Below are 72,089 nucleotides of genomic sequence, written 5' to 3'. Positions count from 1 at the left end.
CCTCCTGCTGAGTAGTCATTCCCCTCATCCATCTTCCACGCATCTCTCACTGGTTCCTCTCCCTGGAGAACCACAGCTCACACTCCTCCATGCAGCAAATCCCTACTTGATCATCAATGCTCAGCGCAAATGTCATCTCCCTAGAGGCCTCCCTGACACCCCAGTCTCACTCATCTCTGCTGTCCTCATCCCGTCTATTCCTCAGTTGAAGCTCTCAGCATCTGAGCAGCAGCACCGTAAGTGTGCCTGCTTCCCTCTAGAAGGCAGGCCTCTAGCGGGCAGGGGTAGTGCCCTGCCATACGCCCAACTCACACGTGTTCGATCCATGTTAGCTGAAGTCCCCACTGCCATCGTTTGCTCACAAGCAAAATGAGGGATCCAGCCAGGATCTCACAAACCCTTCTGACTAAAAATTCTGAGTTGATAATGACAAGCATATCTTAGGCATGCAGTTACCAAGCAGTTGCTCTTGAGCTGTGATCAACCTGTTGTTTTCTGCCAAAAGGTCCTTCTCCATGGGGTTCACCACCCTCTCCCATCCTGGGGAGGTAAACAGGAGTCATCCCCTCCCTTCTCAGCAGAGAGCCCATTAGGGGCATAGGACGCTGGGGAACCAACAGTCAGTTGCTTCTCATCTCTGCATCCCTCACCAGCTCAGTGCTCACCAGAGCAGTGGAGACCATCTGCCGATCCTGGTGGTGAACAGGAGAGGTTTACCTCCCCAGTCATTGGCTAGAGCTGTGTTAGGGGTGAGAGGCAGCTAAGCCCCTTCCTGCAGTATTCCCCTTAGAGGGGCACTAAAACAGGATTGGAATAAATCAGAAATCTGGGTGCCAGGGAAGCCAGGTTTCCGTACCATGCCTCTATTTGCTGTGTAACCACCAAATTCAGCCATTCCTACTTCCACTAAAGTCAAACGGACCTTGGAAAAGAAAGACAGAGCTTTGCAGGCTTGGATATTCTCTACTGAGCCTTGAGACACAAATGAAGTTTTACTCTGCAACTCAAATTCTGAAACCAAATAACACATGGCATAATCTCTTACCAGAAGGATTTTATTACCTAAAATACATCTAAATCTTTTATTATACCTTCTAGTAAGTTGTCCAGTTTGGGAAAAACTTTTCAATTTCCAAACATCTGCTGCTGCTGCTAAGTCGCTTCAGTCGTGTCCGACTCTGTGCGACCCCATAGACGGCAGCCCACCAGGCTCCCCCGTTCCTGGGATTCTCCAGGCAAGAACACTGGAGTGGGTTGCCATTTCCTTCTCCAATGCGTGAAAGTGAAAAGTGAAAGTGAAGTCGCTCAGTCGTCTAGCTCCAGTCTATAGAGCCCGGTGGCAAGCCAACTATGGCTCATACACCCTTCCCCTTACCTCATCCCAGAGGCTGTGTTAACCTGTGCTCAGGCTCTGGAGTCAGAATCCAGTTCCAATCCTGACTTCACTACATGAAATCAGAAGCCTGTTTTCTCATCTGTAAAACAGGGATAAAAACAGTATTCCTTAGGGCTATTAAAATTAAATAAATGCTGCAGATGGTTGCTTGACAGTAGGCAGGTGCTCAACGACTGATTTTTAACCAGCACTAATAGTAACCTTTGCTGTGACGACAGGAAGGTGTCCTCATAAGATGAGGACAGTCATCGTTACGGGAGCCGGCAGAGAAGTTAAACTTCTGCCTAGCTGTGATTTTATAGATCTCTGTTCCTTTTACCAGGCTGCTCCTGCTGTGAGTCCACACTCTCAACCTAAGGGATTTGGAACCTTGTTGGCGTTTTCATCACAAAGTCACATACTTTGTCTCACCATACACAAAGTCCACTTGCTGCACAGTGTTCTAGTATGCAAGACACATCCATCCAGTTCAAACTCCAGCTGAAATCCCCTCTAAACACCCTCAACTTCGCTTGCTTTCACTCCTGTGCTTCCTGAGCTGTAGCACAAATGCACGCAGCTGCAGCCAGAGGGTGGTGGTTACACTGGCACAAGGACACCCGTCTTTGTCTTAACCCACTTTGCTCAGTGAGGCTTCATCAGGGGACTGGAATCTCTAATTAGAATTTCCAATTCATCAGGGGGCATCTTTATTTGTGGTAATAAAACGGGGACACAGCGTCACCTCCCAAGCCTGACAGCTGTACCTCTGACAAATATTCCCTCATGGCAGTGGAAGTAGGTGATGGCAACTGAATCACAAACTGCACCAGAATGACAAAAGTTACATTTAATTTACAATGTAATAAAGGTTACAGGTAAAAAGCTACACATAAAGCGTGAAAAGGCCTATTACACAAATGTACAAATCTCTGTACAAAGCTCTTATCAATGTGTCCTACCTTCGTCTCCTATGTTTGTTAGCCAGGTCTTCTAGTCTTGGAGCTCTGGGTCGAGTGGGGGAAAGAGCCTCCGAACCATCATCTAAAAATGTCCTCTTAGAGACATCCGTTACTTCAAAGTAAAAATCTTTTCCTTTTTAATTAGAATTGCTCTAACTGGTCATATCCTTTAAAAATTGCCTTCATAACACACTCAAAAAGGAAAGTAATACCTTAGAGAGTAGAGGACAGTACCCTGAAATCAAGTGAGAAACTTCTGCAAGTACTCAGATTTGACAAGAAAAACAGGTAAAGTTCAAACAATACTGTAAGTTTAAAACTATCAACCCGTGTCTATGGCACTGGTCAGATGAAAAATCAAAATGTTCTCATTCGAACAGAAAGGACAAAAGAGAAAAGCCTAACTGCTGGACCTCAAAACCACTGACCCAGGAAAACACTTTTGAGTTTAAATCTTAGCTTAACTGGAGAATTTTAAACCCTCTTGTTAAGCAACCTGGAATCCGTGGCAACCCTTCTGCTACCTGGACTTGCAGGGATAGTAGGTATAAATTAGGCTACTGGACCCACAAGGCTGGCGGGGCTTCTGTCACCCCCACAGCTCTGGATTCAACCTGAGGGCCTAGAGTCTCTCCCTGGGGTACGTGACCTTAAAGAAAAATGACCCTAGAAAGAGGGAGAAAAGAAAAAAGGAGAAAAGGAAAGCCTGGGGAAAAGCCAGGGCAATCTATTTAAAAGGATATATGAAACATTTCTCTGCAATGAAAGTGTTCTGAAGACAGGTCTTTCTGGGATATTTCAACCTCACCCCCCGTTTTAATATTACATGGTTAGGACCCCAGGAGACATTCTGAAAGACGATACTGCACACATGAAAAGTTTTTCTCCCTAGTTCATTAGCTCCCCCCATCACCCTTCCACCCCATTCCCACCCAATCCCACCCTCCTCCATGACCAAAAATATCAAATCAGTAAGGAAGGTGTGGGCTTCTTGCCCGGCCACGCCTCTTTTGCGTATTTCTTCTTCTTGGGTTCGTTGACAGCTTCGGGGTTATAGACGGCAGGGTTTGGTGCAGGGTTCATGTTCACTGCTGATGGCACAACAGGGGTCAAGTCCACATCAGGAGCAAGGTTCGGGTATGGCATGGGCAAGCCACCAATGAGTGCTGTCCCATGGATGCCGTGTGGCTGGGAGCCAGCTTCACTGTGCGTGGGGGGCAGGCCCCCGTAGAGTCCTCCACTGAAGGCAAAGTTCTGCATGCGCCTGCTCCCGGATTCCTCCAGGCCCAGGGAGCCAGGGCCCTCCACCCGCTTCTTCTGTGGTTTACAGAGGAGACAGAGGTAAGACAGAAGAGTGCTGTTAGGTTCTTCTACTGCAGTCCTAGAAAAACTGGGACAGGCCCCTGAACCTCTAACTCGGTTGTTTCCCAAACAACCCATCTCACTGTCCTCAAATCTCAGGGCCTGAGGAGACCTTACAGTGGTCATCTAACGTGTGGCTCCCAAACACTGCTCCACACAAACTGTTCACCATCCTATGTCAAACCAAGAAAAATGAGGCCAGTGTGTGAACTTTTCATAAAGTAAGACTTATCCAGTTTAAGTGACTATTCTTTACCCTAAGGTCATGCCTCTCTCTCTCTCTGTTTTGATGTTAAAATGCCCTTTTAGGAAACAAAGGTGATTAACAGATGGTTGCAAGTATTCTAATTTTTATTTTCTGGGGGGAAATAGACAGCAGAAAATTCCAAAGGAAGAAGAAAGAAGAGAAAGGTACTCAAGGGGAAATGTGGCACAAATTGTATGGAGTTGTATGAAAAAATTTCATCTTGCACTAAAGTTCAATGAAAGATCTTCCTGAAACAAAGACTAACCAGAAACTTGACTCATTTCTTGATCTAATATATTCTGAAGATTAGAAAAAAAACCAACTCTCTCTAGCAGCTCTGACCAGCATCTTCCAATCACCATTTGAACACCTCTGCCAACAGGGATCTGCTTCCAGGGGCCATTGTTCCCTTTTGGAGCCCTGGCTGTCAGGTAGTTCTCCATGTGTTGAGCACTCAGAACATCTCTGTAGCTTCCACTTCTTGGTTCTTCAATAGAGCTATCTTTAAACCTAACCCAACGTGAGCTGGCTTTCCTATCTGTGTCATTCTTGTTCACAAAATAAAGCCATGGCAAAAGCCAGAGATGCCATGCAGAAGGCAACTATGCCTCCTCTTTGCCTAACAGCGTACTCTGAGTTAAGAAGGGAAGGCTAAAGAAAGGTGGGTCTCTCTGCACCCTACCCCACTGAGAGGTAAATTTACAGACTTGCATCACATCATAATTTACATGCAGCATTAAGCTGGCTCGTCACCTGTAGTTTCTCTATGGCACTCCAGGATCCCGACACACAGATGGGGTAAAAGTATTCCCACAGTATGAAAAACAAGAAAGGAGCAAAGAACGTGTTTTAAAATTAAGCCTACACATGGAAGAGTGGGTTTTTAACCCAGACGATAAAACATTTCAAACATGCCTCCTACCTTGACTGGGACCACTGCAGTCTGCACCATGTTCCGAAAGCGACCAACCGAGGGATCCACATCCTCTGCAAAAAGACATGAGGGCAGGTTAATTCAGTAATCAACCGGGAGGATTAACGTCACACGGCTCAGTGTCAACAGTCATCACAATAACTCATATTAAAACAGTAAAATACAGCCAACACTTCAAGTGTTTGCTGGGTATGTGTTCAATCCTCACAACAACCCTATGAGCTAAGTACCACTAGAGTAAGCATATAACAGATGAGAAAACAATCTCAGGCTTGGAGGAGGAAAATGACAGGCCCAGTCACCTCGCCAGAGAGGAGCCAGGATACAAATCTCAGCAGCCAGAAACAGGCCTGTGCTCTAGACCACTTTCCCATTCCACATACTTCCCTCTTCTGAGGGGAGATTAAAAAAAAAAGCAGACATCATCAATCTCATGTTAGTAATAAAAGAGGGACACCTCAAGAGGTCACACACCACGTACTTTGCTAACACCTGCTCATAAGCGAAAAACAAAATAAGGATTCACACCCAGGGCTTCCAACTTAACTTTGCCTTTCGAGCTGAACACCTGTACACAGGCATACCTCGCTGTACTGTGTCTCACTTTACTGTGCTTTGCAGATATTGCAGGGTTTTTTTTTTAAATTGAAGGTTGGTGGCAACCCTGCATTGTCAGATGATAGTTTGCATTTTTTAGCAATAAAGTATTTAAAGCATTGTAAAGAAACAAGGACATGGTTTTTTTTTTTTTAGATATAATGCTACTTTTTAGACATAATGCTATTGTACACTTGTAAATGTAACTTACATATGCACTGGCAAACCAAACAAATCTGCGTGACTTGCTTTGACATTTGCTTTTTTGAAGTGGTCTGGAACGGAACCCATAATATCTCCAATGCATGTCTGTACAAGGAAGACTCACTAAAAGATCTGAAGCCCCTGCCCTGGCAGGGCGGGAGAGCTTTTCACAGCTTACACACACACTACTGCACCCTACAAAGCTTCTAGCTTCATTCATTCACTCTGCCAGAAGAAAGCACTAAGGTCAGGTAACATGCTTGCAATCAGTCTCTCATTTATTAGACAGAAGGCAGGGAAATAAAGAGCAAAACACGGTCCTGTCTTTAAGGAGCTCACAGCTGTAAAGCCAGATGGGTCACAATACAATGGAGGTGCTTCAAGAGAAGTATGAAAGTAGTGATCTTGGAGCACAGACGGGACACTGGGTTGGATGACCTAGAATGAACAGCTTCCTCACTTAAGACGAAGTGTGGGGAAACAGGCAAGCACAGACTTACTATCATTACTAGAAAAAACAACTCCCTGGCCCTTTTATCTTAATACAGTGGTAGGAAAGGAGTTGTTTCTCTAGCAGACATTGTACACCTTATTTTAATGCATTGAAGGTGTTTGCTATTTAAAGAAACACTCCTGTGAGTCCCTTTGGGATATAAAGTATTCCTTATTTAACTGAAGAGCCCCTGGTTTATTTAAGTTTGGCTTTTCACATATTAGGATGCCTCTAAAGAATATATCCTGGAATTACGTACACAAACAATTGTTGTTCAATGAACAAACGAATGAACAGCTTCTATACGGAAAAGGAAAGAGGAAAAGGTACCCAGGCTCATCAGGAAGGAGACAAGGTCTCTAAAAAAAAGGCACCCTTATTTTCTCTCATTACCATAGGAGCCCTGTTCCAATCAGCCCTTCAGGAAAGCTAAATGAAATGCAAGAGCAACTGGAGCCCAAGAGGCATGGCTAACAGGGTATGTGCCCCACGAACACAACAGGCCTGTGGAAGTGAGGACGAGGCCATCGAGGAGACCCTGTCCTGTGCTGGCTGAACGGTGTTCGGTCCTCTCACCCTTTCCTCATTCTCGAGCTATTCGACTCCTGAAGAGGGAGTCTATCCACTGCAGGAAATCTCTGCTCCTGGAAGATCTACCAAGAAGTTCCTTGCCAGGTCTACTTCTGGTATAGGAAAGTCTGCACAGGTAAATGCAAAAGGGCTGGCAGATGATGACTGGGATAATGGCTAACATTTATCAAGAGCTACTGAGTGCCTGGATGAAGCACAAGCTGGAATCAAGATTGCTGGGAGAAATATCAATAACCTCAGATGTGCAGATGACACCACCTTATGGAAGAAAGCAAAGAGGAACAGCCTCTTGATGAAAGTGAAAGAGGAGAGTGAAAAAGCTGGATTTAAAACTCTACATTCAAAAAAGGAAGATCATGGCATCCAGTCCCATCACTTTATGGCAAATAGATGGGGAAACAATGGAAACAGTGACAGACTTTATTTTCCTGGGCTCCAAAAATCACTGCAGATGGTGACTGCAGCCATGAAATTAAAAGACACTTGCTCCTTGGAAGAAAAGCTATGACAAACCTAGAGAGCATATTAAAAAGGAGAGACATTTACTTTACCAACAAAAGACAAAGCTATGGTTTTTCCAGTAGTCATGTATGGATGTGAGAGTTGGACTATAAAGAAAGCTGAGCGCCAAAGAATTGATGCTTTTGAACTGTGGTGTTGGAGAAGACTCTTGAGAGTCCCTTGGAGTGCAAGATCAAACCAGTCCATCCTAAAGGAAATCAGTCCTGAATATTCACTGGAAGGACTGATGCTGAAGCCGAAGCTCCAATACTTCAGCCACCTGATGTGAAGAACTGACTCATTGGAAAAGATCCTGATGCTGGGAAAGATTGAAGGCAGGAGGAGAAGGGGATGCCAGAGGATGAGATGGTTGGATGGCATCATCAACTCGACGGACCTAAGTCTGAGCAATCTCTGGGAGTTGGTAACGGACAGGAAAGCCTGGTGTGCTGCAGTCCATGGGATCGCAAAGAGTCAGACACGACTGAGTGACTGACCTGAACTGAGTGCCGAGCACATATCTGAGGTATTTTCACTTAATCATTTAATCTCCCCATCAATCCTGTGGGGCCAGAACTCTGATATGTCACTTGGCCAGAGGGTCACAGAGCTACCAAGCAGAGATGTGAATTTCATACCCAGGCCCTCTGATCTGAGCCCACGCTCTTAAACACTCTGCCACACTCTCCCTGAACATACTGCCTTCATAAAGTTCCAGGACAATAACTTTCTTCTTTTTCTTTTTAGCTGCACCATGTGGCATGTGAGATCTTAGTTTCCTGACCAGATACTGAACCCATGCCCCCTGCATTAGGAGCAGAGAGTCTTAACCACTGGACCACCAGAGAAGTTCCACAATAATTTTCAAGAGAAAAAACAGAACATATCAGACCCCAGGTCTTCAAGACTTAATGAATTATCTAGTTCAGTCATTCCCATACTGTAGGCTGTTTATCAGTACAAATAAGAGCTTATTAAAACTACAGATTTCTAAGTCCAACCCCTAGAAACTCTTATCTGGCATCCAGAAATAAACTTTCTAGATCAGTCATTCAGCTCCTGACTGGCCATTTCCCTTGGGCATTCACTACTTTGACAAGTTATTCATTCCACTTCACACATCATCAGAAAGTGAACAAAAGTCACTAGAATGAATGCTCCAATCTTTCACAGGAATTCTTTTAATTCTTCTTCTAAATATAAGGATTTGTTGTTGCTTTTAATGCCAAGCCAAATACTTGCTACTCACAGGCTCTGGTTTCACCCACTCCTTCCTCCTGAAGGTCAGCCTTGCAAACACCCACCCTCAGGGTGCCTCCCCCCAATATGCTCTCCTTCATGCACATTTCCCAGCATTCAGGGACCACTGTCTATAGCTGGGAGTCTCCTTCTCCCTTAAGACTACAAAACACATTTAGTATTTTAGTAGAAGTTATAGCCTTAAAAAGGCAAGTCTTCCGTGCAGTTAATAGTGGCAGTAAGTTGTCCAATTTTAAGAGTTATCAGTCATACACAGATCCCCAGGAAGACAACAGTGTCTGCTCTAACCTATACTTAAACTCTGCTATGATACTGCATCAGCAAAGGAGAACTACAGCCATGCTCTATATACTGAATTGTATGGGGCCTTGCTCTAGCTACTTCTTTCACACTGCAACTGGATAATGCTTGAGTGTTCAGGGCACTCCATCAATGAAAAAGCATAGTTTGTTTTATTGTACTTCACAGACACTGAGTTTTTTGTATCGATAAATTTGAAGGAATCCTGCATCGAGTAAGTATTTCAGTGCAATTTTCCCAACAGCATTCACTCACTTCCTAGCTCTGTGTTACATTTTGGTAATTCTCACGTTTCAAACTTTTCCATTATTATTACAGTTGTTATAGTCGGAGAAGGCGATGGAACCCCACTCCAGTACTCTTGCCTGGAAAATCCCATGGATGGAGGAGCCTGGTAGGCTGCAGTCCACGGGGTTGCGAAGAGTCGGACACGACTGAGCGACTTCCCTACAGTGATCTATGACCAGTGATCCTTGTCACTATTGTAAAAAGATTACAACTTGCTGAAGGTTCAGATGATGGCTGGTGTTTTTTAATAACAAAGTATTTTTTTAAATTAAGGTATGTACATTGTCTTTTTAGACGTGATGCTACCACACACTTAACAGACTACAGCGTAGTGTAAACATAACTTTCACATGTACTGGGAAATCAGAAACTGTGTGTGACTTGCTTTACTGAAATTCTTGAACCAAACCCACAATATCTCCAAAGTATGCCTGTACTGTACAAAAATATCTCCCCTGAATATAGCACCTGTTATTCTAAACCTTGTTGAGAAACAACTGACCTACAGGTTGTGTAAACTACTCTCTAGGATCACAGCCTTTTCATCAGAAAAAACCAGGAAGACATCTCACCTGGGTTGATGATCTCATCATCCTCACTAAAGGTCACCCGTGAGTTCTTCCTCTTCCTCTTTGGTCTCTGAATGTCCAGATTCCCCTCCTCAATGGTGAGAGTGGAAATCCGCTTGTTGTGGGCAGTGTTGAATTCTGTCAGGTTCTGGGCCAGAGTTCACACAGGAAAGACAGGAATGAGTACACAAGGAATTTGAAGGAGAATATTAACAAACAAAGAGCAGGAAGGGATTAGGAGCTAACCTTGACCTCTTCACATAGATGAAATTCTCTTTTGCATCCAGAAAAGATTACTGTCCCTAAATAGCTAATACCAGCAAGACTCATTTGACAGAATGTGGAACATCTTCAGTGACCAGTGAGGCAGTGATATTCAAAAGGGGATAAAGGACCTTGAGCTGAAAACAAGACATCTGTGCAAAAACCCTTGAATTGAGGTTTAGGGGTTTTTTGAAGAAGGTTTTCGTGTCTTCATGCTGAGAATTAAAAGAATGCGACTGGGAAGAAATTCAAGAACTGTTTTAAGTAACAAAACAGATGAGAAAGAAAAACTGACAGTTTCTTTCCCAGTAGCTCGCTCCTTTAAAACTAGCTAGGACGCTGCCAGTGCACTGAATATTTGGCATTAATATTTTGTCACTCCCCATCCCTGTCTGGCCCCATTTCTATTCATAACTATCCATCCATCTCAGTGATTAACCTGGCCTCAGCACTGCTGCCTGCCTCTTTTCAATCCCTTGGACTTATTTCAATCTGCGCTGCAGTTTGAGACATCCCAAATGTCTTGAGAACAAGACCTAGAGATACAGGAGGAGGCATGGAAGCAGCCTGGAAAAGAATGGGCAAGAGGGACTGCCAGCCAGGCCCCTGGCCATAAGGCTACTTATTTACAACCAAGTAACTTCTGAGTTGTAAGATTTCTACTGTGCTTTTTTCTTCCTAAGATTTGGGAAACTGCCTCTGTATACAAGAAGAGTAAATGTGTGTGGGTGGTTACGGACAGGCAGGCATTTGATCTACCTGGATAGACCAGTCACACCAATACAGTGACAGACATGTGAAGACAAAAGCTACACCACCAACTACTGGGGTCAACTCTAGACAAGGAAAACCTTAACACATCAAAGTCAAATCTTGTACAATTCAGGGCAGCCAGGTCCAGAGCAAAAGCAGTCTAGTTCTACTCAGAAGATTCTTGGGCTGACTGGATGGTATCCAAAAAAGCTACATAAATGAATGAAAGCTTCAATCTCTGTAAGCCAGTGCTGTTCAAACAAACTTTCTGGATGATAGAAATGTTTTCTATCAGAGCTATTTAGTATGGTTAGTCACTAGCTACATGTGACTCTTGAGTACTTGGAATGTGGTTAGTGGCTACTGCATTGGATAGTATAGCTCTTAAGAAATGTAACTCCCAGCCTGGCTTCTAACATGCAGCAAAGGTGCCCAAGACAACCATAAGGGTCTACTGGTTAGTCAGCCCTGGATATATTTAACCAAACCCACACAATGCAGATTTCCAAGGGCCACACCACACTGGCAAAGTGGCAAAGGCTTATCACTCTGTTCAAGAAAACCTCCAGCTGCTAAGTCACTGGATTTCAAGCTACACAGAACAGCTACATACTGCAAAAACCAGAGTCTCCAAGACGTAACAATGACACAGACAATAGAATTACATCAAGTTCTGTCTCCTCCTCGGGAAGCCCCAGTAAGCCCTTGAGTTCATCATCCTCTCCACCCATCTTCTCATCTCCTTTCACAGCTGATGGCAATGTCTGAGGCTTCTCACGGAGAGTGTATGCCCGTGTGGATGCACCAAATGAGACCGTGGAGTCGATGGGAATTTGCTGAGGCTTGTGAGGCTCCAACCGAATGTGACCCAAGAAAGTGCCGTGTGCTGGGAATAACCAAATCAGAAACGTAAGAGAGGAAAAGAAAAAAACAAACAAAAAACAAACCTGAGTTGCAGAAGAGAAGCTTCTGCCAGCACATCAGTTTTGCTTTTTAAAACAGAAATGGCATTGGGTCCACTTTGCATCCCTTGTCATGAGTCACACTGAAAAGGAAACTCCTTCACTGAATCCTTTATCACTACAGTGGATTTCTTACACATCTACAGAGCTGCTGTTACCCCACATAACAAGTTTCTCTGCTGCCAGACTGACTCCATTCTGGGTCCAGCAGGAAAGGCTCCAACCCAGCAAAAGCCATTCCCCGCAAGGAGGAGGACAGGAACTGCTGCAGTCTGACCTCTCCAGCCCCAAGCCTAAGGAATACAGGAACTGCTGGACTGGTAGCAGTCATACTTGGGGATTCCCCAGGATAAGAAATGAGGCTGGCTGAAACACGTGCAATACCAATGGCAAGGTAGGCCAAAAATCCTACTGGAGAGTCTGGATATTTTTCCATGTCTACATTCTGCATATTATGAAATGGAGAAAAAAGATGACATAAATTTTCAAGTAAGTGAGTCTGAGTGAACTCCGGGAGTTGATGATGGACAGGGAGGCCTGGCGTGCTGCGATTCATGGGGTCGCAAAGAGTTGGACACGACTGAGCGACTGAACTGAACTGAACTTATGAGACAAGGCTCTCCAAAAACCATCATAACCATACTGGGGTAATGTGTGCATGTGTATGGGGAGGGGGAAAAGGAGTAAAACACAATCAACCCAGGAAGGAGATCCTTTACGTTCCATGCTGCAATTAATTATACACAGGTGAAAATGAACAAACTTCAAGGCCTCATGTAATCAAGTTTCAATTGCATTTCTGAGATTATCTCTGACAAACTTGAAAATCTTATAGTTAGGGTGTGCTCAGAGAATTAAAATTGATATTAGTAGTAATAGTCAAAGCAAAATGTAGCTGAGATAAAGAACCTATTATAAAAAATGAACTTGCTCAAAATAAGGATTTTTTTTAATGTCCTGTACCCACAACTCTGCTACATTAATGGAGCTAACCACAGCTTCTGCTTAAACTGGATCACAATCTCACAGGGGCCTATAAACACATTCCCTAGTTCCTAGGTGTTTTTTTGTTCTCTCTATACCTATTAGTCTCTTCAGGAAAGTACTCCCTAAAATCTTCTTCTCTCTCCACTCATCAATTACTTCAGTAAAATAGGAAATACCACAGGAATGGAGGACTTATTCAAAAACCAAACATAAACTTCTTTGATGAACAATAAAACACAATTTCAAATCTGAAGAACCCAAAGAGCATCTCCACACTGCCCAAAAGGGAATGTGTAAAATGGGATGGGATATGAGTTACTTACTACTGTTGAGATCTATAAGGAAAACTCTCTTCAGATGCTTGTGGTAGACCAAGGCAGCATGGACCCGAGAGCAAGACTGGTGGTCAATTGTGAAGTCGCACAAATCAGGGTTTCGCCCAAATAAGTAATACTTCTTCTCATCGATAATCAGTTTCTAAATAAATATAAAATACTACTTAAAGCTGGTTTCAACAGGGTTTAGCAAAGTCTTCCAATAAAAGTAGAGCATATTAACATAAAATTCCTTGTCAAAGTAAAAATATATATATACGTATGTATATGTATATATATTTCCTATTATTCTTCAAGATAAAGAGCTCAGAAAAATTTACTAACATTTTTGGGGGTTGGCAATGATTATCCCCAAATACAGTGGTCAAATGTTGAGTGCCGAAATGAAAAGAACTTTCCCTAATCCTATTAGATGTAAATGGCCTGCAAGAGAGGTTGTCTTCTTTTCATTGTAAATTTAAGATTTCACTTAACTTTAGGTTGAGCAGGAAATAAAAACCTAAGGCATGCCTATAAAGGAATAAGACCTCTTTTCAGAAAAATACATATTCAAATGAAGATTATCAACTGGTTCGCAAAGGAAGGGAGGTATAAACACTTACCTATATGCTAATCATGCTGCCAGAGCCCCAAAATATTTTTGGAACCCCCTTGAAATCAGAATTACATTAGACATCACTGTATGAGCCTCTAGATCTACCTTTATGGCCCCATTTCATTTTGGCACAAAAAAGCATTACTCAGAGTTAACTCTAAATGAGTACTTGCTTTGTCCAAATATGGTATGACTTCATAGGGCAAAGATTTTCCAGGTTTGAGGGAAGAGAACGTACAGATTTACATTTATTGTGAGGCGAACGTGATAACCACAACACTACGGAAACTGGATTGTACAGATTTACATTTATTGAAGGGCTATTTTTTGCTAGGCATTTTAAGCATTATCTCATCTAATCCTCAAAACAAGTCTGTGAACTAAGTATCACATTTATTATAGAAAGTCAAAATGTTAGTTGCTCAGTTGTGTCCGACTCTTTGCAACCCCATGGACTGTAACCCGTCAGGCTCCTCTGTCCATGGAATTCTCCAGGCAAGAATACTGGAGTGGGTTGCCATTACCTGCTCCAGGGAATCTTCCCGACCCAGGGATCGAACTGGGGTCTCCTGCATTGCAGGCAGATTCTTTACCGTCTGAGCCACCAGGGAAGCTTATCACCTTTATTATTAAACATAAGAAAATAAATTCAGAGAGATGAATCTAGTCATTCAAGGCAGTCAGGCTGGTTAACTAGCAGATGTGGGATTTAAATTCAGGTATGAATAACTTGCAACGCTAATATTCTAAACAACAGTGCCATGGGTCTGAAATAATTCTGAGAAGAACTCCAAAATGTTTCTAACCACTCCTGTGGAACTGGAAAAAATAGAACTATATAATGTCTCAATATAATAGCAGAAAAGAGGATGTTGCAGAGCAGCAAACTGTTATTTTAAAAATTGCAGGGGCTGACGTAGCACTGTTAACTTTTATTTTGCCAAAAAAGAACTTTCTTTTAAAATTGTCACCAATCATTTTATAAAAGAAAGGTCATTTTAACAAAAAAGCAGGGAGGAAAAGGATAAAGGGTCACTCTTTGAGTTGAATTTAGCTTTATGAAAAACTCACTACACTGTCTTTTTCTTTTAATCCTAGATCAGTAAAGCTTTTCCAACATACTGGTTGTGGACTGGGCTGTCACAGATGAAGGACCGTAGGTTAAATTTTTGCTAACACTTCATTCAGTTCTTAAGGTCTACAATTTGAGCCTTTGAAAAATAACCCTCATTCATATATATTATGTTGTTCCTTTACAGTTTTTATTTTTATCTGCACCACGTGGCTTGTAGGATCTTAGTTCCCAGACCAGTGACTGAACCCGTGCCCTTGGCAGTAAAAGCGCCGATCCCTAACCAGGAATGCCAGGGAATTCCCTGTTTTTTTTTCTTTAAACAGAATGTCTCACTAAGCTCTAGTTCACATTTCACACTATGCTCCTTCTAAAATCCCTGAGAGAAGACAGCACAAAGCTGAGCAAGGAAGTACAGTCAAATTAGGATGGTACCAGGCTAGGAATCAAGAGGCTTATTTTTCGTTCCTGGCTATGTCACTGAACTCACGGTGGGCTGCTATTCTCCCCTGTGCTTCAGTGTTCTTACAAAACCAGAAATGCACCTCACATGCTGGTAACAGTTAACAACTGCTGAGTACTTAAGTGCACACATTGTGCTGTGAGTTTTATGCTATGTCATTTCATCTTTACAGCCACTCTGTGAGGCAAGGAGGTACTATTATTCCTATATTTATAGATAGGAACAGTGAGGCATAAAGAAATTAATTAATATATGCAAGTTCACACTGCTAGATATTTATAAACTGGATTACAAATTCAGGTCTGATTTCACACAGTCTAAGCTTTTATAACCACTATATATTTTCTTCACTCTTCCTGCATCAAAAAATCTACCATATGGCAAAAAACATTTAAGGAGTGAACAAGTAGTATAGGTCATAATCTTAATTTTTTTTTAAACACTTACCCAGTTACTTGCCAGCTTATACGTTAAGGCTCAAAGGGATGGGGGTCACCTTTGGGAAACTCTGTCCAGCAGAGCCCACTTGCTGCTGGGAGAGCTTGTTCCAGGCCCCTAGTGCTAGGGGGCATCAAGATTTAACAACAGTCTGACAGCTCAATCCCACAATCATCCCATGCCTGCTTAGACCCAAATATTAAGACTTGGGTTAAAAATAAGATATTGCTTTAGAATTGTGAGAGCCCTAAAATGTCAACATGTTATTTTCTCTAGGTAATATCTATGCAAGTTGAATCTCATAGATGCATTTCCCATTCGTATCTATATGCACATACATGATGTCTTCACAAACTTAAATTTGCTAACCACAGAACTCACAAGCTGGACTTAAACAGTCATAAGACCACCAGCTCTTGGGTTCTAATACAAAATTGATCACCTTTCTATGATTCCCAGCTTCCCTGGTGGCTCAGTGGTAAAGAATCCACATACCAATGCAGGAGACACAAGTTTGATCCCTGGGTTGGGAAGATCGCTGGAGAAGGAAATGGCAACCCACTTCAGTATTCTTGCCTGTGAAATGCCAAGGACACAGGAGCCTGGTGGGCTACAATCCATGGGGTCACAAAAGAGTTGGACACAACTTAGCAACTAAACACCACCACCACAAGGTGTCAATACCAGAGATTTAGGTGTTTAGAGAAGAAAGAGAAAAAGCCTCCAAATTAAATATGCACATTCACAATTAAAGGTATCTCAATTACAGAAGTGTGAAAATGTAGAGGAAAAAAAAACAGTATGCCTCAGAAGCAAGAAAATGAGTGAATTCTAAGACAATTTGCTTCTTCTGTCCAGGTGAATGAAATAATGCACTGGCCCTTCAGTAGTCACTAAACCACAACTGCTTAACTAGCTATGGCTAATACCATTATCCAGTTGTGCCTCTGAGTTATAACTCAGAGTGTATCTTTACACCCTGGGCTTAAAAGACTCATGGCTTTTGTTTTAATATTGCACTTCTTAAACCCAGCTATCACAACACATCACAGGCCTCTGACATAAGGCTTGGACATAGATAGCTCGGTTAGTATCAAGTGCTGCCTAAATCCTTAAATAATAAGCAGATTTGGAGTCTATTTCTCTCAGAAACAACACAGCGATACCTATGGATTGTAACATGACACCTTTGTGGCAACTCAGCATACCTAAGAGCACTGAAAGACATTACCAGTTAATGGAAACCAGTAATCAGAGGGATGTTTGACAAGTTGAGAGTGCTTTGAAAATATATATTATTTCTCAAAAGAATTATGATATTATCCTTAAAGTTTCTTAAAGCTCCTTACTGTTTCTCCCTATTTCAAATTAAAGATTTATTATATTCTGGTTAAAAAAATAGATTTCTGTATGTCTATTCAGCAACATTTTATATGTGTGGAACAGTTTATAGTTTAAAAAAAAAAAAGAAGACATTTTAGCTAAATTATTCCCTTGAATAATCCTGATATTTTGTAACCTTTAAGACAGAAGAACCCAAGACAAAGTGGTTCTAACTGACTGGCTAAGGGCTTGATGAATTAATCACAACTTCTGCCTTAATGTTTTGCAAAATACATGTATCACTACAACATCCTGAAGGTGAAAACAATGTATTTATACAACAGCCTTCAGGAGATCTCACAGACAGTTTTCATTATGGAGTGCAATGTTTTTACTATATACACCAAAGAAAAATAACTGCACTCAACAATAGGGCCTTGAACTTAAAATGTTATCTGAGCAAGCAAACCTAAAATTGGTTGAAGACATGGAGACTCACAACTCGATGGCCACAGTGGGCTTAATCCCCATTTCTTGGTAAATAAATGGCAACAAAAGAATTAAAAAAAAAATCCACACAACCTAATAGCTAAACAAAACTCGTGTTCTCTTGCAGTTCTATGTGGTTTTCATTCTAGAAACTTGGAGAAAAGCTAGAATTCTGCTACAGTTGTTCTTTATAGTACTTACTTTGATTATAATCATGTAAATTTTTGTTTGGTTCTGTCTTTCCCACCAGATGATTTCTTTGAAAACAGGAACCATGTTCATTTTGTTCACTGCTGTATTCCCTATGCCGAGCACAAAGACTGGCACATAATAAGCACTCAGTAAATGTTTAAATGAATGAATGAATTTCATCACCATTTCCATTCTCTTTTTTGAACATGTGTCTTAGTTTATTATCTTCTAGCTTGAATGTCATAAAAGCAATTTAAAAGCTGAATTCAATCTATATAATTCACTTTCTTTAATTATTGCAGATCTTGCACCTTCCACACAATTCCACATACTCAGAGAGAAGGAATTCACCAAGTTATAGGGCATCCAGTTTCACTGAGGCCTACAGGCCCATGATCTATTAAAACCCTTCATTTGGAAGGTAAGAGAAGTCACAAAAAAACTGAGTATCTGTGGAGATACACATTGGCATGTGTTTTATCACTATGTGCTTTTAATGGAAAAAAATCAGGATGAACAAAAGTAGCATTGCTGGAAAACAAAGCACAGGAGAGGGGGTGGAAAAGTGAGTCACTGGCAAGAATCTTTAGTGTGGTGGGGAAAAAAGGGAAGACGTGTATTTCCATACCTCAATTAGCTTGTCTCCTTTGACTACATCCAGATGTAAACCAGGAGGGGGTTTACCTGCCCTGAAAAGTAACAGTGAAAAAATATTTTCAGGGTGAGTTTGTAAATGCCATTTACAATCATTATCCCATTCAACACTGGAGCTCTCTTACCAGCCTATAATTAGTTCATGTTCAAGCAGAAATGTCATCTACTTTACTGTTATTATAGCTCCTTTCTGCATTTGACACTTACCTCCCCAGTGATTCAACTGCTCTAAAACATATTTCAGGGGATCTGTATTTAGAGCAGCACCAAAGAAACCTGTATTTTAACACTGAATTATCTACCTTGGAGAGAAAGCAGCACAGATAATTCAAGTACTATAGTCGGAGTTGTCTGGTCACTTTGAGTTTGAGCCTAAGATTTGCCACTACCAATAATTACCATACAACGGTAGAATAAATCAGTTGGTGTCTGGGGCTGATCAAGGTAGACTCATCACAGAAGAAACAGAGGGTATTGTCCTGAACTGAGGTCAAACCAGATATGTAATTTAGGCAGTTAGGGCAATCCAAAACTATGCCATGAAACCAGGTACCAATAAATACAAGAGATATTTGTTAACTTTGAACAGGTCATTCTACAGTGGCATGTATAAGGGAACTTTTCTCTATACTCCTATAATCATACCATCCAAGGGAGACAAATATATGTCAAAGCACCTAACACAATGTCTGGTGCACACCAGACGTTAAGGAAATGATAAGTGATCTTATACAGTCTCTTCTAACTATAAATTTACTATCCTGGCCCAGTAAACTTATAGTTAGAAGACATAAGTAAATATTCTGAAATCAATGTGGCAAGGAACCGAAATGGACACAATTTGCAGACTGGAGCAGCTCTGCGTTACAGAAGTGCAGAGGGACCCAGAAAATAGCTACACATTCCCTTGTTTCCTGTGTTTGCTCCTCTGAAGTTTGAAGAACAATCTTACCAGAGTCCCAACATCTACGCACGCGTTGCGTGCACACACACACAAACACAAATGCATCCATTTACATCTAGCTGAAGATACAACATAGTCATCTCACAAGCCTGACCCAACTCCTATATGGTGGTTGCTGGGAGGACAGTGCATTGGACAAAAGCCCATTTTGTCTGGAAACCAGGGAAAGCCAAGTTACATCCAAAATATGCTTTCTGAACTCCTACTATGTGTCTGGCTCAGGCCTAGGAACTGTGACTCTACAGATACATTAGGCAGCCCTTGAGGGATTCAATATAACGGAGCCAGAGAGTAACACACACAAACAATACACTGTGACGAGCAGACACAGCTCTAACTCGGATGGGTCGCCTTACCGGGCAATTTATATAATTAATCGTGTACTCCACTCAAAGACTAAAATTATTCCATTATTCCCAAGAACTTGAGAAGGGAGGAAAGGGGTTCATCCTAACAAGCAAGGATGCCCTCTGGTGCCCGACTTCGCGCTGGTGGCTAAGAGCACAGGAGTAGGTCAGAGCTGTTCCTGCCCTCAGGGAGCTCCCAGTCAGCGAGAGATAGGCAAGGGCCGCACCAGGCTGCAGTAACAACCGCGGGATGCGAGGCTCTGAAAGGGGATCGGGGCCAGGAAGCTAGCTCGCGCGCGCTCGGGACAGAAAGCGGGGGGCAGGTACCGGGCTCCACAAGAGCACCAGGCACTCAGTCAGGAGTTGGGGTAAGTTCGAGACCAAGGCCCCGAAGCGCCCCGGCAGCCGGCTGACTTCCCGAGGGGCTCCCTAAGCCAGCGCCTCAGAGCCCCCAACTCTGGGTTTCCTCGGTTTCTGGGCCCGGGCTCCAAGCTCCAGGTTCCTCCACACGCCGCCCGGCCCGACGGACACTTCTCCCTCTGTCAGTCCTAAGATGTTTGGGCCGTTCGGCTCGCTGCGAGAAATCAGCCGCCCGGCCGGCACAGGCCAGCGCAGGCCTGGCCACTCCAGCGCTGGTCGCCCCGCCACTCACCAGGTCGGGCAGTCGAACAGCGGGAGGCTGGAGCCGGAGTTCGCGGCTGCCGCCATCTTGCGTCTCCCCCTCCCATTTGGCGGGCCCGAAGCACGCTGGGAAACTGGAAGACCCAGAGGGGGGAGGCGGCTTCCCAGCGACCTGTGCGTCTGCGCGCGCGCGCACACACACACCCACGCACGCACGCACGCACCGACGCACAGGGCGCTGTAGTAGCGGTGGACACTGGGATCCCGTTTAGAGGTGTTTTTCAGGGTTTGAGAGAGTTGACCTTCCCCGGAGGCCAGGGCTTCTCTCGGCCGGCAGTTGTCTGAGGAAAATGGGCTCGTAGGGAGGGGTTCGGTTTCCCTCTACGTTCTTTTTGCAAAGACGCTCCCAGGCTCTGAAGTCTTGTGATGCCACCCTTGCCCTGGGCTCGCACCGTCAGCCTTTTGACTCCCAAGATGGAGAGAAGCTAGAGGGTATAGGGCTTAGGGATTGGAAAAACACCGGTCTGCTGTGTCTCCTCTAATGGTCCTGAGAAGCTACCTTTCGGGGTCGTGTAAACTCTATAGACAAACAGCCAGGGACGGATCCAACCAGATGGCAGGCGTCCAGATCATCAAAACGCATGACTGAAAAAGGTTATTTAATCAAGTGGAGGCCTCTTTGGATTTTAAAATTTTGGTCATAGTGACTAGATTGTATAACGAAGACAGGATACAGGTCTGCTTTTGTCCAACAGCTGGGTGAAAGATCATCAGCAGGGCTTCTGGTTGTAATGGCTTATGTCTAATGCTGCTGCTAAGTCGCTTCAGTCGTGTCCGACTCTGTGTGACCCCATAGACAGCAGCCCACCAGGCTCCCCCGTCCCTGGGATTCTCCAGGCAACAACCCTGGAGTGGGTTGCCATTTCCTTCTCCAATGCATGAAAATGAAAAGTGAAAGTGAAGTCGCTCAGTCGTTTCCAACTCTTAGCGACCCCATGGACTGTAGCCCACCAGGCTCCTCCATCCATGGGATTTTCCAGGCAAGAGTACTGGCATATGTCTACTGAGTGCTTATTTGGGCAAGAATTTAGTCTATATGGATCATCTCATTTAATCCTTAAAACTCTCTTTGAAATAGGTATTATGATCCCTGAGGGGAGGCTCAGAGAGACTGAATTGCCCAGAATCACGCTAGAACGAGTGGGATTCAAACCTAAATCTGTATGAGGCCAAAGCCCATGCTCTTGAATCATCACTCTCTCTCACACTTTGATGTTGATATGATCATATTTATTTTATTAGCATGCAACTGAAGCCCAGCACTTTTTCAGTTTTGTAGAAAACATGAGAGGATTATCCAACCTGTTTTTTTCTTTTAAGGAAACCAAATGCAAAATTACTGTTCACCTATAAAGAGGCATTGCACAGCAGATTATCTCTTTCTATGGTGGAGTTCTTGTCCTGATTCCCTACTACTGGTCCTCTAGATTTTAAATCTAACATCAACCTGTTCAAAAGATTTTGCCCTGGGTGACATCTCCAGGCATCAAGATTTAACTGTAGCATATTAACTTAGAATTTAAAATGATCAACTGTTAGGAGAATCACATGTTCCACTGGTCTTCAAAAGCACAATAAACTCATCCAGCAAGGATGTTAACTGGTCAGATCACTTCTTTTTTTTGGGGGGGGGGGCTGCATGTGTGGCTTTCAGGATCTTAGTTTCCTCACCAGGGATTGAACCCGGGGCCACAGCAGTGAAAGCACCAAGTCCTAACCACTGGACTGCTAGGGAATTCCCTCAGATCACTTATCTAATGAACGGGTTAATATAACCCTTTTCCAGGCCTGTGATTCCAAAGATAGACTAGGCCAATAGTTCTAAACTTGGTTTCAGGGAAACAGGCTATAGCTTCCTTCTTTGAGCACAAGGACTTGATTCTTAAAAAGAATTAAATTGTCTCAAGTGTTTTGAGTATAACAGAAAAGAGAAGGTACTTTTATCTGGAGAGATTGTGTGGGCCTTTGAGGTCCTATGCCCTTTTCAGGCATGAGGTGGTACTGAAGGCATTTCTAGCTGTCAGTGACCTTAATAACATGTCAGCTTTCTTTCAATTTCTCAGCTTCCATGGGTGGTCCATTATTTAATCCCTTATAATGCTGAATATACACCCAAGAAAACTAAAACTATATTCTTACCCTTATAATTCTTTATTCCTTGGCCATTTCCCCTGTCTTCAGCACAGCTAATATTCACACTGACCGCTGATGTGATGTAATGGCACACTTACCTAGGCCTTATAAAGCAAAATGCTCTTTGTTTGGGTACCAATGATGTCAGTACAGATGCAAACTAGAGGACAGCAGTCTAGGAGGTGAACCTTTTGAAATGTAAAGACTGATAGACTAGCTGCCAATGGGTTTTGGTATCTCAAAAAAGATTAGTTTCTTAGACTTTGAGACTTCCTTAGAATAGAATCTAAAGACATAAGGAATATACTGAAATAAAAAAAAAAAACTTCCTTAGAACATCTTTGATATGAATGATCAGATGGAGACACTGAAAAAAAAAATTGTTTGTATAGAGATGGTACATCAGGAAACTTCATTTAACCGGATGGTGAACAAAAAATTTACAAGGTGCTAAGAAAAGAAAAGATGTTCATGAAAAGTGAATAGAAATTGCCATTACTCCGGATTGTTAAAGCTTTGTGAAAGAGGTGGTGGAAGGACAGTTTGTATTAATGATGAACAGAGACAGTGTATAGGTCTAAAGGTCTGGTTTTGAAGTCTGTGTGCTTGAGATCAGATCCTGGCGCCACTGCTCCTAAACTGTGTGCCCTTGGCCAGGCCACTTACTACGCCTCAGTTTCCTAATCCATAAAAATAGGACAAGAAAAATACATCTCTTCAATGGTTTTGTGGCTATAAGATGATAAATGTAAAATGTTTAGCATAGTGAATTGTCTGTAGTAAGGGCTTCAATATCACCCCACAAATGACCAAGGAGAGCACTTCCACGAGCCTTTAAATTCCTACAGCAGACCACCATCCTTGGCCTCAGCTTCTTCAGCTGTAAAGCGATGGGGCTAGTCTAGATGAGTGATTCAGACATTAGAGACGTCATGGACTAGGAGAAAAAGAAAATACTACAGCAGCATCAACTTTTATTTTGCCAACTAAGATTTTTAAATGAAGACTGTGACCTAACATCACCACCTTTTCATTTTCATAATCTTTTTAAAAAGTGATGCCATTAGCTCAAAGATGGCACTTTAAAAAGCCTACTAACATTATTTTTCTCATTTCTCCATGGACTGTAAAAATTTGGTCCTCAATCAGAGTCCCACATTATCAGAGTCCTATCCAACTTTATCTCTTTTAAAAATTAAGTACTATTTTGTCAATCAAATTTCATTTTGGATAAGGATTCAAATGAACTCCTCAGTTGACCTAAAAGCAGATCAAGGGTTAGAATCAAAATCTTTCAAGCTATTCCCTGGCAAGATGGAGATTCTGAAGTAGTTGTAATTCATAGTGCTGGAAAGCAATACTGAAAAATTCTTTGAAACCTTGGGATACCCTAAACATGCTTAGAAAAGCAGGGAGGAAGCAGGTGATTCCTACTCCTAGAAATTGAGTTCTATCTAACACTGAGTTGGGTTCTGGTCTGCATTTAGTGACCAAAAGTAAGTTTCATTTCCATGACTGAGAACTGCCTCTGAACAGAAGAAGGGGGAAAAAAAAAAAAAAAAAAAACTGAAGGGAGAAGGCTCAAGGTGTTTTAATTTGCACTGACTGAAGCATAATTTCATTTTGATATTTTTGCTAGTGGTACAAGGGAGTGTATCTCCACTCCTTAACAAAACAAAACCTGTTCAGGGAGCACAGATCTAGCAGCTAACAAGTTCTTGTTCTCGAATATTCACAGAGGAAGTGGCCCGCATGACACTTCTACTCTACCCTATACTACAGCACTACAGTTTTAATTCACTTGAAGAGAAAACTTTCCATAAAGAAAGGAGAAAGGGAGAAAGAGAAAAGGAAAGGAATACAGACACAAACAGAATTTGTATGTTCAGACTAAACCCTTGTGATCCTTATAATCAGAGAATTTAAAGCTATAAAAGAGCAACTGAGGACACTTGGGGCCTATGGGTTAAGTAACTTGTTCAAATATCTATAGTGAGTAAACGAGAGAATTAAGATTCTCCAGGCCTTCTGTACCCCAGTCTAGTTTTTGACCTCCAAACCAATGGTTTTCAACCATGGTTATATCTGAGAATTATCTGGAGCTTTAAAAGCCCCTATATCCAAGCTATAACCCCCGCTAACTAAATTAGAATCTTGTGGCAGGGGTACTGAAATATCAGTATTTTTTTGTTTCTAATGTGAAGACATAGTTAAGAACATCACTGCCCTAAACCATGGTGCCCTCAAGGTGGATGAAGCACAGATAAGGATGATTCTGTGGACAGGTTTGTTAGGCCCATTTAGCAGAACCTCTTGGTGGCAAGTTCCAGGCCATTGCAATTCTAGGCCAAGGTCATATTTGAGACCCATGATTACTATTACCACACCACCATGGGATTACATAGTATTATAGAACAGAACTATGGTGGCTTCATTTAACCCAAACTGAAAAGTGTTTTGTTTTTTACAATCAAGCCTTTTTTTTTCTTGCCCGGAGTGTTATAAATGATGTATTCAGGTCCAAGTATAATTTAGAGCTGAAGGGGCAGTGATTGTAGAACCAATGAATTAGCTCCGAAGCTGCTGCCTAGGCCTCTGTGACACCCCAACAGCTCTATTCTGTTCTTCAAGGAAAGGGCCTCTTCCACCCCCAAACCAATCCTCACCTGATCTCCAGTTTTCTTGCAGGTCTCAGTTTTTCTCTGGACAGCACATCATCCGATATCTACTGCATTAGGATGTTAACGCATAGAAACTTATAATAGAAGCTTTTAAAATGTTTATTTGTATTATAAGGGTGAAATGATGCAAGAGTGCAAAGAAACTTAAGTATTTAGCCCTTGTTTCCCTGCTGTTCACATTATTTTAGGAAAAGAAGATTAAGTAACATTAAAAGGAATGGAAGAAGTAAATATAAATATACCCAGCCAAATCCTCTAATTCACTAAAGGATGAACTGAAATTGTTGGCCCAATTCACATTTATTGAGAACCTAAAAAAATTACTTCCCCTGTAACTTCCCTGGACCTGTGAAAAAGGGGAGTGGACAACATTTATATTACAAGACAGCAATCTTTTATTGAAACATTTTTTTTGGTCTAAAACTATGCATGGAGAGATTAACCTCTTGTTCATAAATTAGGGTAATTCTAACATCACTATTCCAAACCAATATTATTTACAAAAAAAGAACCTTTTCTTTGCTTTCTTGCCAGTTCACAGGACTAAATTTTAAACCAACTTCAGTCTAGCTTTTAAAATTTCCCTGCCACCAAATGCCCAGCAAACCTTATTAGGGTAGGGGGCAGCCTTTTGATGGCAACAGTCATCATTTACCAGGAATGTACAACCACAACTGAGCAACAACAACAAAAGATTAAATCATTCCAAACAATTCCTATTTGCTTTCCAAAAGCATGCTTTGTCTACTTCTCCCATTCTATACAGACAGGTGGGAGAGGAACGCCACAGAGCATCATAATGTTAATTAAATTAACCTCTTCAAAAGGGGACAAGATGGTTTAGCGTATATATGGATGAACTGCAGTCAATGATACTAACAAGTAATAAACTTTAAACCCAGATTAACACATATCCCCAATAGCTGGCCAGCTCAAATCATTACTTCTCATTTAATCTGGATCACATGTGCAATTTTTTACTCTCTAGTTAAATACATCGCCAAAATTTTTCAAAGCATATAGGGAACAGGCTTCTTAGAAATTCAAATTAAAATGTTAAATAATAAAAATTGCTGGCTTATTATACAGTTTCTGACAAACTCCAATGTGCTAGGTGACCGAAAGTAATTCTATCTCAGTTGCTAGTAAAAAGGTAAATCTTGTATATACATAAAAAGACAATATTACAAGACTGTAGTGTTATCCTACCAAAACAAGAATATCTAGAATGGAATTTTAAGTAAACACTTGGGATGATGAGCAATCAGAATACAAGAGAAAAGAAAATCCACATAAATTAATTCTTAATTTGAGAAATCAATAAAATGTATACACAAATTGATAAATACTGTCTCCATAGGTCACTAATTCCAAGGACTAGTTAGTAGTTAGTTTCTAACTAAATTATTACAAGACATTCTGGTGTATTCTCTTTTCTTATGATCAGTTTGTTCTGGCAAGACTCCAACAAGCACTTGCCCTTGAAACAGCTCAGCGGGAGAAGGCTGGAAGCAATCACTTCATTTATTAACTAGCCACAAAATAAATCCAAAGATTACAATAATCACTGACAGGACAAGCACCAGGATACAGATCTTCTTGCGAGATTTTTTCTGAGGAGAGAAATATGTAAAGAAGACACTCATGAAACAAGTAAAAAATGTTTATAAGACTCCAAGAGTGCTTCATCAATCAGCCTCCTGGTAATGCAAAATTAAACTCTGTGTATGATTATGCAGACACCTTCTCAAAAATCTCAAGGTACCAGTGCTAGACAGCAGTGCAAGTCCTCATTCAATGCTCCCAAATACAATTTGCAAAGGCACTGTTTATATCTATGTTGCAAGGTGTTATTTGCTATAAAATAAGTTATTTGTACATGTGTATTTGAATAAAGGTTTTATACCTATTATAAAATTTTATGTTCACTGTAAAAAACAGACAAGGAGAAGAGAAAATAATTACCCACAGATAAAACAGCTGACATTTTAATTGTATTTCCTTCTGATCTTTTATCCAGGCACATTTATCTGAAATAATTGGGACCATACTGTATCATGTCTGATGGTTTTCTCACTCAATATTTTAGAATAAAATTTGTGACATTATAAACTCTTCATAAACATCTCTTTTACTTCCCACATAAAATAACATGAAGTGGATGTATATAATTTACTTGACTGTTCTTTACTGTTGGATATTAAAGTCATCACTCACTTTTTAAAAGGAAACTATTGTTAAATACAATTTCTTTAAGAACAGTCCCGGGGAAATAAAATTGTCTTAGGAACATGGTAAATGACTAAATGCTATTTGTTTCTAAAAAGCCATGCAACACCAGATTGAGGAGAAATGAGAAGGACCTCATTCACAACATGTGTAAACTGAGGTGAAGACCCGGATAAAGTTTGTAAAACCAGAGTTTCAAATAATATGTAGAAAAATACCACTTTACAGAAAGTAGAACAATTAACCCCTAGGTGTTCACAGCAAAATAACCCCCATATGATAAGCCCCAATTAAGTCATACATAAACAGCAGTCCAAGTTGAGTCTCTGTCCATTTTCTGTGGCAACAGTCAACATACATTATCTGCAAAGTCCTACTTTGTAACTATTACTATCCTAACTGAAACAAATTTCAGCTGTGTAGGTTAGAAAATTAGCCTTACCCCAAACTAGGTATCATGCTAGCTTATGGGGATACCTTTGTAGCTAAGAGGCTTCTATGTCAGTTTATTCAAAGTTTGATGCCTTTTTTGTAGATCTCTGCAAAGGAAAATACTAAAAATGGAGCTGCGATGGCAATTATGACTACCTGCCTCCAGCTTAAGACTGAACAAACGGCTGCAGCTGCTCAGTGTCGGTGACTCCGACGGCCCCTAGAGACTACAGCACAGAGGGATTTTCTTTTGTACCTGCTTTTACCTGATAGTAAGCAGCTCGCTGTAGCTGGTCAGTGGCTCTTTCTACATGCACCTCTGAGCTTTCCACGTTGGCTTCTATGCTGTCTGCAAAAAAGAAGGGCAGTGGATGTTTTAGCACAGTCGGATGTTTCAAGACTGCAAACTGAAGAGAATTCTGATGCTAAGGGTCCTGTTAACAACCATCACTCCAACTATCCAGCCATGAGATCAAAAGTTACCAGCCCCATAAGAGAACAGCCCTCTTCTTTGGAAATAAACACTGAAGAATTATTTAGAGGTAGAGGGTTATGAAGTATGCAAATCATCCACAAACAGTTCAGAAAAAAATCAGGTAAATATATAGAGTGCAAATAAAAAGCAAATGGGGTAGAATGTTAATAAGATGTAAATCTAAGTAAAGCTTATAAAGGAGTTCCTTGTTATTTTCATTTTTGCAACTTTCTGTGAACTTGAAATTATTTCCAAATAAAAAGTTTTTTTAAAAAAGGGTTTCGAATCCCATAGTTGTGCAAGTTTCTGCAGATAAAAACTGAGAAGCTGACAGCTATTTCCCTAAACAGCCAAAGACTTACCATGAGGCTATGGCAAGTGAATGGACTATTCATGGAAGCTTCATTTTAACTTCCACATTTGACAATGTAAGAAAATCTCTAAGAAAATGAATTTAGTGATTTTTTGAATGGTATTCCTAGATTTCTAAGACACAGCTTACTGACTTCTTTGCATACAAAAACTATCCACTCACCTTTATGTTAAAGGTATCAATAATACATACCAATGAGATCACCTTGGTCGTGGATCATCATGGCCAAATCTTTAAATATCTGATTGACATCCAAAATATCAGCCTAAGGAACACACACACAAAAAAATTAACCAACATTAAGTAACATGTTGGAAGATTCATTTCCTCTACTTACCTAAAGTTCTGGCTATTAACATAACACGTGTGTTTTTAAAGCTTATAAATCATGCTTTCTCTATAAACAGAAAATGAAAATAAAGTAATTATTAACACTTACTAAGTGACTTCTGTATGCAGAGTACTATGCCAGGTAGGTAATTAGAAGTACAGTCTCTTGGAGCCTATCAGTTACAGAGGACTGTTAACCCTCCACAGTCTTGTTCAACCTTAAATTAAGAACTTCTTTGGACCTCCCTACTAAAATGTGGACAATTACAGTACCCATCTCATAGGGTTTTCAGAAGTACTAAATAAAAAATTCTTAGAACTATGCAATAACCACTTCGTAAGTGTTAGCTATTAGTAACTATTACTTAACTGGTCTTTTGGAGAAGGAAATGGCAACCCACTCCAGGATTCTTGCCTGGAGAATCCTGTGGACAGAGGAGCCTGGTGGGCTGCTGTCCATGGAGTCGCACAGAGTCGGACACAACTGAAGTGACTTAGCGTGTGTGCGTAACTGGTCCTCATGACAACCAATAAGACATGTATTATCTCCATTCTATAGAAGAGGAAAGTGAAGGCTCAAAGAGGTTTAATGACTTGTCCTAAGGTCTCACAGCTAGCATGTGGCAAAACTGAGAATTAAAAGTTCGTGATGGGCTTCCCTGGTGGTCCAGTGATAAAGACTCCATCTGCCAAGGCAGGGGACACACGTCTGATCCTTGGCCTGCACTCTAGAGCCTGTGCTCTGCAACAAGAGAAGCCACCACAATGAGAAGCCTGCGCACCACAACAAAGAACAGCCCCAGCTCTCTGCACCTAGAGAAAGCCCTCGGGTAGCAATAAAGACCCAGCACAGTCACAAGTAAATAAATAAATAATCTTTTTAAAAGTTCACGATGTTTGAATTAATCATTCAGTAACTCTATGAAGTTCGTGTCTTCTTTGAGGATAATGAGGCTCAGAGAGGTTATGTAACTTGTCTAGTCATACAACTCATCAGTGAGGAAACTAAGCACTGCAGCCAGGATGATATTCCTAAAGCCCACACTCTTTCAATAAGCAATTCGCTGCCTCTCAGATGCTACAATTAAAAAAAAGATACCTTCAAAGCAATGACTTCCTGATCACAACTTGGCAAGAACAGTTCTAGCCAGCACCTCAGTTACTTGTTAAGAGTCTACTATAGTTAGGACAGTTGGCTAGTTGCTGTCAGTATAAAAGGGCTTAATAATAGTTATCTGCGGGTGGAGGTGGGGTGGAGGGATCAGTATATAATAAGATAAGAAGAAAGGGTATTATATGGTAAATGACTAATAAATGGTATAGCATTTACCTCAAGCAGAGAAGGAAGACTACGGCAGAAGAGGCAGGACTTAAGAAGCCATTTACATAGAAAGGTAACTTGGTTAAAGAACAAACAGCCCAGTTTGGCTATAACATGGGTGTGATATTATGATATAAGAAATATATATTTGATCTTTGTCCCAATCCCAGCACTGAGCTCCTAAAATTTTTTTCTAACTGATAAAAGAGATAAAGATGTCCTTTTTTATTCAAAACAAACCCTTTCAACCACTCCTGAGTTTATGTTAATAGCTTGGCTTTTGGAAAACCCCTAAGGATGGGGGCTATTTGCCTGGGAACCAACCTGGTGTTTAGTTGGTTGGAACTTTCAGCCCCAATTCCAACCTCTGGGGAGGGGAGGAGGGCTCAAGGTTAGATCAATCACCAAAGGCCAATTATTTAATCAATCATGCTTATGTAACCAGAAGTTCAGAGAGCGTCTTGGTTAGTGAACACATGGAGATATGGGGAGTGTAGTGGGCCTGGAGAGGGCATGGAAGCCATGCACATGTGTGTGCTCAGTCACTTCAGTCGTGTCTGATTCTTTGTGACCCCATGGACTATAGCCCACCAGGCTCCTCTGTCCATGGGATTCTCCAGGCAAGAATACTGGAGTGGGTTGCCATGTCCTCCTCCAGGGGATCTTCCTGACCCAGGGATCGAACCCGCGTCTCCTGAATCTCCTGCACTGCAGGCAGATTCTTCGCCACTGAGCCACTGGGGAAGCCCCATGGAAGCCATGTACCCCTGGCCACATACTTTGCCCTATGTATCTCTTCCGTCTGGCTCTTCCTGAGCTGTATCCTTTTATAATAAACCAGTAACCTAATGAGTAAACTGTTTTCTTGAGTTCTGTGAGCTGCTCCAGCTAATTAATCAAACCCAAGGAAGGGGTCGTGAGAACTTCCAATTTCCAACCTGCTGGTCAGAAGCACAGGTGACAACCTGGATTTGCGACTGGCACCTGAAGTCTCGGAAAGGGGGTCAGTCTTGTGGGACTGAACTTTCAATCTGTGGGATCTGAGGCTAACTCCAGGAAGACAGTATTAGAACTAAGTTGCACTGTAGCACATCGTGATAATGTGGCAGAATTGCCTGATGTGGGGGAAAAAACACATATTTGGTGACCAGAGTGTGGGAAGGATAGAGTGGGAGCAGAAGAGAAACACACCAGAGTGTGTTGCTGCACTGTTAGAGCAGGGTTTGCATGTTAGATGCAGGAAATGACTGGACACGAAAGTGCAACGGCTAAGGAATTAGACCTTGATTCTGTTGAATGTGAAGTGCCCATGACACTCCTCTCCTCAGCTCCACGCATCTCATTCTACTCTCGGCTGGATGGGATTTCTCATGTTAAAGAATCAATTAGATGATTAGTAGCAATAGATGAAAAAGAAAATACATGACATCTTTGAAGTCAAACTTCAGGCTTTCCCTGATGGCTCAGCCGGTAAAGAATCCACCCGTAATGCAGGAGACAAAGGAGATATGTGTTCGATCCCTAGGTTGGGAAGATCCCCTGGAGTAGGAAATGGCAACCCACTCCAGTATTCATGCCTGGAGAATCCCATGGACGGAGGAGCCTGGTGGGCTATAGTCCACGGGGTCGCAAAGAGTCGGACACGACTGAGTGACTTTACTTTCACTTTCTTCAATAAAAAAAATAAACTAAAAAAAAAAAGAAGTATCAAGAATAAAAAAACAGAGGGCTCTAGGGCAGTGTATCTCAACCTTGACTGCACTTTGTAATTACCTGGGAAGTTTGTAAGATAAAAAATGGCCTCACCCAGGGCTTCCTGTGGATGTTTGTCTATTTTTAACCTACAAAAAAATTAGAAAATCACACGCAGTTCAAACTAGTAATTGGTGGGTGGATGAGAAGAGCTGGGGCATTAAAAAAAAAAAATCTCCAAGTGATTCTAAAAGTGCAGTCAGGTTCAGAACCACTGCCACAGACGAAGGTCAAGGAGGAGATCAAAGTTTCTCCTCTCTACAATCCTCCTCCCCACACTGCCCCCAAGATGGCAGTCTTCCATCTCCATGGAGAAAAGTACTCATGTTTAAGGATATTTTACTGGTCATCATGCAAAAAATTAAAGTTGGAAACTCAGGTAAGAAAGGCCTTGAGACCTCTCTCTCAACCCTCACCTCAAAAATTGTTCCGTTTCTCTGACGCACTGATGGGATACCCACAATTTGGGACTGGACTTTCGGATGCACAAAAATGGAGGAAATTTGTTGGCCTGTCTTTATTCTGGGTTATTCAGACTAAGCAAAGGGCTCTTCGTAGAGGCCCACCGAACCTAGAGATTGGCATTGAGGTTTGGGGACAATGTCTTAATAAAATATTTGTTGGCCTTGCTCTGTTCTCTATGGGTATTCCCATGGAGACCATATAAAATATGGTGACTGAGGAGGGGGTCCAGGTATCCTCAGGCACCATGACCAATACCATCCTAGTGAAGTGTGAAAGTTGCTCAGTCATGTCCGACTCTTTATGACCCTGAATCCTCTTTGTGGCCTGAATTCTCCAGGGCAGAATACTAGAATGGGTAGCCGTTCCCTTCTTCTCCAAGGGGATCTTCCCAACCCAGGGATTGAACCTAGGTCTCCCGCATTGCAGACGGATTCTTTACCAGCTGAGCCACCAGCGAAGCCCAAGAGTACTGGAATGGGTAGCCTATCCCTTCTCCAGCGGATCTTCCCGACCCAGGAATCAAACCAGGGTCTCCTACATTGCAGGTGGATTCTTTACCAGCTGAGGTACCAGGGAATCCTGACACGATCGTAAGAGTAGTTCAAATTCACCATGATTACACTGAGACATAATATGCAAACTGTACAACTCATTTCATCCTTTCTCATAATCACTGAGAGAAAAACCAGATTGCAGATACACTGAGTCAAACAAAAAACATGACCTGGCCCTCACCTCCAGCTGCCGAATTGCCGTCTCCCTCTCCTTAATAAGCTCCAGGTCCTGTTCGGTGATGGCCACCTCATCCTCCTGTCTCTGCATCTGGTTCCACTCCTCATGGCTGCAGGGAGACAAGCACATGGGCTGATTCCTCCCCGCAAAGGTGGACCTAAGACATATCATCTCTAGAGTCAGCAGAGCCTGTCCAAAGACAGTACCAGGCCTCCAAGTCCTCTGGTAACAATACAAGTCCCTAGGGGTTACATTCTTCACATCCAGAGGGAAAGAACTGGTAACACCAAGAAAACCAAGTCTCAACTTTCATGGGCAAAACTAAGAGGAGGCAGAATTACAAGGGATGGGACTCCTTGCTGTTTCCATTCAGGGATATACTCTATAATCTTGCTAGACAAGAAGCGGGCAGAGATTTGAAATCTCTGGCCCATTCTCTCCCAGGGCACTCTCAAAGTGCAAAATGTGTTGCCATCTCAGGTACTAAATGGGTAGAGAAGAGCAGGTTAAGTGACCTGTCAGTGCCTCACCAATTAGTCTGACAGAATCATATCTCCTGGTTTTCAAGGATTTCTTTGAGGCTGTTAAATGTCTCATAACAGAAAACCAAAATGAAAAAGCTAATGAAATGTTACAACTCTTCTTTTCTGGTACCATATTTAGAAGAAAGGCATATGACTTACGAGACATGCACTTTGAAAATTCAGTATTAAGCACCTTTCCAGTAGTACACATAAATCACATGCCATCTCCACAATACTTAGAGAATTTTCTCCATGTGCTGGAGATACAAAACTGAGTGAGAGAGCACTCCAGGCCTCTGAGGTGCTCACAGTATAGTGACAGCAAGACAGATGCATACCTGTGACAAAATACTTTATGTTCTGAACTAATACCATCAATACATTTCTATGGAATTAATTAATTCAGTTTGGAGGAGAAAGGAGATGTCTTGTAGATAAAAAATCATTTGCTTTTTCCAGGGTTGCCTCCATTTTAGCGATGAGTAAACAGAAACCCAGGAACTTTGAAGAACTTATATCTGAATTACAGGTAAAATTTCAGCCCTCCTAAATTGTAGGTTTTGGGGGTCTCTATTTATTCCTCTTGAGCCAAACCCTCTCCTCAACACACAGACATCAGAGATTTCTTGAAAATTTTTTATTCACTTTGAAATTATCCCTTTCATAATTCAAAGATCATGGAAAAGCCCACTGTTTTGACTTTTTTAATTTGATGGATTATAAATTACCTACCCCAGGGCTCTTGAGAGTCCCTTGAACTGCAAGGAGATCAAACCAGTCAATCTTAAAGGAAATCAGTCCTGAATATTCATTGGAAGGACTGATGCTGAAGCTGAAGCTCCAATACTTTGGCCATCTGATGCGAAGAACTGACTCACTGCAAAAGACCCTGATGCTGGGAAAGATTGAAGGCAGGAGGAGAAGGGGACGACAGAGGATGAGATGGTTGGATGGCATCATCAACTCGATGGACATGAGTCTGAGCAAGCTCCGGGAGTTGGTAATGGACAGGGAAGCCAGGCGTGCTGCAGTCCATCGGGTCGCAAAAGAGTCAGACACGACTGAGCGACTGAACTGAACTGACCCCGGGGTCCCTTTATTTTTCCTCCTTTTTTCTCACTCATTTTTAAAATTGAAAGTAAGTATAAAGTATAAAATCCCATCTCAACTATCTACCTTAGAATAATTCCTTTACCTGTCAAAGGAGACGAGCTGTTCCTCTCTCTGCCTCTCCTCCGCCTAGAAAGTAGATGGCATCATTGCTGCTGTTATTCACAAACATGTCACAGACACAGACACACACACTCACATACACACAATGGCCTCCTTTAGCTACAGTATGAAGAAGCAACATCCTTTGGCTCTGATAGGATCTATAAGATGACACAGGGCTCTGGCAATCTGTCTTGACTGAGAAATAGGTGTGAAGTAGTCAAAAGCCAATCTGCACTCCACTTTGGGTTCAGAATCAAAACTATACTAAGTAGGATGGAGAGAACATGGTAAGAGAAAGGAATAAAAATTAATAACAGTGATAACTTATTTTAAAATTTGGAGATAGGTGGATTAAGAGGAAGAATTGAAAACATGCAAGCAAACAAATTTTCAGAACTTGTAAAGATTTTTTTAAAAAAATAGACCTTTAAAGCATATCAGGTTCTAAAGTGACAAAGTGACTTCAAAAATCAGTCTAATGATACATTATTTTTGTAATTTAACAACCAAGAAAAAAAGTTAAAAGAGCAATCTATTTTTAAAAAAAACCTTCCCTTTTTTTATGATAACAGTAATCAAAAAGCAAAATAAAGACAATTTCAAAATTATACCCACCCAGAGGAATACAGTGGGGTTTTTAAAATTATTATTAGTTTTCCCTCTCTCCCCAGATCAAGAAACGAAACACTGCTAGTGTCCTAAAGCCTACCTCTGTGCCCTTCTCCAATAACCACCACCTCCCTCTCCTCCATAGTCACCATTATCCTGGCTTTTTGGCCACCATTTTCTTGTATTTTTAAAATACTGATACATATCAATATTTAATATTGTATCTGATTTTGAATTTTACATGAATGGAATTATACTGTTTGTATTCTTTCATGCTTTGATTGGATCACATTAGATCACGCCAGATCCATCCCTGATGTAAATATAACTATGGTTCATTTTCCCTGTTGTAATATATTATAGTACCACCACATATTTATCTCTTCTATTGTTAATTGACATTGGAGTGTTTCTGATTTTTGACTACTACAAATAATGTTGCTATGAACACTCCTGTACTTATATCCTGGTACAAACATACAGAGTTCTCTGGGGTAGAACGGCTGGGTCATAAGGAGTTCTGAAGTTACAGTCAAATGTTTTCCAGTGGTTGTTTCAACTCACTACCACTGGTGGAAGGAAAGTCCCTGTTACATTTCATCCTTTGTGTACCCTGGGCTGTGCACTACACTGCAGAAATTATTTGCCGGTATTCTTTGGGGGCTAGAATAAAGGTGTCTGAACAGAGATGATTTTGTCTGGCACGAAGGTACTCGACCAGACCACGACTACTGGAAGCTTCAGGCCTTTGGACCATTCAGGTGGTATGAATTTGGACAGCAAATCTGCCTGAAGGTTACTCTGTGGTACAATTTACTGTCTGGATTTCCCCTCCCTCTTGCCGTCCTCAGTGCTAACGCAATCTTTTTAGCAGTCTGCTAGGGGAAAGGAAGGCTTACTTTTCATTTCTTTTAGGGCCCAGTTTAATTTGAGCAGCACCTTCTTTTACAATATCCACCTTGCATGGACCCATTACTTTGACTTCATGCCATAAGGACATCAAAACTGAATTCACGTTTGCCCTCAGTAAATGTACTCAGTGGAAAAGTAGTTTTTTTCAGTGCTCTGCTTATCTCTATGGGTTCACACCTTCTCTTAGGCTTTGATCTTAATATTTTCATGGCTCTTCAATATTTTTGAGATGTTGGGTTGTTAAAATCTAGTATCTGTTAATTCTTTTCAAAGAGAAGGCTAGTCCAAATAACCTAGCCTGCTACATTCTAGGAAACGGATTTATCCTTTCTTTTTAAAAAGCTTTTAACATAAGATCAATATGACAATGAGAAAGGAAAAAGAAAATTACACATAATTCTACCTGTCATTTTTGTAAATCTTTGTGCATACTCCTTTCCAGTCTTTGACCGTATATACACTTTTTTAACAAAGGTTATACCAATCTGACATTTTCATAGCAGCTAATGTCCATGTTTATTATTTGGAGGGATAGAAAGTAAAGACAAATGGTCAAAATTTTTTTTTTAAACTTAGGAAAGAACATCCTGAAATTTACAGAGGTCTTCTTTTGGAAATAAACTCACAGAAAGACGAGATCCAGCTCTTGCTCGGGCAATGCTCTCCTTCTCCTTTTCAGACACCCTTCTCTGCACAGCCTGGAAACTGTTTAAGGCTGCAGAGAAGTCATTCATGAGACGTTCCTTCTGAAGTTTCTGCTGGCGCTGGGAAATTAAACAAGAACTTAAAATTTCATATTAACCCAGAATCATTTGGTTTTAATTCCCTTTAAAAGCAAAAGTACACCCCCTAAAAATTCCCAACTAGGAAAAGAACTATGAAATAGGCTCTTCCTTAAATGAATGAACTTGCTCTTTTCTAACTCAAATCTCTAGTTAATACTAAAGGCCAAGTCAGAGTTTTCCTTCTTTCATTCTGACAAACCTGTGAACTAGGTGTCTTTTACCTTGTAAGGGAATCTCAGAGGGAACCACAGTTCAGAATTTTGGTTCCCAGGAGAATCTAAAAGCAGAATAAACACCTATGGATTTAGACTGGACTCAAATAGAGACTGTTTCCTTGCCAACATGTTAAAAACTGTATTCATCTATAGTTAGTTCACAGCTTACCTGAACACCATAGAATCATTTGCCTTCACACTATAGTGAGGTTCAAAATCTTTGAGAACCTAAAACTTATTCTGCAGAGTTACAGGCTATGTTTACTTAGCTGACTGATACTATGTCTCAAAAAGCACATCCTGAGAGCACCTGCTGTAGTCAATTGGTACTACAGGTTATACAGAGGCAAGTATAATCAGTAAGAATCCAAGTGGTCAAGGCCTCAAGAGGTGGTGGACACTTAGGGAAGAGTAAGGCATGAATGGTAGAGAGAAGGCGAAAGGCAAAGCCATGCAAGGTAACTGTGCGAGCAAAGGTATGCTGGCAGAAATTTGCAGAGGATTTATAAAAAGGTAGTTTGACTGGAACCAAAGGTTTTTTTCATGAGAATAGCTAAAAGATAAAACTGAAAAAATAGGGAAGGGGCTGGCCACGGCAGGTTTTATTTTTATCTTTTAAAGATTTGCTTACTTGGCCATACTGGGTCTTAGTGGCACACGCAGGATTTTTGATTTTCATTGTGGCATGCAGGGCTTCCCAGGTGGCGCTAGTGATAAAGAACTCGCGTGCCAACCCAGGAGACTAAGAGATGGGGTTCCACTCCTAGTCTGGAAGATCCCCTGGAGTAGGGCACAACAATCCACTCCATATTCTTGCCTGGAGAATCCCATGAACAGAGAAGCCTGGCAGTCTACAGTGCATAGGGTCACAAAGAGTCAGATATGATGGAGCGACTTACCACGCATGCACTGAGGCATGCGGGTTCTTTAGTTGTGGCCTGTGGAGTTTTTAGTCGTGGCATGTGAACTATTAGGTGTGGCACGCAGGATCTAGTTTCCTAAGGATCGAACTTGGGCCCCCTGCATTGGGAGGGCGGAGTCTTGGCCACTGGACCACCAGGGAAGTCCCCACAGCAGGTTTTATTTTATTTTTTAAATTTATTTTTGGCTGTCCAAGTCTTTGCTGCTTCACACAGGCCTTCTCTAGAGCGGGGGTTACTCTTTGCTGCAGTGCGAAGGCTTCTCAATGCAGTGACTTCTCTCATTGTGGAACACAGGCTCGGTATTTGTGGCTCACAGACTTAGTTGCTCTGTGGCATGCAGGATCTTCCCAGATGAGGGACTGAACCCGTGTCCTCTGCATTGGCAGGCAGACTCTTAAACACTGGACCACCAAGGAAGCCCAGCCGCTGCAGGTTTTAAATGCCAAGCTAATGAGTTTGGGATTCAACCTCTAAATAACAAAGAGCAATGAAGATTTCTATGAGCGGAACATGATGTGTACAAAATGATAACTTAGAAAGATGAGTCCACGATGGTGAACACAATGGAATGGGAAAATGAAATAAGTCAAAAAGATGACCACAATAATCAAGGTTTAGGGTTAGGAAGACATGGTATCAATAATGAGAACACAAAGAAATGAGTCTAAAAAACATGCGACTGGCTGTGGGGAAAGGAGAATAAAGTCAAAGGATGACTCACATTTCACACCTGGGAGAGAGATGGTAACACTGAAAGCAAATTTAGATGAGGGACTTTTTATCCCATTCCTGAGATTTTAATTTTTACATAAACATTAAATAAGAGAGGGGAAAAAACATCATTCCCTCTCACTATCCAAAAATATTATCTTTTAAGTATATCATAAACATTTTCCATGTTAACATACTCTTCACAATTTGGTCTTTGCTACATCAGTTCAGTTCAGTCACTCAGTCGTGTCCGACTCTTTGCGACCCCATGAATCGCAGCATGCCAGGCCTCCCTCTCCATCACCAACTCCCGGAGATCACTCAGACTCACATCCATCGAGTGAGTGATGCCATCCAGCCATCTCATCCTCTGTCGTCCCCTTCTCCTCCTGCCCCCAATCCCTCCCAGCATCAGAGTCTTCTCCAATGACTCAACTCTTCACATGAGGTGCCCAAAGTACTGGAGTTTCAGCTTCAGCATCATTCCCTCCAAAGAAATCCCAGGGCTGATCTCCTTCAGAATGGACTGGTTGCATCTCCTTGCAGTCCAAGGGACTCTCAAGAGTCTTCTCCAACACCACAGTTCAAAAGCATCAATTCTTCGGTGCTCAGCCTTCTTCACAGTCCAACTCTCACATCCATACATGACCACAGGAAAAACCATAGCCTTGACTAGACAAACCTTTGTTGGCAAAGTAATGTCTCTGCTTTTGAATATGCTATCTAGGTTGGTCATAACTTTCCTTCCAAGGAGTAAGCGTCTTTTAATTTCATGGCTGCAATCACCATCTGCAGTGATTTTGGAGCCCCAAAAAATAAAGTCTGACACTGTTTCCACTGTTTCCCCATCTATTTCCCAGGAAGTGATGGGACCGGATGCCATGATCTTAGTTTTCTGAATGTTGAGCTTTAAGCCAACTTTTTCACTCTCCACTTGCACTTTCATCAAGAGGCTTTTGAGTTCCTCTTTACTTTCTGCCATAAGGGTGGTGTCATCTGCATATCTGAGGTTATTGATATCTCTCCTGGCAATCTTGATTCCAGCTTGTGTTTCTTCCAGTCCAGCATTTCTCATGATGTAGTCTGCATAGAAGTTAAATAAGCAGGGTGATAATATACACCCTGGCAATCTTGATTCCAGCTTGTGTTTCTTCCAGTCCAGCGTTTCTCATGATGTAGTCTGCATAGAAGTTAAATAAGCAGGGTGATAATATACAGCCTTGATGTACTCCTTTTCCTATTTGGAACCAGTCTGTTGTTCCATGTCCAGTTCTAACTATTGCTTCCTGACCTGCATACAGATTTCTCAAGAAGCAGGTCAGGTGGTCTGGTATTCCCATCTCTTTCAGAGTTTTCCACAGTTTATTGTGATCCACACAGTCAAAGGCTTTGGCATAGTCAATAAAGCAGAAATAGATGTTTTTCTGGAACTCTCTTGCTTTTTCCATGATCCAGCGGTTGTTGGCAATTTGATCTCTGGTTCCTCTGACTTGTCTAAAACCCACTTGAACATCAGGAAGTTCACGGTTCACATATTGCTGAAGCCTGGCTTGGAGAATTTTGAGCATTACTTCACTAGCATGTGAGATGAGTGCAATTGTGTGGTAGTTTGAGCATTCTTTGGCATTGCCTTTCTTTGGGATTGGAATGAAAACTGACCTTTTCCAGTCCTGTGGCCACTGCTGAGTTTTCCAAATTTGCTGGCATATTGAGTGCAGCACTTTCACAGCATCATCTTTCAGGATTTGGAATAGCTCAACTGAATTCCATCACCTCCACTAGTTTTGTTCATAGTGATGCTTTCTAAGGCCCACTTGACTTCACATTCCAGGATGTCTGGCTCTAGATGAGTGATCACACCATTGTGATTATCTTGGTCGTGAAGATCTTTTTTGTACAGTTCTTCTGTGTATTCTTGCCACCTTTTCTTAATATCTTCTGCTTCTGTTAGGTCCATACCATTTCTGTCCTTTATTGAACCCATCTTTGCATGAAATGTTCCCTTGGTATCTCTAATTTTCTTGAAGAGATCTCTAGTCTTTCCCATTCTGTTGTTTTCCTCTATTTCTTTGCATTGATCACTGAGGAAGGCTTTGCTACATAATACTCCATTAAGTTGATCTAGTAAATTTTATGTAAGCATTCCTTCTAGATTGTTCTATTTTTAACTATTACAAATAAATAAAGCTAAAGTAAGGCCTATTGTAACAGCTAATATTTATACAGTGCTTATCACATATCATATTGTTATAACTACTTTATATAATAACTCATTTAATCCATATATCAACCTATACTATTAAAGTACCTATTTGACAGATCTGGAAAATGAGGCACACAGAGGTTAAGCAATTTGCCTAGGATCATATAGTAAATGGCAGGGGTAGAATTTAAATCCAGGAAACCTGGCTCCAGAGTGCATAGCTGGTTTTTTTTCCCTTAGAACTTGGAACATTTGCATGAGTGGAAATATTAGGTCAAAAGGCACAAACTTTTTTTTATGACAGTAAGTACTGTCAGTCAGCTTAGTGAGGGGTTTGGGTGAAACAGAAGGGATTTATTAGCGTATCAAAGAGGAGATGTCAGAGCAGGAATTAGCGATATGGGCCAAGTACTCAGAGGTGCAGGGGCGAGGGACGGAAAAAGATTTGGGGACCACAGTCATAAAAGTCACAGGAAGCTCATAAAAGTAGAAAAGACTCCTGGGGGAGAAAGCATAAAATAACAAAATTAGGGGATCACTGGTTGTGCCTTGGGGCACACCCACTTCTAGGAAGACACAGAGTCAGAGAAGCTGAGACTCAACCTGGGGTAAGAGAGACAAAAGACCAGAAAGGAGTCACCAGAGTCGGGAGACATGAAAACTACTTTGTCGTCTTTACTATGGAAATCATGGGAAGAAAAAGGAAGTTTCAGTAAAGACAGGATGAACAGGAGGATCAAATAAAACAAAGAGAGATGAATAAAAACGCAGAAAAACCCCACTGGATTTGGCAATTAGAAGATCACTGATAATAGTGCATAAGTATGAAAGAAATGTGAAAGTACGATGTATGTTTTGATAGTGCAGTAGCAAAAAGATGAGTGACAGGGCTAAGATTAATTAGATAAAGAAACAACTGAAAAGGAAAAGAATATTCAGCACAATAGGAGGAAGGGAATCCAGGATTCATATTTCACCAGAAATAATACCTCTGTGGATTTATGTTCTTAATGATCCAAACTTTGCCAACAAAGGTCCATCTGGTAAAGGCTATGGTTTTTCCAGTGGTCATGTATGGATGTGAGAGTTGGACTATAAAGAAAGCTGAGCGCCGAAGAATTGATTCTTTTGCTCTATGGTGTTGGAGAAGACTCTTTAGAGTCCCTTGGACTGCAAGGAGATCCAACCAGTCCATCCTAAAGGAAATCAGTCCTGAATATTCATTGGAAGGACTGATGCTGAAGCTGCAACTCCAATACTTTGGCCACCTGATGCGAACAGCTGACTCACTGGGAAAGACCCTGAGGCTGGGAGAGACTGAAGGCGGGAGAAGGGGACCACAGAGGATGAGATGGTTGGATGGCATTACTGACTCAATGGACATGAGTTTCAGTAAACTCTGGATGTTGATGATGGACAGGGAGGCCTGGCAAGCTGCAGTCCATGGGGTCACAAAGAGCTGGACACGACTGAGCAACTGAACCGAACTGAATGATCCAAGATAATGGAAGGAAACAAGAAGATGCATAATCCAAAAATAATTTCTATTTGATTTTGGAATACATTAGATTTTTTTTTTAAAGGAGATTGAACTTTCTATGTTGCTTAGGCTACTATTTAACACTTTGCTGTTGTTCAGTTGCTCAGTCATGTCTGACTCTTTGAGACCCTGTGGACTACAGCACATTCTGTTGACATCAGACTCTTAGATTCCCTTTTTTTACTGCTAAAACTATCTACAAGAGTGTATTCCCTATGTGTACAGCTGGGAGAGGAAAGGGGTTGATTTGGGAACAATTTGAAAGAATGAATGGCAAGGGGAACTGGTCCAGTATGAGAAACAACCAACACAAACAGCACACAGGCAGAGTCAAAGGGCGGCTATGCTAAAGTTACTACTTTGCAGCGTGATGACAAAGCACCTAGTTTGGGTTCTGGTCTTTTGTGCGAGGGGATGCCAAGAATCCAAAGACTGAACACATACTTCATTAAACGCCTTGTCAGGAATGAGTTAAACTGACGATTTTCAAGCTTTTTTAATGGAGATCCAGAATAAAAATGTGACATCTTGATCTAGCATCGTATATACACATATGTGTGAAACAAAAAAGTTTCATGTAACAGTACTTCCCTTAATTACATGGTTACACACTCTGATATTTCTATTCTTTCATTTCTTTTAAATGGCGATCACAATACACTAAAATTATATTATGTTCCAACAATTACAATTCACAGACAACCCAGGAAGGGGAAGTGGTAGGCTTCATCTTTACAGCCATCAGAGATGAAATATCATCATTTAAAGAATTCACTAATAAAAAACAACGTAAGTTAAGTGCTCCCATGAACGGCATAGAAACTAAAGCAAAATAAAATCACAATAGTCTAAGATAGAGAAGATTTTTGTCCTGGAAGAGATAGGATGTGAGGCAGACCACGAACGGTAGGTTAAAAAGTCAAACTACGACGGAGGGAACACATTTGACTTCAAGAACAAGTGAAGGAAAGGCATGGCAAATCAAGGGAACAATGAATTCCAACAGAAACTGTGTCTCTCAAGGATTTAAATGGCCACTGAAGAAAACGACTTGAGCAGAGAAATCTATTTCTCAGAGCATTTCCTTAACTGGAAACCTACAAAAATGTGACATGAAAGTGACTGCAAAGTAAAAAAAGACATTTGCTTGAAATTTATAGACACTGGATACAAGCAAACTAGAATCAAGCCAGAAAGCATAAAGCTGCTAATCAAATCCCAACAAGATGCAAACACCGAGATTCTTCTTCAGTTAAACCCATTTTACTAATATATTATTGCTAATTATCGCAGCAGCTACTAATACCTTCCAAGATCTGGTAGCTGCATTCTTTCTGTTGTCACAGTAGACACTTATCTATTTTATGGATAAGGAAACTGAGGTTCAGTTTGAAGGCCAAGTTTGTTTCACATACCGCCTCTCCAAAAAAACCAATATTTTTCTTATTCAAAATAAATAAAAACCCCAGAAAATACCAACCTGTTCTGAAGTAGATAAAGGAAGGGGCAAGGACCCCAGTTCCTTCAGTAATTCATTTGTTTCCTTGGCAAGCTGATTTGTAGAGTGTTGTAACTGTTGCCTAAGAGAGAAAAGATGTGTTTTAGGATATTCTCACTTCTTGAGAGCTGTTAGCATCAGTCTGTTCTCAGAGTGTCTCATGATGCAGGGAATGAAAGGGCACCTGAAGGATGTTCCCAGATGCTCAGGTTCACAACAGAATTCCAGAAGTACCACCTAGTCAAACTCACTTTAAGTTGTCTTCACATTACCGAGTAGAAAGAACCTACCTCAATGAAAACTGCTGATTAGGTATTTTAATTCTTTGGGGAGAAAAGAAAAGCATTCTCAGCAGTTCTGATAGAAATACAAAAGCAGCTGCCCCCACACCTCAATCTAATAGTTTTAACACGCTGAACTCTCTCTGAAAATTCTCACGCTCATTCGCCCAAGAGTTCCGCATGGTTACTGTCTGTCACAGGCCACTGACTAGTGACAGAATCCACGCCCTGGGGGTTGGATGAAATGTGCATTAGAAGCAGAGCTTCTACCCTAGGGAACAACCTCCAAAGATCAACTCCCACGTTTGTGCTTAAAGCTGGTGCTTTTTCAGCTTTACCCTTGGCTCCCTACCTATGCTTTATGCTTGACTTTCTGGCTCTTTTCTCCAAAACAAAGAAGCCCTATACTGTGTTTAAAAAAAAAAAAAAAAAAGTAAGGAGCAGAGGGGAAAGGAAATTAAAGAGGGAAAAATGTGTGGGATTGAAAGGTACTGGAAATACAAAAAAGATTCCTTTCAGTCATGGTTTCTTCTACTATCTGGCCATTTCTGCAACGGTTTTAAGGGAGGACAGAGAAACCACACTACTGATTACTAATATTTTTTCACTGCAAAGGGGTCTCCAAGATAGAAGGGAAAAAAAAAAGCAAAACCAAAAAAATTTAAAAAACCATGAGAGTCAAAACCAAGAGGGAATCAAAAAACCAAAAAACAAAAATGGGAATTTCCTGGTGGTTCAGTGGTCCCCTCTTCCACCGAAGAGGGCACTGGTTCAATCCCTGCTTGGTGAACTAAGATCCAACCAGCCATATGGTACAGCAAAAAAAATAACAATAACAAAATAAAAATCAAAAGCCCCCAAAAAGAGTCAATCCAAAGCTTGAGCATCATGGACAGTACTAACATACCAACAGCTACCTCATGTCTCCATCAAAAAAGCTCAAAGTACTAACAGTAAGTCATTCTCTCACTTCCCAATGTCTAGGACAGGAAACAAAAATAGTGTTAAAGATGGAAACTAGAACTTCTAACAGCAGAAATAGAGTCAAGCAGGACATAATAAAAAGAATCTATTCCACTATTCTCTCCTCGGGCCATTCCGAATACACTTCTTTAATATTATATACAGTTGGAAATCCAACAGATTAGACAAGCACTGTAGATCATCAGGAGGCCTGTGCCAACAAGGAAGCTCCTGTAGGGAGAATGCAGTTTAAGAGTCGTAGGGATTCCCCCTCTACTTCCCTAAATTGTTCTGCTAAGCTGTCCAAGGGAGGAAGAAAAGCAGAGTCCAAGGACTCTGAGAGGCAAGGGAGATCACAACCCATTAATGTATTTTGTTGCTCCTCTTCTAGATCCAGCTGTGACCTCATGTCCCACTGCCTCTTGTGCTGACCTCACAGGCCTGAAACCTAAGCCGCCAAGCAGCAAGAGCATTAAGTGTGTCCCCAAAAGGCCCTCACAAATCCCAAACTTGTTAGGAAGCTACTCACAGATTTTCCTGTAGCTTGCTTGAATCCTGCTTAGTTCCTAGTTGGCTCATCAAGTTCTTTATCTGAGCGGCTGGGGAGAGGAGGAAATAAAAATTTATTAAAAAGAAAAATACATTCATCACAAGCACCGTGGGGAGAGGGAAAGGGATAAATGGGAGACTTGAGATTGATATATACATACTACTATATATAAAGTAGATACCTAATAAGGACCTATTGTAGAGCACATGGAACTCTACTCAATACCCTGCAATGGTCTATAAGGGAAAATCTGATTCACTGTGCTGTACACCTAAAACTAACACAACATTGTAAATCAATTATACTCCAAGAAAAATTTTTTAAAAAAACAAGCACCCTAATTCTCAGATCACTGGTCTCTCCCCATATCCTGAATAAGAATGTACAACTAATAGAAAGCATGCTATGATCAAGACCCTGGTCTTGATCTTCTAAACTATTCTCTTCTAAATCTACCTGTGAGATCTACCTTTCTCCTAGAGAGTAACTATGCCACTAAGCAGAAGGTGGTGGTTTTCGTCACTCCCAAAGAACTTCCACATTCTACCAGATTTCCAGTGGCACTGGTTAAAATGTTTGTCTCTTTTGGAATGGCCTTGATACCAAGTATCAATTCACAACAATAAACATTTAAATTCATGAATACAAAATAATTTTCTACAGCAAACATTTTTGGAAAGACAATGTACATTTATTATTGATAATAAGTTACCACTAATTGAGCACTTCTATGTGCCAAGTACTATATTAGGAGCTTTGTATACATAATCTTATTCATTTTCATAGCAACAGTCTGAAGTAGATGTATGTTCATTTTGCAGATGAGGAAACAGATTTAGAGAAGTTAAATATCTTATGTAAGCACACACACAAAAAGAAGTAGAGCAAAAAATTCAACCCCAGGGACATCATACTCCAATGCCTATGTTCTTTTAATTATGCTGTCTGTAGACAAATAGTACATGGCTTTGTTCAGATTACTCTACCAAGATATTGTGCTAAGATCAGGAATGGTCATATTTGAATCCTAGATGTTTAAGGCCCTAGTCCTGGACTAGGAAAGCAGAGTTCCGGAGGAACTGATAGTCAGAAATAGTCTGGCTGGGAATCTGAACACCCTTGTCGCTCACTGACTTCTACAACAGGAATAGAGCCCCTGATTTCCTATGTCCTACTTTCTATTTTCTTTTTCTGTTGGCAGAGAAGATGGGGGAGCTTCATTCATTTAGTGAGCTTGAAATTTTATTGTATGTTTGTTTTTTGTTTGTTTGCGTGCTTGCATTTTAAAAGCATTCACTGTCTTCTATAGGGCTTCCCTGGTGGCTCAGAGGGTAAAGCGTCTGCCCACAATCCGGAAGGCCTGGGTTCGATCCCCAGGTCAGGAAGATCCCCTGGAGAAGGAAATGGCAACCCACTCCAGTACTCTTGCCTGGAAAATTCCACAGACAGAAGAGCCTGGTAGGCTATAGTCCATGGGATTGCAAAGAGTTGCACATGACTGAGAAACTTCACAAGTGTCTTCTATTGCAAGAAACTGGAATACAGAACACAATAACAAAGTACTTTGTGTCCAGTGGAACATAATTATCTCCAAGTTTCACCAGGACTTCAAGAGATAATATATCACAATAGGTACAGGGCTCCTCTGGCCAAAAGACAGTTCCTTTGTGAGGGCTCTCCTACCCTCTCAGGTTTAATCCAGTTCCACTTGTGAAACACCAGACTGCTAAATGACTGGCTTAGGGGAAGAAGATGACGAAACCAATGCTTACTGTAACAATTTGTATCTATTATAGGAACAGATTATATACAAGGCTTCAATGTCCAATAAAAATGAAACCACTTATTAGAATTTTAAATTTTAAAAATTGATTGTTCCTTATGATAGGGTACTTCTTAAATAAAAAATTTGGGGGTCACAGTCATAATACTGACCTTAATTTGGTCACCAAGAGTAGTAAAAGGCAAGCTTAGTAAGGACCAGTACCCTACAGAAACACAGATGTGTTAATAGCTTCTAAGTCTGTTAAGAAATAATTATTAGCCAAAATCTTCTAGGTGATTGCTGAGTGACTCTACACCTAAGGGAAACTGAACAACCTAGCCCTTAACAGTGTCTAGGAGTTATTTCTCCTGCAAAAAATTAACAAACGGAAACCTCAATTAAATAGAGTTGGGAGATCCCAAGGGGGAGCTCTCACACCTACCAGACAGCAGAGCCCAGCAGGAAGACGCCTCTAAGCCAGTGAGAAGCCCTGGACTCTGGGTTTGCTGTATTCTTCCCAACTTTCTTTACCCTTCCCTTGCTAGGAGGGGGCTTGCACTTGGCCTGCCCTGATTGCAGACCCCAAACTGCAACTCTCTGGTAACTCTGAATAAACCTGTCTTTGCTGGAGAAATATCTGGCAGTTTCTGTTTTAGGTCAACATCCTTAGCCCAGATCACTGCGCCATAATGAGTGTTACAAAGCAAAAGTTTCCACAGTCAAGAATATATATGTGTGTAACACTTCAAATCATGATCTTATCTTATTTTAAGACCATCTTTTAAGCAAAATATAACTCCAATTTTATAACAGAAATATAGGTTTCACATGATTAAAAAGTTGCCTTTTGACAAACTTTCCTAAAATATAACTATTCTATTAAGTGAGGGTTTTTTAGCTTAATGGTTCCACAGGAAAATGTAAAGCACTATAGAAGATTGCATTCTGCTAAAAAAGCATTATGTAAGATATAAATAACCATTTTTCATCACTAAGATGTATAATGTCCTTCTTACCTAAGTCTAATGGGAATCAGAACCAAAGCTATCAACTGACTGGCCAAACAAATAATTTAAGAAAGAGGACAGACATTAGCATCTACAGAGCGTTCACCATGTGCCAGACACTGGGCTATGTACTTGATGTGGTATGCTGCTGCTAAGTCACTTCAGTTGTGTCCGACTCTGTGCGACCCCATAGACGGCAGCCCACCAGGCTCCCCTGTCCTGGGATTCTCCAGGCAAGAACACTGGAGTGGGTTGCCACTTCCTTCTCCAATGCATGAAAGTGAAAAGTCAAAGTGAAGTCACTCAGTCGTGTTCGACTCTTAGTGACCCCATGGACTGCAGCCTTGCGGGCTCCTCCATCCATGGGAGTTTCCAGGCAAGAGTACTGGAGTGGGGTGCCAGGGCCTTCTCCGTTGATGTGGTATAATAAAAAGTATATTTGGTCTTTGTCCTCAGTTCCTGGCAAAGAGTTCCTAAAAGCCTTGGAATTTCCTGAGTGATAGGAGTGTCCTTTGTTATTCATAAAGGGCTCCTTTGGAGCATACAGAGTTTACCTATTGAGGTGACCTAAGCCCTGACAGCCTTAGGGTGGGCAGGGTTTGTCATCGGAAAGACCAAGTAATTAGCAGGTTGGAAATTTCAGTTCCACCCACCAACCTCTGAGAAGGGAAACTGGGGGTAGAGAGAGGAAGTACAGATTAAACTCTATAAATTCTTGAACTAGATTTGATGAGCTTCCAGATTGGTGGACTCCCCAGGTGGTTCAGTGGTAAAGAACTCACCTGCCAATGCAGGAGACTCAAGAGACACAGGTCCGATCCCTGGGTCAGGAAGATCCCCTGGAGGAGGGCATGTCAACCCACTCCAGCATTCTTGCCTGAGAAATCCCATGGACAGAGGAGCCTGGCACAGTCCATGGGGTCGCAAAGAATCAGACACGACTGAGTGACCACACACACACAAGCACAGACTGGTGACCACACACAGATGCAGGGAGGGTGTCAGTGCCCATAGAGAGTATAGATATTTTGAGCTCTTCCTACATACCTTGTTCTAGGAATCTCTTCTATCTGGCTGCTCCTGAATTATGTCCTTTTATAATAAACCAGTCCCTGGTGGGTCAGAGGGTAAAGCGTCTGCCTGCAATGCGGGAGACCCGGGTTCAATCCCTGAGTCGGGAAGATCCCCTGGAGAAGGCAATGGCAGCCCACTCCAGTATTCTTGCCTGGAGAATCCCATGGACAGAGGAGCCTGGCAGGCTACAGTACACGGGGTCGCAAAGAGTCAGACACGACTGAACGACTTCACTTTCTTTCACTATAATAAACCAGTAAGTGAATGTTTTCCTGAGTTATGTGAGCTGGACTAGCAAACGAGCTGAACCTGAAGAGGGGCTCATGGGAACACCTCCAATACAGCTCACTGGTCAGAAAGACAGATAAGAACCTACACTTACAATTGGCATCTGAAGGGGGTGGGGTCGGGGGAGCCTTGTGGGACTAAGCCCTTAATTTGTGGAATCTGATGCTAACTCCAGGTAGTGTCAGAATTGAATTAAATTGTAGGACACCCCACTTAAGTCCACAGAAACTGACCACTGGTGTGTGGTAAACCCACACACCTGGTGTCAGAAGTATTGAGAGTGGAGGAAACAGCAGAAGAGTGCTTTTCCTTCACTCCGGATAAGCATTATCTTACTGTTGTTGTGCTAGTTGCTCAGTCGTGTCCAACTCTTTGCAACCCCACGGACCATAGCCTGCTAGGTTCCTCTGTCCATGGGATTCTCCAGGCAAGAATACTGGAGTGGGTTACCATTCCCCTCTCCAGGGGATCTTCCCAACCCAGGGATTGAATCCTGGTCTCCCGCACTGCAGGCAGATTCTTTACCTTCTGTCCCACCAGGGAAGCCCCTTATCTACTTAGATAAGCATTATTACAGGTGGGTACACTGAGGCTCACGCTGTTGCAAAACTCATTCCTTCATTTAGAATACCTATTCTACAGATATGTGCTCTAGAAGATATTGTTCTCAAGAAGCTTTCCTTTTTAGGAGAAGAGATAATAAGCATGTATCAGGTAGTGGTAAGTGCTATAAAGAAAAACAAAATCAGGTAAGGGCCAGAATAACAGGGTAGGGAGAAGATAGTAGTTTACAGGAGGTAGTCAAAGATGACCTGTCTGATAAGGTGACACAGAGGAGAGACCTAAAGGAAGTGAAAGATCAAACCATGAAAATATCTGGGGGAGAAGCTTTCCAGCAGAGAGCATGAAGCACAAAGTCCCCAAGGCAAGAGCACTTGCTGTGATGGAGAAACAGGGGGCCAATGTGACTAGAGAGAGATGAGAGAGGAGGGGAGCCAGAATACATAGGACCCTGTAAACTGGAGCAAGGCCTTCCAATTTGAATGAAATGGGAAGCCACCAATGGTTTTAAGCAGTGTCATAAAAGTGAAAGCGAAGTCCCTCAGTCGTGTCTTTGTGACCCCATGGACTGTAGCCTACCAGGCTCCTCTGTCCATGGGATTTTCCAGGCAATAGTACTGGAGTGGATTGCTATTTCCTTCTCCAAGGGAATCTTCCCAACCCAGGGATCGAACCCAGGTCTCTCGAGTTGTAGACAGACGCTTTACCGCCTGAGCCACCAGGGAAGTCCATAAAAACCAGAATTCAAATCCAGGGCTAATTCCAATAACTATATTTTTTATGTCACATTAGACTCTCTCAGTTTTCATTCCAATCCCAAAGAAAGGCAATGCCAAAGAATGCTCAAACTACCACACAATTGCACTCATCTCACACGCTAGTAAAGTAATGCTCAAAATTCTCCAAGCCAGGCTTCAGCAATATGTGAACCGTGAACTTCCTGATGTTCAAGCTGGTTTTAGAAAGGGCAGAGGAACCAGAGATCAAATTGCCAACATCCACTGGATCATGGAAAAAGCAAGAGAGTTCCAGAAAAACATCTATTTCTGCTTTATTGACTATGCCAAAGCCTTTGACTGTGTGGATCACAATAAACTGTGGAAAACTCTGAAAGAGATGGGAATACCAGACCACCTGACCTGCCTCTTGAGAAACCTGTATGCAGGTCAGGAAGCAACAGTTAGAACTGGACATGGAACAACAGACTGGTTCCAAATAGGAAAAGGAGTACATCAAGGCTGTATATTATCACCCTGCTTATTTAACTTCTATGCAGAGTACATCATGAGAAACGCTGGACTGGAAGAAACATAAGCTGGAATCAAGATTGCCAGGAGAGATATCAATAACCTCAGCTATGCAGATGACACCACCCTTATGGCAGAAAGTAAAGAGGAACTCAAAAGCCTCTTGATGAAAGTGCAAGTGGAGAGTGAAAAAGTTGGCTTAAAGCTCAACATTCAGAAAACGAAGATCATGGCATCCGTCCCATCACTTCCTGGGAAATAGATGGGGAAACAGTGGAAACAGTGTCAGACTTTATTTTTTGGGGGCTCCAAAATCACTGCAGATGGTGACTGCAGCCATGAAATTAAAAGACGCTTACTCCTTGGAAGGAAAGTTATGACCAACTTAGATAGCATATTCAAAAGCAGAGACATTACTTTGCCAACAAAGGTCCATCTAGTCAAGGCTATGGTTTTTCCTGTGGTCATGTATGGATGTGAGAGTTGGACTGTGAAGAAGGCTGAGCACCGAAGAATTGATGCTTTTGAACTGTGGTGTTGGAGAAGACTCTTGAGAGTCCCTTGGACTGCAAGGAGATGCAACCGGTACATTCTGAGGGAGATCAGCCCTGGGATTTCTTTGGAGGGAATGATGCTGAAGCTGAAACTCCAGTACTTTGGCCACCTCATGCGAAGAGCTGACTCATTGGAAAAGACTCTGATGCTGGAAGAGATTGAGGGCAGGAGGAAAAGGGGACGCCAGAGGATGAAATGGCTGGATGGCATCACTGACTCAATGGACTTGAGTCTGAGTGAACTCCGGGAGTTTGTGATGGACAGGGAGGCCTGGCGTGCTGCGATTCATGGGGTCGCAAAGAGTCACACACACTCACACAACTGAGCGACCGAACTGAACTGAACTGAGACTCTCTCACAGGCAGACTACATTTCCTCCTTTAGAGGAAATACACAGAATGTAGTGACTTAGGGCAGGCTTCCATTTGCCAGTGTTGCACTTTGCCCCACCCTGCTTATCTGACAGCTCCCTAACTTAACAGCTCTGTCCTCCAGATAGGCTGATGCCCTTGCTCCAACCCGCTCCCTTCCCTAAGGCCCTGCCACCTTTGGGAAGGTTCCTGCATATTTACCGGAGTCCAGCAGAGTGCCAGCACCCAGGGAGCAGGAAGCAATTGCTGATTAATTCAGTTAGCCTCAGTTTTGAGACTTCCCTCGTGGCTCAGACGGTAAAGCATCTGCCTACAATGCAGGAGACCCAGGTTTGATCCCTGGGTGGGGAAGATCCTCTGAAGAAGGAAATGGCAACTCACTGCAGTACTCTTGCCTGGAAAATCCCATGGGAGGAGCCTGGTAGGCTACAGTCCATGGGGTCGCAAAGAGTCGGACACAACTGAACGACTTTACTTCCTCAGTTTTATGTCATGCCACTTTCAAGGCAGCAGATACGAACGAACATGAGCTAGGAATAATGAGACCTAAATTCTAAAGCCAAACAGGACCACTAACTACATGTACGGCACCAGATAAATCATTTCATGTTGCTGGGTCTCTTTCACCAATTGTATATGATATTCAGGTTTAACTAACACATATTGAGTACTTTTTGTCTGTCACAGTACTTACTATTTGTGTGGGTGGGGTTTTTTTCCTCATTCAATTACTATGACTACATAAGGACTAAATGACCCTTAAGTACTCCCACCACTGCTCAATGATAAAAGTCAACAATAATGAAGAAGCTCTAGTCCCAGAATGATGCTGTGTAACCAAGCAGTTTTTTTGCAAGACTGAGTTTGGCTGAGAGAGACTCTGCCTCTCTGTACAAATGGGACTGGACTGACTATACACCTCTGGAGAGGAGGGACCACATTCTACTCATTTTTGTATTTGCATAACCACACATGCATACACACTCCTCCAGAAAATAATTGGTTACAGGGTGACACATAGAGGTAAATGTTACTAGTATGGCAGTTCAAAGAAACAGATCTCATCTTATTGACTGTCTTTACATAGAGCATTCTCTTTAGAAACTCTAGAGATTTCAAAATTTCAAGTTGTTAATCACCAATCAAAATGTATTAAGTGCCCTAGACAGCAAAGGGGATTTTACAGACTATGGGGGAAAAGTCAATTTAAAATCAGCTGTTCTTGGTTTAAACTCAGCTGAGAACTTTTTTTACCTAGTCTTTTCTGACTTCTTTTGTTTGCTGAGATACATAAATTGGGATGGGGGGATTGGGTGGAGGGAGGAGGACTTTATAGCGTCACTTGTTAGCTAAACACCAGAATGAATCCAAGCTTTCATTAATTCTATTCAAATTCCTGAATATTGATATTTTCCTAAAAGTTTCCAGCAAGATGCCCCAAAACTCAAATGATAAGGACAGTAATGTCTTTGTTTACTGGAAGTAGAATTCTTTGTATAATGCCCTCCATAACCACCAACATCAGAGTTTATTTGAAAATAGTGACTCAATGACCCATCTGTTTCACAACCAAGAACTGTATCACTTGAGACTTCCCTGATGGTCGAGTGGTTAAAACCACCTGCCATTGCAGGGGACATGGGTTTGATCCCTAGTCCAGGAAGATCCCACATGGTGGGGAACAACTCAGCCTGTGTGCCACAACTATTGAGCCTGAGAGCCTAGAACCTGTGCTCTACAGCAAGAGGAGCCACCGCAACGAGAAGCCCACACACCACAACCAGAGAATAGCCCCCACTCCCTACAACTAGAGAAAGCTCAGGGCAGCAAGGAAGATGGAGCCCAGCTACAAAAGTAAACAAATAACTCTTTTTAAAAAAAGAAAAGAACTGTATCCCTTAAACCTAAAGCACAAAAAGAAACAGTTACATACACACTTATTTTTCCCTTGAATGCACTTAAGATGTTAAAAAGTAAAGTGATACTTTTTGGAATAATTTTTATCAAAATGGGTTAAATCTAAAGAGTTTTCTGGTCAGCTTAATGAGAAAACTCCTTTTCTAAGCATTCTAGTAAATGAAAGTTTTACTTTTAGACTGATTTGTTACATTTTGGATGAAAATCACTGGGTATCTATCCTCTATGAAATGCTACATAATCTGGAAACCAGATGACTAGGCCAAATGTAAAGACAAGTTCTTCAGTTCTGTGTAAGCAATTTTGTTATTTTTAAAACTAGGCCTCAATTTCTCCTATCACTGACCTCTCATGTTTAAAAGCATGTCCTGGCTAAAACTTTTATAAGACTACAAAGCAAACCAATTTATTGCACATTACAGCTAACATCCACACTAGGAACTGCTCTAAACTGAACACTCTTCGTGGACTTTTAGCTGAGATCAGCTTTTAGCAGAATCTGAATCTCCAAATGAACCTTAGTTCATATCAAAGTCTAGACACACTGAAAGCAACTACCATAAAGGTAAACAAGCAAACATATATTCAAGGAAAGAATCGTATTTACATAAAATGAGAACATGATAGCTTACGTTACGACATAAGTCATGACAATGAAGTCATCTCAGCGTCTTACTCTGAAAATTAGGTTTGCATCGTTTTTGCAAAGCTATCATGAAAATGACCTGACTTTTTAGCCACTATGATAGGAAAGCTCTAAACTAAACTGAACACAAACACTGAATATCGAAGGTATAATCTTCTATTTACCACACCCATGACAGAACACACAACGGGTTAAGAACATAGACTCTGAATTGAGACTGCCTGTGTGTTATTCCCAGTTCCACAATTCCTAGTAAAAGGCTCCACTCCTTTGTGCCTCAGTTTCCTCACCTAAAAAATGGGAATAACAAGAGAATCCTCGTGTGGCTGCTGAGAGGCTGACATTAAGACAATATGAAGCTGAATTCAGAACAGTGTCTGGCACTTAAAAGAACTCAATCAAGCATAGCTATTATTATCAAACTCGAGACCAAGAAAAATGTACTTAGCGATGATAAAAATCAATTAAGTACATACTGAATGCCAACTATTAACACATATCCACTGCAGTGCCAGGCCCTGTAGTTAAGAGAGAGCTGTACAATGCACGGTTGCTATCCCCACAACACTAACAGTGATCTCTCAGTTGGAATAACAAGGTCAAAAAGCATGCATTAATTACAGAATACACAATAAAGTAAGTGCTAAGCTTGCGAATTCAGAAAGAAAAACAAAATGACAGTTAACATTTCTTAAACAATGCTGCAGGCCTGCTTCAAGCACTTTACATAAATTTCCTCATTTAATTCTCATGATCCTATGAAGTAAAGACTGTTATTAACTCCATCTTACAGATGAGGAAACTGAAACGGAGAAGTACAGCAATATGCTTACACAGCTAGTCAGAAGCAGATCCAGGACTCAAACCCAGACCGTCTGACTCCTGAGCCCGCTCACTTAACTACTAAACTATGGTGGAGCAGGGGACTCAACCAATGCTATTCCGGCCGGGCACTATACTAGGCACTTTCAAAGAACGCATTTTACCAATAGCATTCATTTTACAGATAGGGTAACAGACAGAAAGGGGAACTGCTCCAGGCTAACGGGACAACATAGAGGAGCAAGAACTCTGTCACAGATCTGCTGAGCCTAACTCCCGGGCTCCTGTTGACTTCATTCTTTGAAAAGCAAGGGAAAGCTTAGTTACAAGGAGCAAGATTTAAGCACAACTCAAAGGATTTGTATAATTTAGGTGGTTTGCGAGGTAGGGAACGATTGAAGAAAGGAGGAATAGAATGAGCAAAAACTTGCTGCAGAAATCAATGTTTAGGGATGTTAAGAAAAATAGCCTGCCTGGAGCAAAGGGTGACGAATAGGAGAAAATATGGCTAATTTGGATTAAGATGACAAAGACAATGGAAGCAAAGCGGAATGCTAAGACCTGATGCAGCAACAACAGCCAGGCACTGTAGGCTCTTGAGGAGGTAAGAGGGATTTTAGACATACTGCTGATAGCATTATTGGGGTGAACTAGAAAGGAAAAGGAAACACTGAGACTATGCTGCTGGATACAGATGTTGAGATCATGAAGACTTCACAAAGTGGGCAACAAAATAAACAGCAAAGGCAAACAATTTTAAAAGAACAGCCCACAGGATTTCACACAACAGTCAATTTTAAAAGTTTAGCTGCTTTTAAGTTTTTAGTAAACAAAATCATATCAATAAATTAGCAACATTAAAGAACAGACATGCTGTTCTTTAATCTCTTCAGAGATAACTTGGAGCCTGTTAGGTTATTGCCCTCTATCTGCCCAGACCCTTCATTTCACAACAGGCGGAGTCAAACATTTTTCTTCTGTTGCCCACACATACTGATAACAACCGTTTGTGCCAGGCAGTCAACCTTAGCTGTACCTGTAACAACCCACACAGTGGCCTGCCGTATTTCAGCCTGAAAGGCTCAGCAATTCCAAACCCACAAATGCAGCTGAAAAGTTGAGAAAAAAGAATAAGCTATTCTCTCATATTTTCAATAAATACAGGTCCTTGCAGGACTATATGGACGTGGGCATATGTCTGAAGCAGGGGGTGGAGGGGGGTGGGTGTCACATCCATACTGTATACTTAGGTACACTGGCCAAGTTTGGGGAATGGGTGCCAGCCTGGTAAATGGGTAGAGACAATGTCACCCTACCCATTTCCAACTCCCAGAGCCTCACTAAACAATCCCAAAGGGAAAATTCCAACTCACACTGCCTAGGGTCATAAGATGTGGTAGGAACCACATAGCACAAGATAAATGAGGCAGGGAGAGTTTCAAGATGGTGGAAAAAATCTCATTCATTCAAATCTACTAAATACAATTTACTGAGCCTCAAGACCCTAAATAGTATGATCCCTGGCTATCTCCACGGCCTCTTTTCCTACTATGCTTCCTTCTCTAACTGCAGTCCAGACACATTAGTCTCCCTGCCATTCTTGGAGGCACTGAGGTCTTTGCTCTTGCAGTTTCCTCTGCCTAGAATGCCTTCCCTCAGCTACTCACATGGCTCCCTCATTTCATTCAGGGGTCTACTCAGAGAGGTCCTCCTTGACCATCTGATGTAAGAATAAATAGCACTTCTTTCTCTGGTTACTTTGTGTCTCCTTATCCTGCTTTATTTTTCCTTCATAGCACTTACTATTTCTCAACATTAGTTATATATGTGTATGTATGCCTATGTATGTATATACACACATTCATACACACATATATACACACACACACACTATCAGGGCAGGGTTTTGTCTATCTTGCTCATCACTCCATCCCCTGTGCATAGCAGGTGCTCAAAGAATATTTGTTGAACAGCGAATAAGTGAATCTATCATATGGGTAGATCTTAGGTAAGTACTAGAAATATAAAGATGAATAAGTCATGTCTCATTTCTTCGAAGGAACTAACAATCTAGCAGGAGAGGTAGACCAACCACAAGAGGAGAAAGTTCCACAGCTCAGGCATTCCCCATAGCTTCCTATGAAGAGTAAAAAAAAAAGTCACTTCTAACCTGCTGAAGTGTTAGCTGCTACAAAACTGTAATATTAATTAAAAATTATAAAAAGGCTAAATGTTGGTCGTAAGAGACAGATCTGGTTTCAAGTTTCTTATCCTGTTTCCTAACCCATAAAAAGAAATAATACTGGTAATTACTTCAAAGGGTTGTTACAAAATCAACACTTACATCGCTGTAAAGCACGTACATCGCCTGGCACACAGTAAGCACCAAAAATGTTAGCTATTAATGTTATTAATGGCTGAATCCAACTATTACTTGAGCCTGATGCCTAACCAAGAGCTAAATCTTATGAACTCTATCACCAAAGACACCTCTCCTATCCTTTCTTTCTTTTCATTTTCAGTTCCTAACTGGTGTCTCTGATTCCAGTCTCTCCCTTCCAACTCGATTTACACATTTCTACAGAATTAAATCCAAACCCATTACGTTAGCAATTAAAGCTCTTCATATCTAGGTCCCAGCTTAACCTTTCCAAGCCTACTTTGCACTCCATTCTAGAATCCACCACACTAGCCAAATTAAACCACTCTACTTTTTTATACACAGCACATGCTTTCCCCCTACCATGCCTTGTTCATTTAATTCCCTCCTTAAATGCCCTTCTCTTATTTACTGTAAAAAGTTCAAATCCTTTCCACCATCTTTCCAGCCAGACCTAACTCAAATGCCATAATGCCTTCCCTGGTCCCTCCCAAGTGAAAAAGATGTCTCTCCTGACTACCTATAATTTTATTATATCTCTTCTATAGCACCAAATCCTTTCAGTTGCTATGTGTGCCAAAGGCTCCCTGCCAGTTCTTATACACAGTACATGCATGATACTCAAATGCATACAAAATGAACATTTCACACATAGACATTAAAATTAGAATTGGTCTCAACAATAAATTTTTGGCTTTGAATCAGAATTTTCTGATCTAGCCTGTGTTACAGCTCCCTCACAAAAGGAAACTGGAACACAAAGTACTATACTTCTGAACCAATGGTCATATATTTTAAAAATATTTTTTGGCTGCACCATGCAGCATATGGGATCTTAGTTCCCCAACCACAGTTTGAACCTGCGCCCCATGCAGTGGAAGCATGAAGTCTTAACTTCCCTGGACCACCAGGAAAATCCCACCAGTGGTCATGTAAATTTTTGTTTCGGATTTCACAGATCACATAGTCTTCTTTCCACTCTCAAGGCGCCAAGACTCAAATGATTTCCATCAGAAACTTTCCCTCTCTCAAATTCTACATTACATATTAAATTTAAAAGCTAAGTGGTATTTTTCTTTAAAATATAGAACATAATTGTGATTCAGGACCAACTAGTTCTACCTATTAACAAGGCACAGCCAAGCTCACAAAAACACAATAATAAACAACAAGGATGATGATACCATTCCTTCCAAGTAGTTGCTGCTGCTGCTGACCTCCTGTTTATAAGGCTCTGAGATGATCTTCAGGCACAAGATTTAACTCATTCATCTACAGTCTCATTTAGACCCTAACAGTGGGGAGGCAGTTTTAAGACAAGCAATGACATTCTGAAATCCACCACCAATTCTACCATGTCTTACTTGCTATGTGATTGTGGCCATGTCCCTGAGCTTCTCTGTGTATCATGCTTGTTCAAAAGAGTAACTAGATGGGGAAGGAAAACAAAAGACTCATCAGCTTGAAATCCAAAAACACGCAAATCTTCTGCTACAAAAGACAAAATACTGTAAACTGAAGTGTCTTTGGTGAATTCTCTTTATTAAAGTAGAAGTCATCTGACCCCTTGAATACAAGTCATTGTAACTGACTTTCAAACGTTACAGGAAGAACTGTATTAAAGTCACCAAAACACATGCATTCTCCACTCTGCTTAATTGAAAGCAGCTGACTTTCAAGAAGCCAGAAGCTGAGCAGAATGTAAAGTCTAAACCAGTAAACAACTCCCGATCCAAACTGGTCAAAGAGAAGTGGGTGGAGGGAAGCAGATGACAGGAAAAACTCGGCTGACCGCTGCATCAGGTTGACTCACTCACTGCTCTGGAGCAGACAAACACACCCTCCCACCCTGGGGCTGTCAGGACTGCTGTCTTAGCCCCAAAACACCTTAAGGGCAGAACTCCTGAGAAGAAACTCGAGCTTCAGTTGAGGCGCCGGACCCTCAGGGTGCCTGGGCCTGGCAGATTCGCGGATGGCAGGCCACCGTATCCAGAGCGGAGCGCCCGAGACGGCCTCAGGTGTGGCTTTGGGCTCCGCCGTCCCGGCAGCCTCGTCAGGACGGCCCCCGCCCCCCCAGCCGCCGCGGTACCCCGGCTCACTGGCTTGGCTGATCCGCTGGATGTTGCCGCTGCATGTCTGGATGATGCTGTTGAAGTCCCGGAGCGGGGGCCCCGAGCCCCCCGGGTTCCGGTACATGTCTAAGGGACCGTAGGACATGACGAGGAGCAGACAGCGACTAGCCCCTGCACCGCGCTCCTACCGGAAACAGCCGCCAGACCCGACCCGCAGGCTGACAGGGAAACCGGGAAGAGAAAGGGCGGGGACGGGATGAAGCTGCGTGCGCACTAGCCCCGCCCCCTCGCGGCGCGCTCGCGACCGCTCCGGCTCGACCCGCCCCGCATTTGCGCAGGCGCTGCCGGACCTGGCGGCTGAAAGGTAGCTTAGAGACGCGACGCCCTGGAGTTTGCGGGGCGGAGCGATGACGTCATGCCGTTGGGACTCGGATGGGAGAGTCTGGGGTGGCGGTGTTGTTTATTGTCATGGCACGGCGACAGAAGGCAAGAATTTTTCAATTAGCATAAAATTGTACCAGATGATCTCAGCCCTAACATCCTATCCTGTTCTATTCTGAGAACTCAGGCCCAAATATGGAGAATTCGACAACCTTGAAACCCAGATCCGTAACCAAACTCCTGAGATTCCTCACTCTTTTCATCCCCTAGGGCTTTGGGAGGATTTTTGAAGCACTTTTATGGTTTACAAATCACTTTCATTTCTCTCTCCACCCCTCTTCTAGTCTGCGTGCTTAGTCGCTCAGTCGTGTTCGACTCTTTGCAACCCTATGGGCTGTAGCCCGCCAGGTTCCTCTGTCTATGGAAGTTTCCAGGCAGGAATATGGGAGTGGGTTGTCATTTCCTTCTCCAGGGGATCTTTCCCCACCTAGGGATCGAACCAGCGTCTCTTGTGTCTCCTGGATTGGCAGACGGATACTTGATCAGTGCGCCACCTGGGAAGCCTAACAATAAAATAATAATGAAAAGATTTTTAAAGCACGTATTATGTGTGACCCCCCCCCCCCCCCACTGCAGTTCAGTTATTCATAAGCTGTTTCACGCCAAGGGACGATGTCCTAACTATTCTTACCTTCAGACTAGATAACAGACCCAATGGACTGTAGACTACCACGCCCCTCCATCCGTGGGATTCTCCAGGCAAGAGTACTGGAGTGGGTTGCCATTTCCTTCTCCAGAGGATCTTCCCAACCCGGCTCTCCCGCATTGTAGGCAGATGCTTTACCATCTGAGCCACCAAGGAAGTCATGGATAACGGACAATCGATTTTTAAATGTTGAAGTAAAGTAACAACAGAACAAGCATGATCATTTTCCCTATTTCAGGTGAGAAAGTTAATGCCACAGAGGTTAATTTGCTTTTCTGAGATTTGACTGCAAAACCCAAGCACTAAGCTAATTGTATTGTCATCTTGCTATGTCCTTAAAATGCATTCTCATATTACCAAATTCATTCTCCATCTAAATCCCTTCAAATAGCTTCTTCATCTATATCCCAAACCAGGATTTCTTGGAGAACTAGATTCTCAATTTTTTAAAATCATTCCCTTAAGTAGCTTGTAATGTATGACCTCAGTGTTTCCATAGAAGACTGCATTTTGTGAGCTTATGGTAAATGGAAAGACAAGGGTAGATTTTGCTTTGGGGGGAGATTAAGATAGACAGAAGTGAGGGGAAACTGGCAGTGTTTGTTTTCCGTTTTCTCCACCCCACTTCACCCCAGTCTGCTTTGCAATCTCTGGGGAATGACCAAGAGAGGAAGCTGCTTGTCTGTGTGGGAGGGGGCCCTTAATGGGTGAATGAGCCTACGTGCAGCCTTAGAGCTTTTATAAGCAAATCCATCTCTATTTTTTTGTTGTTGTTGGAGCATTTATAAGAGCTTTTTTCTCTCTCTCTCTCTTTAGAAAAGGACAGATGACATTTGGGGGCTCTCATTCTGGTTTTTAAAACCATATATATATATTTTTAGAATCCATAGTTTTATATGTTTGCCGGCTAAGTCGCTTCAGTTGTGTCTGACTCTTTGCAACCCCACGTCTCTTCTGTCTCCTGCATTGGCAAATGGGTTCTTTACCACTAGCGCCAACTGGGAAGTCCATAGTTTTATATATCTTGCCAGCAAAGGTCCATATAGTCAAAGCTATGGTTTTTCCAGTAGTCAGGTATGGATGTGAAAGTTGGACCATAAAGAAGGCTGAGCTGAAGAATTGATGGTTTTGAGTTGTGGTGCTGGAGAAGACTCTTCAGAGTCCCTTGGACGGCAAGGAGATCAAACCAGTAACTCCTAAAGGAAATCAACCCTGAATATTCATTGGAAGGACTGATGCTGAAGCTGAAGCTCCAATACTTTGGCCACCTGACATGAGAGCCAACTCATTGGAAAAGACCCTGATGCTGGGAAAGATTGAGGACAGGAGGAGAAGGGGGTGACAGAGGATGAGATGGTTGGATGGCATCACCTACTCAATGAACATGAGTTTGAGCAAACCCCAGGAGATAGTGAAGGACAAGGAAGCCTAGTGTGCTGCGGTCCATGGGATCACAGAGTTGGACACAACTTAGCACCTAAACAACAATGGTAGTATTGTATGGACTTCCCAGGTGGCACTTGTGGTAAAGAATCCCCCTGCCAATGCAGGAGACCTAAGAGATGCCGGTTCGATCCCCTGGGCGGGGAAGATCCTCTGGAGGACGGCATGGCAACCCACTCCAGTATTCTTGCCTGGAGAATCCCATGGACAGAGGAGCCTGGCAAGCTACAGTCCATAGGGTCACAAGAAGTTGGACATGACTGAAGCGACTTAGCACACAGCATACATAGTAGAGTAAATCAGTATTCTTGTCTGGGAAATTCCATAGACAGAGGAGCCTGGCTGGCTACAGTCCATGACAAGAGTTGTACACGACTTAGCAACTAAAGCACCACCATAGTTGGAGAAGGAAATGGCAATCCACTCCAGTACTCTTGCCTTGGAAATCGCATGGACGGAGGAGCCTGGTATGCTACAGTCCATGGGGTCACGAGAGTTGGACACAACTGAGCAACTTCACTTTCACTTTTCACTTTCATGCATTGGAGAAGGAAATGGCAACCCACTCCAGTGTTCTTGCCTGGAGAATCCCAGAGACAGAGGAGCCTGGTGGGCTGCCGTCTCTGGGGTCACACAGAGTTGGACACGACTGAAGCAACTTAGCAGCAGCACCACCACCACCACCATAGTAAATAATGTACATTGTACTTTTTACTTAGAAAATAGCCTTGGGAATGTTTTCATTTACATTTGACTCTGTTCAATGAAGTGAAGTTCAGTAAAGGTTTTCATCCTGGTTTGAAGTGGTGGTTGTTATTGTTGGTTTTTCTCCAACTAAAATAAAAAGTCGTTTTCCATCTGTGCCATGGCTATCTTGTGCTGTCACTTGTAGCAATACATTTGTGCCTTGCAAATACTAAATGTCAAATGAGTATATATTGAATTTATACATGAATAATAAATAATAAGTATCATTTCTTAAATGCCCATCCAGGCAATGTGAACACATTTTACAAAGTTACTGGTAATTCCTAAGATGAAACCCATCTGATAGAGACCACCTATGGTCTGACAGATTTATTAACTTAATGCTGCAAAAGGGACAGTTATGGGGCGTCTTACCAAGCACAGGGAGAGAGAGAATTATTCTAGAATTTTTAAGGATGGACTGTAGGTAAAATTTAAAAGAAGCAGTGTTTTTGATAGCCTCAAAGCATACCAGGCTATGTGTAAAGGGATTATCATCGGGCCTGAGCTAACAAGAGGACTCAGAATCCTGTTTCCTTGGAAACTAACAACGTGAAGATAAATGTGGAATGCTGTATCTAGAAACCCCTTATCTGAAGCTCTGCACCTGGGTTGGAAATTGAGGCTGCTACTCTGTGTCAAAGTCACTCAGATGCTCCAGGCAAGTGTGGAATGTTCTGGTCTCACTGATATTTCAAATAGCAGATTTTCTGAAAAGCACTGCTTTTAGAAAATGAGATTTCTCAGCATTATGTCTTTTTTGCTAATTGTCAAAAACAGTTTTTCATGGTTTGAACCCATCAAGGTGAGATTAACTCCTTGGTAACAGATGAAGAAACTGGTGTTCTCTAGAGGTCTGGATGCTTGCCCACCATCATGCAGCTATTAAATTGCAGAGCTATGATTCATGCATATTCTATGACCCAGTAATTCTACTAACTATATACTCAACAGGTGTGCATCAATATGTGTTCCAAAAACCAAGTATTAGGAAGTTCATACCAGCATTTTTTATGACTAAGCAGATTTCATCTGTATTAATTTTTATTGTGTTATGATTAACATACAATATACAGATATTACATGTTCATTTCAATGAATTTTGACATTTGTATATACCCACATACTGTGTTAGTTGCTCAGTCATGTCCAACTCTTTGTGACCCAGTGGACTGTAACACACCAGGCTCCTCTGTTCATGGAATTCTCCAGGCAAGAATAATGAGTGGGTTGCCATTTCCTTCTCCAGGGAATCTTCCCAACCCAGGGATCGAACCAGTGTCTCCTGCATTGCAGGCAGATTCTTTTTCATCTGAGCCACCAGCCACCAGGGAAGCCCACACACCCACATAACCACCACCCAAACTGAGAAACACAACATTTTCATTGTCATCAAAGAAAGTTTCTTCAAACTGTGGTCCTTTTTTTGTGGGAGGGGCTACACTGGGTCTTCGTTGCTGCACTTGGGCTTTCTCTAGTTGTGAGCAGGAGCTGTCTCTAGTTGAGATGCTTGGGCTTCTCAATGTGGTGGTTTCTCTTGTTGCACAACATGGGCTCTAGGGCACATGGACTTCGGTCATTAGTTAGGGTTGGGGACTCAGTAGTTTTGGTACACGGGTTTGCCCCCGAGCATGTGGGATTTGTTTCCGGACCAGGAGACAAGGGACTGAACCTGTGTCCCCTATATTGCCAGGTGGATTCTTAAACACTGGACCACCAGGGAAATCCCAGCTGTGCTCCATTCTAGTCAATTCCCCTCATCCCCAAAAATCATTTTCTGATTTTCATCATTACAGGTTGGTTTTGTCTATTCTCAGACTTCATCAAGAAGGGATCGTACTTTATCCTTTTGTCTTCTGATCATACTTTAAATATTCTATCAGTTCAGTTCAGTCACTCAGTCATGTCCGACTCTTCGGGACCCCATGAATCGCAGCACTCCAGGCCTCCCTGTCCATCAGCAGCTCCCGAAGTTCACTCAGACTCATGTCCATCGAGTCAGTGATGCCATCCAGCCATCTCATCCTCTGTTGTCCCCTTCTCCTCCTGCCCCCAATCCCTCCCAGCATTAGAGTCTTTTCCAATGAGTCAACTCTTCGCATGAGGTGGCCAAAGTACTGGAGTTTCAGCTTCAGCATCATTCCCGCCAAAGAAATCCCAGGGCTGATCTCCTTCAGAATGGACTGGTTGCATCTCCTTGCAGTCCAAGGGACGCTCAAGAGTCTTCTCCAACACCACAGTTCAAAAGCATCAATTCTTCCGCGCTCAGCCTTCTTCACAGTCCAACTCTCACATCCATACATGACCACAGGAAAAACCATAGCCTTGACTAGACGGACCTTTGTTGGCAAAGTAATGTCTCTGCTTTTGAATATGCTATCTAAGTTGGTCATAACTTTCCTTCCAAGGGGTAAGCGTCTTTTAATTTCATGGCTGCAGTCACTATCTGCAGTGATTTTGGAGCCCAGAAAAATAAAGTCTGACACTGTTTCCCCATCTATTTCCCAGGAAGTGATGGGACCGGATGCCATGATCTTCGTTTTCTGAATGTTGAGCTTTAAGCCAACTTTTTCACTCTCCACTTTCACTTTCATCAAGAGGCTTTTGAGTTCCTCTTCACTTTCAGCCATAAGGGTGGTGTCATCTGCATATCTGGGGTTATTGATATTTCTCCTGGCAATCTTGATTCCAGCTTGTGTTTCTTCCAGTCCAGCATTTCTCATGATGTACTCTGCATATAAGTTAAATAAGTAGGGTGACAATATACAGCCTTGATGTACTCCTTTTCCTATTTGGAACCAGTCTGTTGTTCCATGTCCAGTTCTAACTATTGCTTCCTGACCTGCATACAGATTTCTCAAGAGGCAGGTCAGGTGGTCTGGTATTCCCATCTCTTTCAGAGTTTTCCACAGTTTATTGTGATCCACACAGTCAAAGGCTTTGGCATAGTCAATAAAGCAGAAGTAGATGTTTTTCTGGAACTCTCTTGCTTTTTCCATGATCCAGCGGATGTTGGCAATTTGATCTCTGGTTCCTCTGCCCTTTCTAAAACCAGCTTGAACATCAGGAAGTTCACGGTTCACATATTGCTGAAGCCTGGCTTGGAGAATTTTGAGCATTACTTTACTAGCGTGTGAGATGAGTGCAATTGTGCGGTAGTTTGAGCATTCTTTGGCATTGCCTTTCTTTGGGATTGGAATGAAAACTGACCTTTTCCAGTCCTGTGGCCACTGCTGAGTTTTCCAAATTTGCTGGCATATTGAGTGCAGCACTTTCACAGCATCATCTTTCAGGATTTGGAATAGCTCAACTGGAATTCCATCACCTCCACTAGCTTTGTTCATAGTGATGCTTTCTAAGGCCCACTTGACTTCACATTCCAGGATTTCTGGCTCTAGGTGAGTGATCACACCATCGTGATTATCTGGGTCGTGAAGATCTTTTTTGTACAGTTCTTCTGTGTATTCTTGCCACCTCTTCTTAATATCTTCTGCTTCTGTTAGGTCCATACCATTTCTATCCTTTATCGAGCCCATCTTTGCATGAAATGTTCCCTTGGTATCTCTAATTTTCTTAAAGAGATCTCTAGTCTTTCCCATTCTGTTGTTTTCCTCGATTTCTTTGCATTGATGGCTGAGGAAGGCTTTCTTATCTCTTCTTGCTATTCTTTGGAACCCGGCATTCAGATGCTTATATCTTTCCTTTTCTCCTTTGCTTTTCGCTTCTCTTCTTTTCACAGCTATTTGTAAGGCCTCCCCAGACAGCCATTTTGCTTTTTTGCATTTCTTTTCCATGGGGATGGTCTTGATCCCTATCTCCTGTACAGTGTCACAAACCTCAGTCCATAGTTCATCAGGCACTCTATCTATCAGATCTAGGCCCTTAAATCTATTTCTCACTTCCACTGTATAATCATAAGGAATTTGATTTAGGTCATACCTGAATGGTCTAGTGGTTTTCCCTACTTTCTTCAATTTAAGTCTGAATTTGGCAATAAGGAGTTCATGATCTGAGCCACAGTCAGCTCCTGGTCTTGTTTTTGTTGACTGTATAGAGCTTCTCCATCTTTGGCTGCAAAGAATATAATCAATCTGATTTCGGTGTTGACCATCTGGTGATGTCCATGTGTAGAGTCTTCTCTTGTATGTTGGAAAAGGGTGTTTGCTATGACCAGTGCATTTTCTTGGCAAAACTCTATTAGTCTTTGCCCTGCTTCATTCTGTATTCCAAGGCCAAATTTGCCTGTGACTCCAGGTGTTTCTTGACTTCCTACTTTTGCATTCCAGTCCCTATAATGAAAAGGACATCTTTTTGCGGTGTAGTTCTAAAAGGTCTTGTAGGTCTTCATAGAACCATTCAACTTCAGCTTCTTCAGCGTTACTGGTTGGGGCATAGATGTGGATTACTGTGATATTGAATGGTTTACCTTGGAAATGAACAGAGATCATTCTGTCGTTTTTGAGATTGCATCCAAGTACTGCGTTTCGGACTCTTTTGTTGACCATGATGGCTAGTCCATTTCTTCTGAGGAATTCCTGCCCACAGTGGTAGATGTAATGGTCATCTGAGTTAAATTCACCCATTCCAGTCCATTTTAGTTCGCTGATTCCTAGAATGTCTACATTCACTCTTGCCATCTCTTGTTTGACCAGTTCCAATTTGCCTTGATTCATGGACCTGACATTCCAGGTTCCTATGCAATATTGCTCTTTACAGCATCGGACCTTGCTTCTATCACCAGTCACATCCACAGCTGGGTATTGTTTTTGCTTTGGCTCCATCCCTTCATTCTTTCTGGAGTTATTTCTCCACTGATCTCTAGTAGCATATTGGGCTCCTACTGACCTGGGGAGTTCCTCTTTCAGTATCCTATCATTTTGCCTTTTCATACTGTTCATGGGGTTCTCAAGGCAAGAATACTGAAGTGGTTTGCCATTCCCTTCTCCAGTGGACCACATTCTGTCAGACCTCTCCACCAAAACCCGCCCGTCTTGGTTTGCCCCAGAGGCATGGCTTAGTTTCATTGAGTTAGACAAGGCTATGCTTCAGCAGTGGCCACAGGACTGGAAAAGGTCAGTTTTCATTCCAATCCCAAAGAAAGGCAATGCCAAAGAATGCTCAAACTACCACACAATTGCACTCATCTCACACGCTAGTAAAGTAATGCTCAAAATTCTCCAAGCCAGGCTTCAGCAATATGTGAACCGTGAACTTCCTGATGTTCAAGCTGGTTTTAGAAAGGGCAGAGGAACCAGAGATCAAATTGCCAACATCCGCTGGATCATGGAAAAAGCAAGAGAGTTCCAGAAAAACATCTATTTCTGCTTTATTGACTATGCCAAAGCCTTTGATTGTGTGGATCACAATAAACTGTGGAAAACTCTGAAAGAGATGGGAATACCAGACCACCTGACCTGCCTCTTGAGAAATCTGTATGCAGGTCAGGAAGCAACAGAACTGGACATGGAACAACAGACTGGTTCCAAATAGGAAAAGGAGTACATCAAGGCTGTATATTGTCACCCTGCTTATTTAACTTATATGCAGAGTACATCATGAGAAATGCTGGACTGGAAGAAACACAAGCTGGAATCAAGATTGCCAGGAGAAATATCAATAACCCCAGATATGCAGATGACACCACCCTTATGGCTGAAAGTGAAGAGGAACTCAAAAGCCTCTTGATGAAAGTGAAAGTGGAGAGTGAAAAAGTTGGCTTAAAGCTCAACATTCAGAAAACGAAGATCATGGCATCCGGTCCCATCACTTCCTGGGAAATAGATGGGGAAACAGTGGAAACAGTGTCAGACTTTATTTTTGGGGGCTCCAAAATCACTGCAGATAGTGACTGCAGCCATGAAATTAAAAGACGCTTACTCCTTGGAAGGAAAGTTATGACCAACCTAGATAGCATATTCAAAAGCAGAGACATTACTTTGCCAACAAAGGTCCGTCTAGTCAAGGCTATGGTTTTTCCTGTGGTCATGTATGGATGTGAGAGTTGGACTGTGAAGAAGGCTGAGCGCGGAAGAATTGATGCTTTTGAACTGTGGTGTTGGAGAAGACTCTTGAGCGTCCCTTGGACTGCAAGGAGACGCAACCAGTCCATTCTGAAGGAGATCAGCCCTGGGTGTTCTTTGGAAGGAATGATGCTAGAGCTGAAACTCCAATACTTTGGCCACCTCATGTAAAGAGTTGACTCATTGGAAAAGACTCTAATGCTGGGAGGGATTGGGGGCAGGAGGAGAAGGGGACGACAGAGGATGAGACGGCTGGATGGCATCACTGACTCGATGGACGTGTGTCTGGGTGAACTCCGGGAGTTGGTGATGGACAGGGAGGCCTGGCTTGCTGTGATTCATGGGGTCACAAAGAGTCGGACACGACTGAGCGACTGATCTGTGGTCCTAGTGTGATTAGATTGACTAGTTTTCTGTGAGTATGGTTTCAGTGTCTGCCCTCTGATGCCCTCTGGCAACACCTACCATCTTACTGGGTTTCTCTTATCTTGGACGTGGGGTATCACTTCACGGCTGCTCCAGCGAAGCGCAGCTGCTGCTCCTTACCTTGGACGAGGGGTATCTCCAAAAGAGGCTGATTTATCAGGCAGTTTCAGGGATGTGGTCAAAGAAATTTCAAACTCGTAGGCCTTCCTCCTTTTCCTTTAGCAGCTGGGAAACTGGGGGCATTTGTAGCGCCCCTGGAAGAAGACTTGCAGGCTGAGAGAATGTCACCTCTGAGGCACCCTTCTCTCTCCCTCTCTCCCGTCACAAATGCACACCCTGAGCCCCTCGCCAGTTGTCACAGCCCAGCTGCTGACCCCTCCATCCACCTAGCTGCGGGATTCTGACATCCAAAGCCCCCACTTTCTCCTAAACATATTTTTTAGTGTTGGCTTATTTCAATTAATATGCTTTTGAGATATTTCCATGATGTTGCATGTGTCAGTGGGTTAGTCTTCTTACTGCTGAGTAGTATTTTATCACATAATTTTACCACAATTTGATTAACCATTCCCTTATTGATGGGCATTGGAGTTGTTTCCAGTTCAAAGCTATTATGAAGAAGGCCAGAGAAGCTTCTATTTTTTTAGATCTATTTCTTTTTATTTTTTAAATTATGAAAATATGATAACACATTTACAGGAGACTTGGAAAATACGTAACAAGGTTACATATAGTTCTATTATATATTAGTTATTTTTTAAGTAGATAAGATTTTTGGTTGGAGCTTCAATAGCAAACTCTCAAAAATTAATAGAATGAATATACAGAGAAGTTGAAGGATATAGTAGACCTGAAAAGTACTATGAACCAATTCAACATAATTAAGATTTATACAATTTTCATGCAATGATAGGATACAAATTTTATTCAAGTTCTATAAACTAGGAGACCCTGAAACATATCTAGGGACATAAAACAAGGTACAAAAATTTCATGGTCAAAAGGTATTGAAATCATATAGATTCTGTTCTCTTATCACTGTGGAATTATGTTAGAAATCAATATCAAAAGACATTTGAAAATAATTTTCAAGTGCAATGTGACATTTACCAAGAGAGATCTTTGACTTAGCCTTTGAAAGCCTCACTAAAGTTAGAAGACTTAAAAAATGTAGAGGGTGATTGCAGAGAAGAGAGCATTTAAAGGAGAAATTAATATCAAAGATACTTTTAAAATCTCACGTTTTTGGAAATTAAATGTCCATTTTTAAATGATGGGTGTATCTAAGTCATAACAAGGAAAATTAGAAAATATGTGCAAAGGATTAAAATGAAGGGAGAATTTATCAGTTTGTTGTATGGAGCTGAAGCTGCTCAATACAATTAAATACAATGTGGACTCTTGAATAAGATATGAAAACAAATAATGGACACTAGCATAAAATTTTATGAAATTTGAACAAAATCAATACTTTAGTTAATAATACTGTTCAGTTCAGTTGCTCAGTCATGTCTGACTCTTTGCAACCCCATGAACCGCAACATGCCAGGCCTCCCTCTCCATCACCAACTCCCGGAGTCCACCCAAACCCATGTCCATTGTGTCGG

The 72,089-nt window shown here is 42.0% G+C and overlaps 2 protein-coding genes and 1 non-coding gene across 3 annotated transcripts; all 3 read right to left on the bottom strand.

Annotated features, from left to right (window-relative positions):
• Positions 1-2,210: 2,210 nt before the first annotated feature.
• PPP1R8 (protein phosphatase 1 regulatory subunit 8) lies at positions 2,211-20,315 on the bottom strand. The gene is made up of 7 exons (XM_005895908.2): positions 20,174-20,315; positions 18,185-18,245; positions 12,973-13,126; positions 11,366-11,586; positions 9,687-9,831; positions 4,869-4,933; positions 2,211-3,654 (listed from the first exon to the last, which is right to left on the bottom strand). Exons 1-7 carry the CDS (start codon positions 20,227-20,229, stop codon positions 3,301-3,303), a joined length of 1,056 nt encoding a protein of 351 aa, XP_005895970.1. The 5' UTR covers positions 20,230-20,315; the 3' UTR covers positions 2,211-3,300.
• On the bottom strand, positions 16,490-16,655 carry LOC138985026 (small Cajal body-specific RNA 1). Its single transcript, XR_011462262.1, has one exon. It is a non-coding gene; the product is annotated as a small Cajal body-specific RNA 1 (non-coding RNA).
• Positions 20,316-25,387: 5,072 nt separating the features above from the next.
• On the bottom strand, positions 25,388-61,024 carry STX12 (syntaxin 12). Its single transcript, XM_005895907.3, has 9 exons — positions 60,787-61,024; positions 46,034-46,103; positions 44,243-44,342; positions 37,012-37,149; positions 34,845-34,888; positions 33,129-33,234; positions 28,718-28,790; positions 27,944-28,026; positions 25,388-26,629 (listed from the first exon to the last, which is right to left on the bottom strand). The coding sequence occupies exons 1-9, from the start codon at positions 60,902-60,904 to the stop codon at positions 26,537-26,539; spliced, it is 825 nt and encodes a 274-aa protein (XP_005895969.1). The 5' UTR covers positions 60,905-61,024; the 3' UTR covers positions 25,388-26,536.
• Between the last annotated feature and the right edge of the window lie 11,065 nt (positions 61,025-72,089).

The sequence above is a fragment of the Bos mutus genome, chromosome 2 (genome assembly GCF_027580195.1).
Source record: "Bos mutus isolate GX-2022 chromosome 2, NWIPB_WYAK_1.1, whole genome shotgun sequence".
Lineage (NCBI taxonomy): Eukaryota > Metazoa > Chordata > Mammalia > Artiodactyla > Bovidae > Bos > Bos mutus.
Note: the sequence above shows the minus strand (reverse complement) of the source record. Positions and strands in the feature narration are given on the sequence as shown.

Excerpts from the sequence above, each read along its gene's own strand:
- PPP1R8 (XM_005895908.2), bottom strand. The coding sequence starts at position 20,229 with ATGGCGGCAGCCGCGAACTCCGGCTCCAGCCTCCCGCTGTTCGACTGC. Across the intron at positions 13,127-18,184 it reads AAGGAGACAAGCTAATTGAG|AAACTGATTATCGATGAGAA; the intron begins GTATGGAAATAC and ends ATATTTATTTAG. Across the intron at positions 9,832-11,365 it reads AGGAGGAGACAGAACTTGAT|AACCTGACAGAATTCAACAC; the intron begins GTAATTCTATTG and ends ACTCTGGCCCAG.
- STX12 (XM_005895907.3), bottom strand. The coding sequence starts at position 60,904 with ATGTCCTACGGTCCCTTAGACATGTACCGGAACCCGGGGGGCTCGGGG. Across the intron at positions 28,027-28,717 it reads CGACCAAGGTGATCTCATTG|ACAGCATAGAAGCCAACGTG; the intron begins GTATGTATTATT and ends TCTTTTTTGCAG. Across the intron at positions 26,630-27,943 it reads AGCGAGCTGCTTACTATCAG|AAAAAATCTCGCAAGAAGAT; the intron begins GTAAAAGCAGGT and ends TTCTCTCCTCAG.